Source organism: Vicugna pacos, chromosome 30 (assembly GCF_048564905.1).
Source record: "Vicugna pacos chromosome 30, VicPac4, whole genome shotgun sequence".
Classification (NCBI taxonomy): Eukaryota; Metazoa; Chordata; class Mammalia; order Artiodactyla; family Camelidae; genus Vicugna; species Vicugna pacos.
The window spans coordinates 34,449,152-34,521,240 of NC_133016.1; the positions used below are offsets into that span (position 1 = coordinate 34,449,152).

A 72,089-nucleotide genomic window follows, 5' to 3' on the forward strand; every position below is an offset into this window, starting at 1 on the left:
GAGAATATTCCCCTGAATAGAAAAGCAGCAAGATGAAATGGAAAAGAAGCAAACCATTATTGGAAATGCAAGAAGAGCTTGAGTGGCAAAGAAGAAACAATAAGGCAAGGAGGACATCAAAACCCTAGTGATGGGAAAGGGAAGCAGGAAATCCTAGGTGATTGGAAGCACTTTCTTAAGTGAATCAGCTTATATGACTCTCTCTGTGAAGCGAACGGAGAGATGAATGGCATGACATTTTGCTAAACAAACGAGAAGCAGGCCAACAAAGAATCAAACAGACAAACAAGTAACAAAAGGGTACGGTTGGCTGACAGATACCAAGGGAACCATGATTATTCAAAAGAAAATACTCAAGGTGATGTCAAGGATCATTCAGCCCGCATCGACCCAGTATCGCGGCTTGAATGTACTCAGCACACTTGTATTCGGAAATCAGACGCATGCATTCATATTCGTAAATATTGATTCATAAGAGCATATCGTGACCTACCCAAATGCCGATTTGGAGTCAAATGGATTCCTAGTCCGTGATATAGACTTGCAAGTCTTCCAACAGGACGAATGAACGCCATATTCTACCCTACGTCGAGAAGAAATGGCATAAGCCTATCACAAAGACAAGTAGCTCTGCAAAAGTGTACTAAGTGCAAAAGAGACAGACAGTAAAGTGCACATTGGGGTTGGTTTCATTTCAAGGAAATTCAGCCCCCATGAAACCAATGGATCCATGTCCTGAGAATGCGGGGGTTTCAGCAGAAATCAACCGACGGATATGTATTCCGGGTGTCCGGATATTACAGAAAAAATAGTTTCCTGTAGTGGGTCTCTGTGTACTGTGAACTGTTAGACAGTTTAAAGACGTGTGAAAACATCAACTGAAAATGGACACACTTCCCTCCGTTGGTACTGTGCATAGAGATATGAACAAAAGAGAAGAGGGAAGAACAAAGGCCCATGGGACGCTAGTGGGTAGAATCACATTTACCTTAGGAACCTCTCGTCGGGTGCAGCCCCTCCCCCAACACTGACAAGATGCAGCAGCCATTGGGGATGGCAGTTAGCGGTTGGATTCCAGGTGGAATATTGGTGTGTACCGCGAGGCTTGTTGTGGCTGTTGGATCCTAGGTAACCGGGCAGAGTTCTGTGGGTGGATCAGTGTGATGGAGGGGCTGCCGCCCTCTGTGGAGCTTGGCTTAGGTGTTTGGTCCGGGAAGCTGTGTCAGTTCAAGATATTGCTGCTGCCCAAAGACCTGAGTTCACGGGTTAGTTTCCAGAACCTGAAAGAGCAGACAGTGGAAGATCTGCCTGTCATCAGCTTACTGGTGAGGCTCCGAGGTACTGTCAGAATTGCTCAGTCCTGTGGAAGTCGACTTTAGGGGAGACACAAAGAGAAGCTGGCCGAAAAGCTGGCTGAACGGATTGAGGAGAGATGCGAACACATTGATGAGAGATGTTGTGCTACAGTGGAGAATACTGGCCTGGAGAGAGCTGTAGAGGATACCAGGCTCGAAAGATATTCATGAGACATATTGAACCTTGCTGATCCTGGCAGAAACCTACGGAGTGCCAACGTGGATTTGAGGAAGTTCCTCGATTCTCTGCTCCAAGAACGGGTCCAAGATCCCTGACGTCTGCAAAAGAAGAGATGGCAGAGATGATCAAAACGCTCATGTTCTTGGAAGAGGTCGTGAGAATCCACACGTCCCAAGGGTCATTTCCAAGCCCTAGAGACCAAAATGCACCAAGCCCAGGTATGTCTTTTCCCAGGTTGGGGCCTAGCTCTCAAGCACTTGCCCTTCCCTCCCCTCTACTCAGGCATCCATTTGAAGGAACAGAACCTGAGCTGTAATGAAGCCAGTACGAGAATGGCAAGCCCCTCCTAGAACCAGAGTTCCTCCAGCTTCACACTCTGTGAACAACAGTGATCTCCTTAAAGGTCAAATAGTCTCGACTGAAATATATAGTGATTGAATACTTACCTCCCACAAAGAAACGATGGCCTTCCACTAGATTCCGCAATTGCTGGGTTTATGTCTTCTCTGGGGTGAAGGGAGTGTGGTAAGTGAGGGGAATCTTTGACTGAACTTGAATATGTATTAGGCCTCAGTTTTTCAAGACAGTCTAGGTAAATATTAGAATCAGATAGTGAACTGAACTGTAAAAGTCGCCAATGACATTAAAGACACAGCTATGTGGACATTCTTTCACTTGAGTCAAGCCCCCGGGGGCACTATATCATGTGGTGCAGACTTGGTTGCGTTCAATTGCTTTACCCAACATGATCGGATGATTAAAGTATCTCATCACTGATAGGAGAACACTTGGTTCTCAATAGCCTAGCATAGCTGCAGCAGGGTTCCCTGAACTACAATGCCTCTAGGTGCTTTTGGATTCAAACCTAAATGTATTTATTTGGTTTGTTTTCCCTTGTATTTTCCTAGAGAGGGATGTTCCCCCAGAAATGCCAACATTGGCCTGTAGGTGTCATTGGGAGTAAAGTGCACAACATGCACAAGTGTATCCAAGGATGGGGTTATTTCATATTTCCAATAGTTATTTCATGGTTCCTGTTGGGTTCAGAGGCTTCAACCGTAAAGAGCTGACATGACCCCTTTAATAGTTTGGACTGCTAGTTTGCATTCTATCTGTCTAGGTTTTCCGTAGAGCTGACAAAATGTTAGAAAATTGACAAGTCTGGCTTCTAGGTCGATTGAGTGTGTTTCAAAAATAATTCATTTTCGTATAACTCCTAAAACATGTAAATGAATTCTGCTAAACTTCTTAAAGACTGCAAATGAGATATGAACACAATGTTAAAACAGGTGTCTTCGGACAATCCCTCCCACCACGGCTGTATAGAAACAAAGAGCTAAGCAAATATCACATTTCTGTGAAATGTATCTGGATAGTGTAGATTCATCGATGCCCAGGTGGCAGAGAAGAAGTGCAACCTGCACTCACTCGCTCCCATGTACAGAGGAATGGAAGCACCAACTCACCCAGCATTTGGCACAGGATACTGGCCGAAGAGAGGTCTGTTATTTCCAAAGACAGGATGAGGCCTCAGGACACCTGGAAGCCGGAGAAGGCAAAGCAGGGAATGGAAAACAGTGCAGGGTCTGACCCCTGGTGATGGAGCAGCAAGGGTGAACTGTGTTTAATTTGGACGCACACTCTCAAGCGGACAGGGGACATGGGATTGAAGGTGATGTGCTGAGATTTACAAGAGTGCACAGTAGATGCTTGGCTGAGAGAACTCAAAGAAACCAGCGCAAAATATCCCCACAGTTGATTCTGAGACCAAGATCCCAGCTGCCAAATTTGAGGTAGCAGAGGAAACGGTCAGTGAGGGATAGGGCTACGGATGATGGCACACGCTGAGTCTCAGGGATCTGGAGTGCATTGTGGGATGTGGTGGGTCGAATCAAGAGAGCAAACCGAACTGTGTACCAATGATAAAGCAACCACACTGGTCGCGTGGTTGAGATTACCGATATGTCCCATGGCCACACCAGTGCATCTGCAGGACCAGGGACCAATTGGGCATTTTGCCAATAGAGCACGTGTGGGGCTGAATCAGTGCTATCGTGCATCTGGTCTGAGGGGTCCAGGGGGCCATGGGTTTGAAATCAGAATGAAAAGCCTTAGGATCTGCTTCATTCATAACCTGGGCTGGGATTATGGTTTGGTTTGAGGCACAGGATGCGCAACAGCTCTGTGATTGCCTTCGTGCACCCGTGCCACAATGATGAGAGGACAAGGAAGAGTGGTCCAAGACCACAGCATGAGAAGAGGAAGCATTTCCTTCAGCACTATCTCCCAAAATCGGATGCTACATTTTGAATGGCAGCGGCACGGTACGGCACCGAGGACACCAAGGTAGGTCTGCGGGATCATTCCAGCAGGCCCTGATGTGTGACAACCATAGATATGCTTCCACTGTTGTTTCTGTAGACATAGAAGCTCTGAGAAAAACTGCTTCCATTGGGACATTCCAGTGGCACTACAAAGCACAAGCGCACTCTCAGTTTGCTGTTTTGGAAACACTCCAAAATGACATAGAGCAGAATGCAGAGCTCAGAACTTTTAGAAGCTTCATTTCCACAAGAGGAAGTGTCCTGCACACTTTCAGAATTGTGAGATAAGCGTAATCAAAATGAAGTTATGCTAATCGAAATAGTATGGGTTGTTCATCAAAACTAATGCAACACCAGCAATTGGAGATATACCAGACAACACACACAGGAACAAAATATGGCATCAATGTCTAGGAGAAATTGTCCTCACAGAAATTCCATGGAATTCCGTAGAGCCAAGAGCCTAAAATATTCACTTAACAAAGCCCTACAAATCTACATTAGATTCCTGATATTACCTGACGAGTAGAGATGAAGAAGTACAGCAAAAGAAACAGGAAGTACCATTTTCAGTTCCAAAGATATTGAAGGACCAAAAGATAAGCTTTCAAACAACTAGACTGCAAAACGCTATCCAGACCAATTGTTGAAAATGTAGGTCAGGAAAGCACTAAAAACAACAGTGTCTCAGAATCACAAAGGGCAGAATACCAGAAAAGGGGAAGACAAAGTCTAAAGACGAGCCAAAAAGTATCAGGAATCTCAATGGATGTGATAAAATCAGGGCTAAAATTCAGTCGTAAGCAGACTAGATAATGCAGAGGGACGCGTGAATGACTGTGAAGACAGGGGAACAGAAACCCCTTGGTCAGAAGCGGACAAAGGAAATCAAGTGCAAACCAATGAAAACATTGCTGTTGAATCCTGGGTTAAGACAGGGCATGAAAAACAAGAATTCATAAGAGTCCCAGATGGAAAAGAAAGAGATAAAGAAACAAAAATGTCTGAAGATATATCTGTAGAAAAATCAGACTGAAACTTGCTGAAAGCCAAGAAAGAATCATCTAAGCGAGTTCAGGAATTACACAGCATCCAAAAGAGCTGGAATCACAATAGACCTACCAGCAGCTGTATGATTCAAATCAACAAAGTTCACGAATATCCCAGAGATATAAAATGCACCTGGAGGAAACAACATAGTCACAAGGTATCCTCCAGAGGGGTTTCAGATGATATCTCTGCAGCAATATTGCAGGAGAGGGAGGAGTGCCAGGACACAGACCATATCCTGAATGGCCAAATGCTGCCACCTAGGGGAGCCTATGCCACATGACCGCCAGTCCTAATAACGGCAGAGCTAGAAAATTCCACAAACCGGCAAATCTTAAAAGAATTCAGCAGTTCAAAACGTATCCTACAAGAATGGTTGAGAAATCTACCCTGAATAGAAAAGCAGCAAGATGAAATGGAAAGAAGAAACCATTATTGGAAATGCAAGAAGAGCAGGAGTGGCAAAGAAGAAACAAGAAGAAGGCAAGGAGGACATCAAAACCCTAAAGATGGGAGAGGGAAGCAGGAAATCATAGGTGATTGGAAGCACTCTCTTAAGTGAATCAGCTTATTTGACTCTCTGTTTCAAGCTTAAGGAGAGATGCATGGCCTGTCGTGTTTGCAATACAAGCGAGAAGCAGACCAACAAAGAATCAAACCAACAAACAAACACCAAAATGGTACGGTTGGCTGATATTTACCAAGGGAACCATGATTATTCAAAAGAAAATACTTAAGGTGATGTCAAGGATCATTCAGCATGCATCGACCCATTATCGCGGCTTGCATGTACTCAGCACACTTGTATTCGGAGGCGTGCATTCATATTCGTAAATTTTGATTCATAAGAACATATCGTGACCTAACCCTAATGCCGATTTGGAATCAAATGGATTCCTAGTCCGTGATGTAGACTTGTATGTCTTCCAACAGGATGAAGGAATGCCATATTCTAGGCTACGTAGAGAAGAATTGTAAGAAGCCTATAACAAAGGCAAGTAGCTCTGCCAAAGTGTACTAAGAGCAAAAGAGACTGACAGCAAAGTGCACATTGGGGTTGGTTTCATTTCTTGGAATTTCAGCCCCCATGAAACCAATGGATCCATGTCCTGAGAGTGCGGGTGTTTCAGCAGAAATCAGGCGACGCATATGTATTCCGGGTGTACGGATATTATAGGAACATAAGTCTCCTTTAGTGGGTCTCTGTGTACTGTGAACTGTTAGAAAGTTTAAAGACGTGTGAAACCATCAACTGAAAAGGGACACACTTCCCTCCATTGGTACTGTGCATAGAGATCTGAACAAAAGGAAAGAGGGAAGAAGAAAGGCCCATGGGACGCTAGTGGGTAGAATCACATTTACCTTAGGAACCTCTCGTCGGATGCAGCCCCTCCCCCAACACTGACAAGATGCAGCAGCCATTGGGGATGGCAGTTAGCGGTTGGATTCCAGGTGGAATGTTGGTGTGTACCGCGAGGCTTGTTGTGGCTGTTGGATCCTAGGTAACCGGGCAGAGTTCTGTGGGTGGATCAGTGTGATGGAGGGGCTGCCGCCCTCTGTGGAGCTTGGCTTAGGTGTTTGGTCCGGGAAGCTGTGTAAGTTCGAGATACTGCTGCTGCCCAAAGACCTGAGGTCACAGGTCAGTTTCCAGAACCTGAAAGGGCAGACAGTGGAAGATCTGCCTGTCATCAGCTTACTGGTGAGGCTCCGAGGTACTTTCAGACTTGCCCAGTCCTGGTGAAGTCAACTTTAGGGGAGACACGAAGAGAAGCTGGCCGAAAAGCTGGCTGAACGGATTGAGGAGAGATGCGAACACATGGATGAGAGATGTTCTGCTACAATGGAGAATACTGGCGTGGAGACAGCTGTAGAGGATACCAGGCTCAAAAGACATTCATGAGACATATTGAACCTCGCTGATACTGGCAGAAACATACGGAGTGCCAACGTGGACTTGAGGAAGTTCCTCAATTCTCTTCTCCAAGAACGGGTCCAAGGTCCCTGACGTCTGCAAGAGAAGAGATGGCAGAGATGATCAAAACGCTCCTGTTCTTGGAAGAGGTCATGGGAATCCACACTTCCCAAGGGGCCTTCCCAAGCCATTCAGACCAGAATTCACCAAGCCCAGGTAAGCCTTTTCCCAGGTTTGGGCCTAGCTAGCAAGCACTTGCCTTCCCTCCCCTCCACACAGGCATCCATTTTGAAGGATCAGTAGCTGAGCTGCAATGAAGCCATTACGAGTAAAACAAGCCCCTCCTAGAATCAGAGTTCCTCCAGCTTCACACTCTGTGAACAACAGTGAACTCCTTAAAGGTCCAATAAACTTGGCTGAAATAGATAGGAATTGAATACTTAGCTCACACCTAGAAACGATGGCCTTCCGCTAGATTCAGCAAATGTTGTGTTTATGTCTTCCCTGGGGTGAAGGGAGTGTGGTAAGAGAGGGGAATCTGACTGAACTTGAATCTGTATTAGGCCTCAATTTTTCAAGACAGTATAGGTAAATAGTACAAGTCAGAAAGAGAACTGTACTGTAAAAGTCGCCAATGATATAAAAGACACAGCTTATGTGGATCGTCTTTCACTTGAGTCAAGCCCCCGTGGGCACTATATCATGCGGGTGCAGACTTGGTTGCGTTAAATGGCTTTACCCAACATGATCGGATGATTAAGCGTTCTCATCACTGATAGAAGAACACCTGGTTCTCCATAGACTAGCATAATTGCAGCAGGGTTCTCCTAGCTAGAATGCCTCTAGGTGCTTTTGGATTCAAACCTAAATGTATACATTTGGTTTCTTTCCTCTTGTATTTTCCTAGAGAGGGATGTTACCCCTTGAAATGCCAATATTGGCCAGTAGGTGTCATTGGGAGTAAAGGGCACCAATGCACAAGTGTATCCAAGTTTGGGGGTTATTTCAAGTTTCCAATAGTTATTTCATGGTTCCTGTTGGTTTCGGAGGCTTCAACCGTAAAGAGCCGACATGAACCCTTTAACAGTTTGGACTGCCAATTTGCATTCTATCTGTCTAGGTTTTCCGTCGAGCTGACAAAATGTTACCAAAATTGACAAGTCTGGCTTCTAGGTCGATTGAGTGTGTTTCAAAAAATAACTTCATTTTCGTATAACTCCCAAAACATGTAAATGAATTCTTTTAAACTTCTTAAAGACTGCAAATGAGATATCAACACAATGTCAAAACAGGTGTATTCGGACCATCCCTCCCACCACGGCTGTATAGAAACAAAGAGCTAAGCAAATATCACATTTCTGTGAAATGTATCTGGATAGTGTTGATTCATCGATGCCCAGTTGGCAGAGAAGAAGTGCAACCTGCACTCACTCGCTCCCATGAACAGAGCAATGGAAACATCCACTCACCCAGCCCTTGGCACAGGACACTTGCCGAAGAGAGGTCTGTTACTTCCAAAGACAGGATGAGGCCTCAGGACACCTGGAAGCAGGAGAAGGCAAAGCAGGAAATGGAATCCAGTGAGGGTCTGACCCCTGGTGATGGAGCAACAAGGGTGAAACTCTGTTTAACTTGGACGCACACTCTCAAGCGGACAGGAGACATGGGATAGAAGGTGATGTGCTGAGATTTACAAGAGTGCACAGCAGATGCTTGGCTGACAGAACTCAAAGAAACCAGCGCAAAATATCCCCACAGTTGATTCGGAGTCCAAGATCCCAGCTGCCACATTTGAGGTAGCAGAGGCAACGTTCTGTGAGGGATAGGGCTACGAATGATGGCACACGCTGAGTCTCAGGGATCTGGAGTGCATTGTGGGATGTGGTGGGTCGAATCAAGAGAGCAAACCAAAATGTGTACCAATGATAAAGCATCAAAACTGGTCACGTGGTTGAGATTACCAATATGTCCCATGGCCACACCCAGTGCATCTGCAGGACCAGGGACCAATTGGGCATTTTGCCAATAGAGCACGTGTGGGGCTGAATCAGAGATATCGTTCATCTGGTCTGAGGGATCCAGGGGGCCTTGGTTTTGAAATCAGAATGAAAAGACTTAGGATCTGCTACATTCATAACCTGGGCTGGGATTATGGTTTGGTTTGAGGCACAGGATGCGCAACAGCTGTGTGGTTGCCTTCGTGCACCCGTGCCACAAGGATGAGAGGACAAGGAAGAGTGGTCCAAGTCCACAGCGTTAGAAGAGGAAGCATTACCTACAGCATTATCTCCCTAAAGCGGATGCTACATTTTGGATGGCACCAGCACGGTACGGCACCGAGGACACCAAGGTAGGTCTGCGGGATCATTCCAGCAGGCCCTGATATGTGACATCCATAGATATGCTTCCACTGGTGTTTCTGTAGACAGAGAAGCTCTGAGAAGAACTGCTTTCATTGGCACATTCCCGTGGAACTACAAAGCACAAGCGCACTCTCAGTTTGCTCTTTTGGAAACACTCCAAAATGACATAGAGCAGAATGCAGAGCTGAGAACCTTTAAAAGCTTCATTTCCACAAGAGGAAGTGTCCTGCGCACTTTCAGAATTGTGAGATAAGCATTACCAAAATGAAGTTATGCAAATCGAAATAGTATTGGTTTTTCATCAAAACTAATGCAACAACAGCAATTGGAGATATACCAGACAACACACACAGGAACACGATATGGCATCAATGTCTAGGAGAAATTGTCCGCACAGAAATCCCATGGAATTGCGTAGAGCCAAAAGTCTAAAATTTTCACTTAACAAAGCCCTAGAAGTCCACATTACATACCTGATATTACCTGAGCAGTAGAGGTGAAGAAGTACAGTAAAAGAAACAGGAAGTACCATTTTCAGTTCCAAAGATATTGAAGGCCCAAAAGATAAGCTTTCAAACAACTAGACTGCAAAACGCTATCCAGACCATGTGTTGAAAATGGAGGTCAGGAAATCACTGAAAAACAACAGTGTGTCAGAATCACATAAGGCAGAATACCGGAAAAGGGGAAGAGAAAGTCTAAAGACGAGCCAAAAAATATCAGGAAACTCAATGGATGTGATAATATCAGGGCTAAAATTTAGTCGTAGGCAGACTAGATAATGCAGAGGGACGCGTGAATGACTGTGAAGACAGGGGAACAGAAACCCCTTGGTCAGAAGCGGACAAAGGAAATCAAGTGCAAACCAATGAAAACATTGCTGTTGAATCCTGGGTTAAGACAGGGCATGAAAAACAAGAATTCATAAGAGTCCCAGATGGAAAAGAAAGAGATAAAGAAACAAAAATGTCTGAAGATATATCTGTAGAAAAATCAGACTGAAACTTGCTGAAAGCCAAGAAAGAATCATCTAAGCGAGTTCAGGAATTACACAGCATCCAAAAGAGCTGGAATCACAATAGACCTACCAGCAGCTGTATGATTCAAATCAACAAAGTTCACGAATATCCCAGAGATATAAAATGCACCTGGAGGAAACAACATAGTCACAAGGTATCCTCCAGAGGGGTTTCAGATGATATCTCTGCAGCAATATTGCAGGAGAGGGAGGAGTGCCAGGACACAGACCATATCCTGAATGGCCAAATGCTGCCACCTAGGGGAGCCTATGCCACATGACCGCCAGTCCTAATAACGGCAGAGCTAGAAAATTCCACAAACCGGCAAATCTTAAAAGAATTCAGCAGTTCAAAACGTATCCTACAAGAATGGTTGAGAAATCTACCCTGAATAGAAAAGCAGCAAGATGAAATGGAAAGAAGAAACCATTATTGGAAATGCAAGAAGAGCAGGAGTGGCAAAGAAGAAACAAGAAGAAGGCAAGGAGGACATCAAAACCCTAAAGATGGGAGAGGGAAGCAGGAAATCATAGGTGATTGGAAGCACTCTCTTAAGTGAATCAGCTTATTTGACTCTCTGTTTCAAGCTTAAGGAGAGATGCATGGCCTGTCGTGTTTGCAATACAAGCGAGAAGCAGACCAACAAAGAATCAAACCAACAAACAAACACCAAAATGGTACGGTTGGCTGATATTTACCAAGGGAACCATGATTATTCAAAAGAAAATACTTAAGGTGATGTCAAGGATCATTCAGCATGCATCGACCCATTATCGCGGCTTGCATGTACTCAGCACACTTGTATTCGGAGGCGTGCATTCATATTCGTAAATTTTGATTCATAAGAACATATCGTGACCTAACCCTAATGCCGATTTGGAATCAAATGGATTCCTAGTCCGTGATGTAGACTTGTATGTCTTCCAACAGGATGAAGGAATGCCATATTCTAGGCTACGTAGAGAAGAATTGTAAGAAGCCTATAACAAAGGCAAGTAGCTCTGCCAAAGTGTACTAAGAGCAAAAGAGACTGACAGCAAAGTGCACATTGGGGTTGGTTTCATTTCTTGGAATTTCAGCCCCCATGAAACCAATGGATCCATGTCCTGAGAGTGCGGGTGTTTCAGCAGAAATCAGGCGACGCATATGTATTCCGGGTGTACGGATATTATAGGAACATAAGTCTCCTTTAGTGGGTCTCTGTGTACTGTGAACTGTTAGAAAGTTTAAAGACGTGTGAAACCATCAACTGAAAAGGGACACACTTCCCTCCATTGGTACTGTGCATAGAGATCTGAACAAAAGGAAAGAGGGAAGAAGAAAGGCCCATGGGACGCTAGTGGGTAGAATCACATTTACCTTAGGAACCTCTCGTCGGATGCAGCCCCTCCCCCAACACTGACAAGATGCAGCAGCCATTGGGGATGGCAGTTAGCGGTTGGATTCCAGGTGGAATGTTGGTGTGTACCGCGAGGCTTGTTGTGGCTGTTGGATCCTAGGTAACCGGGCAGAGTTCTGTGGGTGGATCAGTGTGATGGAGGGGCTGCCGCCCTCTGTGGAGCTTGGCTTAGGTGTTTGGTCCGGGAAGCTGTGTAAGTTCGAGATACTGCTGCTGCCCAAAGACCTGAGGTCACAGGTCAGTTTCCAGAACCTGAAAGGGCAGACAGTGGAAGATCTGCCTGTCATCAGCTTACTGGTGAGGCTCCGAGGTACTTTCAGACTTGCCCAGTCCTGGTGAAGTCAACTTTAGGGGAGACACGAAGAGAAGCTGGCCGAAAAGCTGGCTGAACGGATTGAGGAGAGATGCGAACACATGGATGAGAGATGTTCTGCTACAATGGAGAATACTGGCGTGGAGACAGCTGTAGAGGATACCAGGCTCAAAAGACATTCATGAGACATATTGAACCTCGCTGATACTGGCAGAAACATACGGAGTGCCAACGTGGACTTGAGGAAGTTCCTCAATTCTCTTCTCCAAGAACGGGTCCAAGGTCCCTGACGTCTGCAAGAGAAGAGATGGCAGAGATGATCAAAACGCTCCTGTTCTTGGAAGAGGTCATGGGAATCCACACTTCCCAAGGGGCCTTCCCAAGCCATTCAGACCAGAATTCACCAAGCCCAGGTAAGCCTTTTCCCAGGTTTGGGCCTAGCTAGCAAGCACTTGCCTTCCCTCCCCTCCACACAGGCATCCATTTTGAAGGATCAGTAGCTGAGCTGCAATGAAGCCATTACGAGTAAAACAAGCCCCTCCTAGAATCAGAGTTCCTCCAGCTTCACACTCTGTGAACAACAGTGAACTCCTTAAAGGTCCAATAAACTTGGCTGAAATAGATAGGAATTGAATACTTAGCTCACACCTAGAAACGATGGCCTTCCGCTAGATTCAGCAAATGTTGTGTTTATGTCTTCCCTGGGGTGAAGGGAGTGTGGTAAGAGAGGGGAATCTGACTGAACTTGAATCTGTATTAGGCCTCAATTTTTCAAGACAGTATAGGTAAATAGTACAAGTCAGAAAGAGAACTGTACTGTAAAAGTCGCCAATGATATAAAAGACACAGCTTATGTGGATCGTCTTTCACTTGAGTCAAGCCCCCGTGGGCACTATATCATGCGGGTGCAGACTTGGTTGCGTTAAATGGCTTTACCCAACATGATCGGATGATTAAGCGTTCTCATCACTGATAGAAGAACACCTGGTTCTCCATAGACTAGCATAATTGCAGCAGGGTTCTCCTAGCTAGAATGCCTCTAGGTGCTTTTGGATTCAAACCTAAATGTATACATTTGGTTTCTTTCCTCTTGTATTTTCCTAGAGAGGGATGTTACCCCTTGAAATGCCAATATTGGCCAGTAGGTGTCATTGGGAGTAAAGGGCACCAATGCACAAGTGTATCCAAGTTTGGGGGTTATTTCAAGTTTCCAATAGTTATTTCATGGTTCCTGTTGGTTTCGGAGGCTTCAACCGTAAAGAGCCGACATGAACCCTTTAACAGTTTGGACTGCCAATTTGCATTCTATCTGTCTAGGTTTTCCGTCGAGCTGACAAAATGTTACCAAAATTGACAAGTCTGGCTTCTAGGTCGATTGAGTGTGTTTCAAAAAATAACTTCATTTTCGTATAACTCCCAAAACATGTAAATGAATTCTTTTAAACTTCTTAAAGACTGCAAATGAGATATCAACACAATGTCAAAACAGGTGTATTCGGACCATCCCTCCCACCACGGCTGTATAGAAACAAAGAGCTAAGCAAATATCACATTTCTGTGAAATGTATCTGGATAGTGTTGATTCATCGATGCCCAGTTGGCAGAGAAGAAGTGCAACCTGCACTCACTCGCTCCCATGAACAGAGCAATGGAAACATCCACTCACCCAGCCCTTGGCACAGGACACTTGCCGAAGAGAGGTCTGTTACTTCCAAAGACAGGATGAGGCCTCAGGACACCTGGAAGCAGGAGAAGGCAAAGCAGGAAATGGAATCCAGTGAGGGTCTGACCCCTGGTGATGGAGCAACAAGGGTGAAACTCTGTTTAACTTGGACGCACACTCTCAAGCGGACAGGAGACATGGGATAGAAGGTGATGTGCTGAGATTTACAAGAGTGCACAGCAGATGCTTGGCTGACAGAACTCAAAGAAACCAGCGCAAAATATCCCCACAGTTGATTCGGAGTCCAAGATCCCAGCTGCCACATTTGAGGTAGCAGAGGCAACGTTCTGTGAGGGATAGGGCTACGAATGATGGCACACGCTGAGTCTCAGGGATCTGGAGTGCATTGTGGGATGTGGTGGGTCGAATCAAGAGAGCAAACCAAAATGTGTACCAATGATAAAGCATCAAAACTGGTCACGTGGTTGAGATTACCAATATGTCCCATGGCCACACCCAGTGCATCTGCAGGACCAGGGACCAATTGGGCATTTTGCCAATAGAGCACGTGTGGGGCTGAATCAGAGATATCGTTCATCTGGTCTGAGGGATCCAGGGGGCCTTGGTTTTGAAATCAGAATGAAAAGACTTAGGATCTGCTACATTCATAACCTGGGCTGGGATTATGGTTTGGTTTGAGGCACAGGATGCGCAACAGCTGTGTGGTTGCCTTCGTGCACCCGTGCCACAAGGATGAGAGGACAAGGAAGAGTGGTCCAAGTCCACAGCGTTAGAAGAGGAAGCATTACCTACAGCATTATCTCCCTAAAGCGGATGCTACATTTTGGATGGCACCAGCACGGTACGGCACCGAGGACACCAAGGTAGGTCTGCGGGATCATTCCAGCAGGCCCTGATATGTGACATCCATAGATATGCTTCCACTGGTGTTTCTGTAGACAGAGAAGCTCTGAGAAGAACTGCTTTCATTGGCACATTCCCGTGGAACTACAAAGCACAAGCGCACTCTCAGTTTGCTCTTTTGGAAACACTCCAAAATGACATAGAGCAGAATGCAGAGCTGAGAACCTTTAAAAGCTTCATTTCCACAAGAGGAAGTGTCCTGCGCACTTTCAGAATTGTGAGATAAGCATTACCAAAATGAAGTTATGCAAATCGAAATAGTATTGGTTTTTCATCAAAACTAATGCAACAACAGCAATTGGAGATATACCAGACAACACACACAGGAACACGATATGGCATCAATGTCTAGGAGAAATTGTCCGCACAGAAATCCCATGGAATTGCGTAGAGCCAAAAGTCTAAAATTTTCACTTAACAAAGCCCTAGAAGTCCACATTACATACCTGATATTACCTGAGCAGTAGAGGTGAAGAAGTACAGTAAAAGAAACAGGAAGTACCATTTTCAGTTCCAAAGATATTGAAGGCCCAAAAGATAAGCTTTCAAACAACTAGACTGCAAAACGCTATCCAGACCATGTGTTGAAAATGGAGGTCAGGAAATCACTGAAAAACAACAGTGTGTCAGAATCACATAAGGCAGAATACCGGAAAAGGGGAAGAGAAAGTCTAAAGACGAGCCAAAAAATATCAGGAAACTCAATGGATGTGATAATATCAGGGCTAAAATTTAGTCGTAGGCAGACTAGATAATGCAGAGGGACGCGTGAATGACTGTGAAGACATGGGATCAGAAAAACCTCGGTCAGAAGCAGACATAGGAAAGCAAGTGCAAAGCAATGTAAACATTGCTGTTGAACCCTGGGTTAAGACAGGGCATGAAAGACTAGAATTCATAAGGGTCCCAGATGGAAAAGCAAGAGATAAGGAAACAAAAAATGTCTGAAAATTTATCTGTAGAAAAATCAGACTGAAACTTCCTGAAAGCCAAGAAAGAATCATGTATGCGAATTCAGGAATTACACAGCATCCAAAGGAGGTGGAATCCCAATAGACCTACCAGCAGCTGTATGATCCAAATCAACAAAGCTCACGAATATCACAGTGATTTAAAATGCACCTGGAGGAAACAACATAGTCACAAGGGAACCTCAAGAGGGGATTCAGCTGATATCTCGGCAGCAATATTGCAGGAGAGGGAGGAGTGCCAGGACACAGACCATATCCTGAATGGCCAAATGCTGCCACCTAGGGGAGCCTATGCCACATGACCGCCAGTCCTAATAACGGCAGAGCTAGAAAATTCCACAAACCGGCAAATCTTAAAAGAATTCAGCAGTTCAAAACTTATCCTACAAGAATGGTTGAGAAATCTACCCTGAATAGAAAAGCAGCAAGATGAAATGGAAAGAAGAAACCATTATTGGAAATGCAAGAAGAGCAGGAGTGGCAAAGAAGAAACAAGAAGAAGGCAAGGAGGACATCAAAACCCTAAAGATGGGAGAGGGAAGCAGGAAATCATAGGTGATTGGAAGCACTCTCTTAAGTGAATCAGCTTATTTGACTCTCTGTTTCAAGCTTAAGGAGAGATGCATGGCCTGTCGTGTTTGCAATACAAGCGAGAAGCAGACCAACAAAGAATCAAACCAACAAACAAACACCAAAATGGTACGGTTGGCTGATATTTACCAAGGGAACCATGATTATTCAAAAGAAAATACTTAAGGTGATGTCAAGGATCATTCAGCATGCATCGACCCATTATCGCGGCTTGCATGTACTCAGCACACTTGTATTCGGAGGCGTGCATTCATATTCGTAAATTTTGATTCATAAGAACATATCGTGACCTAACCCTAATGCCGATTTGGAATCAAATGGATTCCTAGTCCGTGATGTAGACTTGTATGTCTTCCAACAGGATGAAGGAATGCCATATTCTAGGCTACGTAGAGAAGAATTGTAAGAAGCCTATAACAAAGGCAAGTAGCTCTGCCAAAGTGTACTAAGAGCAAAAGAGACTGACAGCAAAGTGCACATTGGGGTTGGTTTCATTTCTTGGAATTTCAGCCCCCATGAAACCAATGGATCCATGTCCTGAGAGTGCGGGTGTTTCAGCAGAAATCAGGCGACGCATATGTATTCCGGGTGTACGGATATTATAGGAACATAAGTCTCCTTTAGTGGGTCTCTGTGTACTGTGAACTGTTAGAAAGTTTAAAGACGTGTGAAACCATCAACTGAAAAGGGACACACTTCCCTCCATTGGTACTGTGCATAGAGATCTGAACAAAAGGAAAGAGGGAAGAAGAAAGGCCCATGGGACGCTAGTGGGTAGAATCACATTTACCTTAGGAACCTCTCGTTGGATGCAGCCCCTCCCCCAACACTGACAAGATGCAGCAGCCATTGGGGATGGCAGTTAGCGGTTGGATTCCAGGTGGAATGTTGGTGTGTACCGCGAGGCTTGTTGTGGCTGGTGGATCCTAGGTAACCGGGCAGAGTTCTGTGGGTGGATCAGTGTGATGGAGGGGCTGCCGCCCTCTGTGGAGCTTGGCTTAGGTGTTTGGTCCGGGAAGCTGTGTAAGTTCGAGATACTGCTGCTGCCCAAAGACCTGAGGTCACAGGTCAGTTTCCAGAACCTGAAAGGGCAGACAGTGGAAGATCTGCCTGTCATCAGCTTACTGGTGAGGCTCCGAGGTACTTTCAGACTTGCCCAGTCCTGGTGAAGTCAACTTTAGGGGAGACACGAAGAGAAGCTGGCCAAAAAGCTGGCTGAACGGATTGAGGAGAGATGCGAACACATGGATGAGAGATGTTCTGCTACAATGGAGAATACTGGCGTGGAGACAGCTGTAGAGGATACCAGGCTCAAAAGACATTCATGAGACATATTGAACCTCGCTGATACTGGCAGAAACATACGGAGTGCCAACGTGGACTTGAGGAAGTTCCTCAATTCTCTTCTCCAAGAACGGGTCCAAGGTCCCTGACGTCTGCAAGAGAAGAGATGGCAGAGATGATCAAAACGCTCCTGTTCTTGGAAGAGGTCATGGGAATCCACACTTCCCAAGGGGCCTTCCCAAGCCATTCAGACCAGAATTCACCAAGCCCAGGTAAGCCTTTTCCCAGGTTTGGGCCTAGCTAGCAAGCACTTGCCTTCCCTCCCCTCCACACAGGCATCCATTTTGAAGGATCAGTAGCTGAGCTGCAATGAAGCCATTACGAGTAAAACAAGCCCCTCCTAGAATCAGAGTTCCTCCAGCTTCACACTCTGTGAACAACAGTGAACTCCTTAAAGGTCCAATAAACTTGGCTGAAATAGATAGGAATTGAATACTTAGCTCACACCTAGAAACGATGGCCTTCCGCTAGATTCAGCAAATGTTGTGTTTATGTCTTCCCTGGGGTGAAGGGAGTGTGGTAAGAGAGGGGAATCTGACTGAACTTGAATCTGTATTAGGCCTCAATTTTTCAAGACAGTATAGGTAAATAGTACAAGTCAGAAAGAGAACTGTACTGTAAAAGTCGCCAATGATATAAAAGACACAGCTTATGTGGATCGTCTTTCACTTGAGTCAAGCCCCCGTGGGCACTATATCATGCGGGTGCAGACTTGGTTGCGTTAAATGGCTTTACCCAACATGATCGGATGATTAAGCGTTCTCATCACTGATAGAAGAACACCTGGTTCTCCATAGACTAGCATAATTGCAGCAGGGTTCTCCTAGCTAGAATGCCTCTAGGTGCTTTTGGATTCAAACCTAAATGTATACATTTGGTTTCTTTCCTCTTGTATTTTCCTAGAGAGGGATGTTACCCCTTGAAATGCCAATATTGGCCAGTAGGTGTCATTGGGAGTAAAGGGCACCAATGCACAAGTGTATCCAAGTTTGGGGGTTATTTCAAGTTTCCAATAGTTATTTCATGGTTCCTGTTGGTTTCGGAGGCTTCAACCGTAAAGAGCCGACATGAACCCTTTAACAGTTTGGACTGCCAATTTGCATTCTATCTGTCTAGGTTTTCCGTCGAGCTGACAAAATGTTACCAAAATTGACAAGTCTGGCTTCTAGGTCGATTGAGTGTGTTTCAAAAAATAACTTCATTTTCGTATAACTCCCAAAACATGTAAATGAATTCTTTTAAACTTCTTAAAGACTGCAAATGAGATATCAACACAATGTCAAAACAGGTGTATTCGGACCATCCCTCCCACCACGGCTGTATAGAAACAAAGAGCTAAGCAAATATCACATTTCTGTGAAGTGTATCTGGGTAGTGTTGATTCATCGATGCCCAGTTGGCAGAGAAGAAGTGCAACCTGCACTCACTCGCTCCCATGAACAGAGCAATGGAAACATCCACTCACCCAGCCCTTGGCACAGGACACTTGCCGAAGAGAGGTCTGTTACTTCCAAAGACAGGATGAGGCCTCAGGACACCTGGAAGCAGGAGAAGGCAAAGCAGGAAATGGAATCCAGTGAGGGTCTGACCCCTGGTGATGGAGCAACAAGGGTGAAACTCTGTTTAACTTGGACGCACACTCTCAAGCGGACAGGAGACATGGGATAGAAGGTGATGTGCTGAGATTTACAAGAGTGCACAGCAGATGCTTGGCTGACAGAACTCAAAGAAACCAGCGCAAAATATCCCCACAGTTGATTCGGAGTCCAAGATCCCAGCTGCCACATTTGAGGTAGCAGAGGCAACGTTCTGTGAGGGATAGGGCTACGAATGATGGCACACGCTGAGTCTCAGGGATCTGGAGTGCATTGTGGGATGTGGTGGGTCGAATCAAGAGAGCAAACCAAAATGTGTACCAATGATAAAGCATCAAAACTGGTCACGTGGTTGAGATTACCAATATGTCCCATGGCCACACCCAGTGCATCTGCAGGACCAGGGACCAATTGGGCATTTTGCCAATAGAGCACGTGTGGGGCTGAATCAGAGATATCGTTCATCTGGTCTGAGGGATCCAGGGGGCCTTGGTTTTGAAATCAGAATGAAAAGACTTAGGATCTGCTACATTCATAACCTGGGCTGGGATTATGGTTTGGTTTGAGGCACAGGATGCGCAACAGCTGTGTGGTTGCCTTCGTGCACCCGTGCCACAAGGATGAGAGGACAAGGAAGAGTGGTCCAAGTCCACAGCGTTAGAAGAGGAAGCATTACCTACAGCATTATCTCCCTAAAGCGGATGCTACATTTTGGATGGCACCAGCACGGTACGGCACCGAGGACACCAAGGTAGGTCTGCGGGATCATTCCAGCAGGCCCTGATATGTGACATCCATAGATATGCTTCCACTGGTGTTTCTGTAGACAGAGAAGCTCTGAGAAGAACTGCTTTCATTGGCACATTCCCGTGGAACTACAAAGCACAAGCGCACTCTCAGTTTGCTCTTTTGGAAACACTCCAAAATGACATAGAGCAGAATGCAGAGCTGAGAACCTTTAAAAGCTTCATTTCCACAAGAGGAAGTGTCCTGCGCACTTTCAGAATTGTGAGATAAGCATTACCAAAATGAAGTTATGCAAATCGAAATAGTATTGGTTTTTCATCAAAACTAATGCAACAACAGCAATTGGAGATATACCAGACAACACACACAGGAACACGATATGGCATCAATGTCTAGGAGAAATTGTCCGCACAGAAATCCCATGGAATTGCGTAGAGCCAAAAGTCTAAAATTTTCACTTAACAAAGCCCTAGAAGTCCACATTACATACCTGATATTACCTGAGCAGTAGAGGTGAAGAAGTACAGTAAAAGAAACAGGAAGTACCATTTTCAGTTCCAAAGATATTGAAGGCCCAAAAGATAAGCTTTCAAACAACTAGACTGCAAAACGCTATCCAGACCATGTGTTGAAAATGGAGGTCAGGAAATCACTGAAAAACAACAGTGTCTCAGAATCACATAAGGCAGAATACCGGAAAAGGGGAAGAGAAAGTCTAAAGACGAGCCAAAAAATATCAGGAAACTCAATGGATGTGATAATATCAGGGCTAAAATTTAGTCGTAAGCAGACTAGATAATGCAGAGGGACGCGTGAATGACTGTGAAGACATGGGATCAGAAAAACCTCGGTCAGAAGCAGACATAGGAAAGCAAGTGCAAAGCAATGTAAACATTGCTGTTGAACCCTGGGTTAAGACAGGGCATGAAAGACTAGAATTCATAAGGGTCCCAGATGGAAAAGCAAGAGATAAGGAAACAAAAAATGTCTGAAAATTTATCTGTAGAAAAATCAGACTGAAACTTCCTGAAAGCCAAGAAAGAATCATGTATGCGAATTCAGGAATTACACAGCATCCAAAGGAGGTGGAATCCCAATAGACCTACCAGCAGCTGTCTGATTCAAATCAACAAAGCTCACGAATATCACAGTGATTTAAAATGCACCTGGAGGAAACAACATAGTCACAAGGGAACCTCAAGAGGGGATTCAGCTGATATCTCGGCAGCAATATTGCAGGAGAGGGAGGAGTGCCAGGACACAGACCATATCCTGAATGGCCAAATGCTGCCACCTAGGGGAGCCTATGCCACATGACCGCCAGTCCTAATAACGGCAGAGCTAGAAAATTCCACAAACCGGCAAATCTTAAAAGAATTCAGCAGTTCAAAACTTATCCTACAAGAATGGTTGAGAAATCTACCCTGAATAGAAAAGCAGCAAGATGAAATGGAAAGAAGAAACCATTATTGGAAATGCAAGAAGAGCAGGAGTGGCAAAGAAGAAACAAGAAGAAGGCAAGGAGGACATCAAAACCCTAAAGATGGGAGAGGGAAGCAGGAAATCATAGGTGATTGGAAGCACTCTCTTAAGTGAATCAGCTTATTTGACTCTCTGTTTCAAGCTTAAGGAGAGATGCATGGCCTGTCGTGTTTGCAATACAAGCGAGAAGCAGACCAACAAAGAATCAAACCAACAAACAAACACCAAAATGGTACGGTTGGCTGATATTTACCAAGGGAACCATGATTATTCAAAAGAAAATACTTAAGGTGATGTCAAGGATCATTCAGCATGCATCGACCCATTATCGCGGCTTGCATGTACTCAGCACACTGCTATTCGAAGGCGTGCATTCATATTCGTAAATTTTGATTCATAAGAACATATCGTGACCTAACCCTAATGCCGATTTGGAATCAAATGGATTCCTAGTCCGTGATGTAGACTTGTATGTCTTCCAACAGGATGAAGGAATGCCATATTCTAGGCTACGTAGAGAAGAATTGTAAGAAGCCTATAACAAAGGCAAGTAGCTCTGCCAAAGTGTACTAAGAGCAAAAGAGACTGACAGCAAAGTGCACATTGGGGTTGGTTTCATTTCTTGGAATTTCAGCCCCCATGAAACCAATGGATCCATGTCCTGAGAGTGCGGGTGTTTCAGCAGAAATCAGGCGACGCATATGTATTCCGGGTGTACGGATATTATAGGAACATAAGTCTCCTTTAGTGGGTCTCTGTGTACTGTGAACTGTTAGAAAGTTTAAAGACGTGTGAAACCATCAACTGAAAAGGGACACACTTCCCTCCATTGGTACTGTGCATAGAGATCTGAACAAAAGGAAAGAGGGAAGAAGAAAGGCCCATGGGACGCTAGTGGGTAGAATCACATTTACCTTAGGAACCTCTCGTCGGATGCAGCCCCTCCCCCAACACTGACAAGATGCAGCAGCCATTGGGGATGGCAGTTAGCGGTTGGATTCCAGGTGGAATGTTGGTGTGTACCGCGAGGCTTGTTGTGGCTGTTGGATCCTAGGTAACCGGGCAGAGTTCTGTGGGTGGATCAGTGTGATGGAGGGGCTGCCGCCCTCTGTGGAGCTTGGCTTAGGTGTTTGGTCCGGGAAGCTGTGTAAGTTCGAGATACTGCTGCTGCCCAAAGACCTGAGGTCACAGGTCAGTTTCCAGAACCTGAAAGGGCAGACAGTGGAAGATCTGCCTGTCATCAGCTTACTGGTGAGGCTCCGAGGTACTTTCAGACTTGCCCAGTCCTGGTGAAGTCAACTTTAGGGGAGACACGAAGAGAAGCTGGCCGAAAAGCTGGCTGAACGGATTGAGGAGAGATGCGAACACATGGATGAGAGATGTTCTGCTACAATGGAGAATACTGGCGTGGAGACAGCTGTAGAGGATACCAGGCTCAAAAGACATTCATGAGACATATTGAACCTCGCTGATACTGGCAGAAACATACGGAGTGCCAACGTGGACTTGAGGAAGTTCCTCAATTCTCTTCTCCAAGAACGGGTCCAAGGTCCCTGACGTCTGCAAGAGAAGAGATGGCAGAGATGATCAAAACGCTCCTGTTCTTGGAAGAGGTCATGGGAATCCACACTTCCCAAGGGGCCTTCCCAAGCCATTCAGACCAGAATTCACCAAGCCCAGGTAAGCCTTTTCCCAGGTTTGGGCCTAGCTAGCAAGCACTTGCCTTCCCTCCCCTCCACACAGGCATCCATTTTGAAGGATCAGTAGCTGAGCTGCAATGAAGCCATTACGAGTAAAACAAGCCCCTCCTAGAATCAGAGTTCCTCCAGCTTCACACTCTGTGAACAACAGTGAACTCCTTAAAGGTCCAATAAACTTGGCTGAAATAGATAGGAATTGAATACTTAGCTCACACCTAGAAACGATGGCCTTCCGCTAGATTCAGCAAATGTTGTGTTTATGTCTTCCCTGGGGTGAAGGGAGTGTGGTAAGAGAGGGGAATCTGACTGAACTTGAATCTGTATTAGGCCTCAATTTTTCAAGTCAGTATAGGTAAATAGTACAAGTCAGAAAGAGAACTGTACTGTAAAAGTCGCCAATGATATAAAAGACACAGCTTATGTGGATCGTCTTTCACTTGAGTCAAGCCCCCGTGGGCACTATATCATGCGGGTGCAGACTTGGTTGCGTTAAATGGCTTTACCCAACATGATCGGATGATTAAGCGTTCTCATCACTGATAGAAGAACACCTGGTTCTCCATAGACTAGCATAATTGCAGCAGGGTTCTCCTAGCTAGAATGCCTCTAGGTGCTTTTGGATTCAAACCTAAATGTATACATTTGGTTTCTTTCCTCTTGTATATTCCTAGAGAGGGATGTTACCCCTTGAAATGCCAATATTGGCCAGTAGGTGTCATTGGGAGTAAAGGGCACCAATGCACAAGTGTATCCAAGTTTGGGGGTTATTTCAAGTTTCCAATAGTTATTTCATGGTTCCTGTTGGTTTCGGAGGCTTCAACCGTAAAGAGCCGACATGAACCCTTTAACAGTTTGGACTGCCAATTTGCATTCTATCTGTCTAGGTTTTCCGTCGAGCTGACAAAATGTTACCAAAATTGACAAGTCTGGCTTCTAGGTCGATTGAGTGTGTTTCAAAAAATAACTTCATTTTCGTATAACTCCCAAAACATGTAAATGAATTCTTTTAAACTTCTTAAAGACTGCAAATGAGATATCAACACAATGTCAAAACAGGTGTATTCGGACCATCCCTCCCACCACGGCTGTATAGAAACAAAGAGCTAAGCAAATATCACATTTCTGTGAAATGTATCTGGATAGTGTTGATTCATCGATGCCCAGTTGGCAGAGAAGAAGTGCAACCTGCACTCACTCGCTCCCATGAACAGAGCAATGGAAACATCCACTCACCCAGCCCTTGGCACAGGACACTTGCCGAAGAGAGGTCTGTTACTTCCAAAGACAGGATGAGGCCTCAGGACACCTGGAAGCAGGAGAAGGCAAAGCAGGAAATGGAATCCAGTGAGGGTCTGACCCCTGGTGATGGAGCAACAAGGGTGAAACTCTGTTTAACTTGGACGCACACTCTCAAGCGGACAGGAGACATGGGATAGAAGGTGATGTGCTGAGATTTACAAGAGTGCACAGCAGATGCTTGGCTGACAGAACTCAAAGAAACCAGCGCAAAATATCCCCACAGTTGATTCGGAGTCCAAGATCCCAGCTGCCACATTTGAGGTAGCAGAGGCAACGTTCTGTGAGGGATAGGGCTACGAATGATGGCACACGCTGAGTCTCAGGGATCTGGAGTGCATTGTGGGATGTGGTGGGTCGAATCAAGAGAGCAAACCAAAATGTGTACCAATGATAAAGCATCAAAACTGGTCACGTGGTTGAGATTACCAATATGTCCCATGGCCACACCCAGTGCATCTGCAGGACCAGGGACCAATTGGGCATTTTGCCAATAGAGCACGTGTGGGGCTGAATCAGAGATATCGTTCATCTGGTCTGAGGGATCCAGGGGGCCTTGGTTTTGAAATCAGAATGAAAAGACTTAGGATCTGCTACATTCATAACCTGGGCTGGGATTATGGTTTGGTTTGAGGCACAGGATGCGCAACAGCTGTGTGGTTGCCTTCGTGCACCCGTGCCACAAGGATGAGAGGACAAGGAAGAGTGGTCCAAGTCCACAGCGTTAGAAGAGGAAGCATTACCTACAGCATTATCTCCCTAAAGCGGATGCTACATTTTGGATGGCACCAGCACGGTACGGCACCGAGGACACCAAGGTAGGTCTGCGGGATCATTCCAGCAGGCCCTGATATGTGACATCCATAGATATGCTTCCACTGGTGTTTCTGTAGACAGAGAAGCTCTGAGAAGAACTGCTTTCATTGGCACATTCCCGTGGAACTACAAAGCACAAGCGCACTCTCAGTTTGCTCTTTTGGAAACACTCCAAAATGACATAGAGCAGAATGCAGAGCTGAGAACCTTTAAAAGCTTCATTTCCACAAGAGGAAGTGTCCTGCGCACTTTCAGAATTGTGAGATAAGCATTACCAAAATGAAGTTATGCAAATCGAAATAGTATTGGTTTTTCATCAAAACTAATGCAACAACAGCAATTGGAGATATACCAGACAACACACACAGGAACACGATATGGCATCAATGTCTAGGAGAAATTGTCCGCACAGAAATCCCATGGAATTGCGTAGAGCCAAAAGTCTAAAATTTTCACTTAACAAAGCCCTAGAAGTCCACATTACATACCTGATATTACCTGAGCAGTAGAGGTGAAGAAGTACAGTAAAAGAAACAGGAAGTACCATTTTCAGTTCCAAAGATATTGAAGGCCCAAAAGATAAGCTTTCAAACAACTAGACTGCAAAACGCTATCCAGACCATGTGTTGAAAATGGAGGTCAGGAAATCACTGAAAAACAACAGTGTCTCAGAATCACATAAGGCAGAATACCGGAAAAGGGGAAGAGAAAGTCTAAAGACGAGCCAAAAAATATCAGGAAACTCAATGGATGTGATAATATCAGGGCTAAAATTTAGTCGTAAGCAGACTAGATAATGCAGAGGGACGCGTGAATGACTGTGAAGACATGGGATCAGAAAAACCTCGGTCAGAAGCAGACATAGGAAAGCAAGTGCAAAGCAATGTAAACATTGCTGTTGAACCCTGGGTTAAGACAGGGCATGAAAGACTAGAATTCATAAGGGTCCCAGATGGAAAAGCAAGAGATAAGGAAACAAAAAATGTCTGAAAATTTATCTGTAGAAAAATCAGACTGAAACTTCCTGAAAGCCAAGAAAGAATCATGTATGCGAATTCAGGAATTACACAGCATCCAAAGGAGGTGGAATCCCAATAGACCTACCAGCAGCTGTCTGATTCAAATCAACAAAGCTCACGAATATCACAGTGATTTAAAATGCACCTGGAGGAAACAACATAGTCACAAGGGAACCTCAAGAGGGGATTCAGCTGATATCTCGGCAGCAATATTGCAGGAGAGGGAGGAGTGCCAGGACACAGACCATATCCTGAATGGCCAAATGCTGCCACCTAGGGGAGCCTATGCCACATGACCGCCAGTCCTAATAACGGCAGAGCTAGAAAATTCCACAAACCGGCAAATCTTAAAAGAATTCAGCAGTTCAAAACTTATCCTACAAGAATGGTTGAGAAATCTACCCTGAATAGAAAAGCAGCAAGATGAAATGGAAAGAAGAAACCATTATTGGAAATGCAAGAAGAGCAGGAGTGGCAAAGAAGAAACAAGAAGAAGGCAAGGAGGACATCAAAACCCTAAAGATGGGAGAGGGAAGCAGGAAATCATAGGTGATTGGAAGCACTCTCTTAAGTGAATCAGCTTATTTGACTCTCTGTTTCAAGCTTAAGGAGAGATGCATGGCCTGTCGTGTTTGCAATACAAGCGAGAAGCAGACCAACAAAGAATCAAACCAACAAACAAACACCAAAATGGTACGGTTGGCTGATATTTACCAAGGGAACCATGATTATTCAAAAGAAAATACTTAAGGTGATGTCAAGGATCATTCAGCATGCATCGACCCATTATCGCGGCTTGCATGTACTCAGCACACTGCTATTCGAAGGCGTGCATTCATATTCGTAAATTTTGATTCATAAGAACATATCGTGACCTAACCCTAATGCCGATTTGGAATCAAATGGATTCCTAGTCCGTGATGTAGACTTGTATGTCTTCCAACAGGATGAAGGAATGCCATATTCTAGGCTACGTAGAGAAGAATTGTAAGAAGCCTATAACAAAGGCAAGTAGCTCTGCCAAAGTGTACTAAGAGCAAAAGAGACTGACAGCAAAGTGCACATTGGGGTTGGTTTCATTTCTTGGAATTTCAGCCCCCATGAAACCAATGGATCCATGTCCTGAGAGTGCGGGTGTTTCAGCAGAAATCAGGCGACGCATATGTATTCCGGGTGTACGGATATTATAGGAACATAAGTCTCCTTTAGTGGGTCTCTGTGTACTGTGAACTGTTAGAAAGTTTAAAGACGTGTGAAACCATCAACTGAAAAGGGACACACTTCCCTCCATTGGTACTGTGCATAGAGATCTGAACAAAAGGAAAGAGGGAAGAAGAAAGGCCCATGGGACGCTAGTGGGTAGAATCACATTTACCTTAGGAACCTCTCGTCGGATGCAGCCCCTCCCCCAACACTGACAAGATGCAGCAGCCATTGGGGATGGCAGTTAGCGGTTGGATTCCAGGTGGAATGTTGGTGTGTACCGCGAGGCTTGTTGTGGCTGTTGGATCCTAGGTAACCGGGCAGAGTTCTGTGGGTGGATCAGTGTGATGGAGGGGCTGCCGCCCTCTGTGGAGCTTGGCTTAGGTGTTTGGTCCGGGAAGCTGTGTAAGTTCGAGATACTGCTGCTGCCCAAAGACCTGAGGTCACAGGTCAGTTTCCAGAACCTGAAAGGGCAGACAGTGGAAGATCTGCCTGTCATCAGCTTACTGGTGAGGCTCCGAGGTACTTTCAGACTTGCCCAGTCCTGGTGAAGTCAACTTTAGGGGAGACACGAAGAGAAGCTGGCCGAAAAGCTGGCTGAACGGATTGAGGAGAGATGCGAACACATGGATGAGAGATGTTCTGCTACAATGGAGAATACTGGCGTGGAGACAGCTGTAGAGGATACCAGGCTCAAAAGACATTCATGAGACATATTGAACCTCGCTGATACTGGCAGAAACATACGGAGTGCCAACGTGGACTTGAGGAAGTTCCTCAATTCTCTTCTCCAAGAACGGGTCCAAGGTCCCTGACGTCTGCAAGAGAAGAGATGGCAGAGATGATCAAAACGCTCCTGTTCTTGGAAGAGGTCATGGGAATCCACACTTCCCAAGGGGCCTTCCCAAGCCATTCAGACCAGAATTCACCAAGCCCAGGTAAGCCTTTTCCCAGGTTTGGGCCTAGCTAGCAAGCACTTGCCTTCCCTCCCCTCCACACAGGCATCCATTTTGAAGGATCAGTAGCTGAGCTGCAATGAAGCCATTACGAGTAAAACAAGCCCCTCCTAGAATCAGAGTTCCTCCAGCTTCACACTCTGTGAACAACAGTGAACTCCTTAAAGGTCCAATAAACTTGGCTGAAATAGATAGGAATTGAATACTTAGCTCACACCTAGAAACGATGGCCTTCCGCTAGATTCAGCAAATGTTGTGTTTATGTCTTCCCTGGGGTGAAGGGAGTGTGGTAAGAGAGGGGAATCTGACTGAACTTGAATCTGTATTAGGCCTCAATTTTTCAAGTCAGTATAGGTAAATAGTACAAGTCAGAAAGAGAACTGTACTGTAAAAGTCGCCAATGATATAAAAGACACAGCTTATGTGGATCGTCTTTCACTTGAGTCAAGCCCCCGTGGGCACTATATCATGCGGGTGCAGACTTGGTTGCGTTAAATGGCTTTACCCAACATGATCGGATGATTAAGCGTTCTCATCACTGATAGAAGAACACCTGGTTCTCCATAGACTAGCATAATTGCAGCAGGGTTCTCCTAGCTAGAATGCCTCTAGGTGCTTTTGGATTCAAACCTAAATGTATACATTTGGTTTCTTTCCTCTTGTATATTCCTAGAGAGGGATGTTACCCCTTGAAATGCCAATATTGGCCAGTAGGTGTCATTGGGAGTAAAGGGCACCAATGCACAAGTGTATCCAAGTTTGGGGGTTATTTCAAGTTTCCAATAGTTATTTCATGGTTCCTGTTGGTTTCGGAGGCTTCAACCGTAAAGAGCCGACATGAACCCTTTAACAGTTTGGACTGCCAATTTGCATTCTATCTGTCTAGGTTTTCCGTCGAGCTGACAAAATGTTACCAAAATTGACAAGTCTGGCTTCTAGGTCGATTGAGTGTGTTTCAAAAAATAACTTCATTTTCGTATAACTCCCAAAACATGTAAATGAATTCTTTTAAACTTCTTAAAGACTGCAAATGAGATATCAACACAATGTCAAAACAGGTGTATTCGGACCATCCCTCCCACCACGGCTGTATAGAAACAAAGAGCTAAGCAAATATCACATTTCTGTGAAATGTATCTGGATAGTGTTGATTCATCGATGCCCAGTTGGCAGAGAAGAAGTGCAACCTGCACTCACTCGCTCCCATGAACAGAGCAATGGAAACATCCACTCACCCAGCCCTTGGCACAGGACACTTGCCGAAGAGAGGTCTGTTACTTCCAAAGACAGGATGAGGCCTCAGGACACCTGGAAGCAGGAGAAGGCAAAGCAGGAAATGGAATCCAGTGAGGGTCTGACCCCTGGTGATGGAGCAACAAGGGTGAAACTCTGTTTAACTTGGACGCACACTCTCAAGCGGACAGGAGACATGGGATAGAAGGTGATGTGCTGAGATTTACAAGAGTGCACAGCAGATGCTTGGCTGACAGAACTCAAAGAAACCAGCGCAAAATATCCCCACAGTTGATTCGGAGTCCAAGATCCCAGCTGCCACATTTGAGGTAGCAGAGGCAACGTTCTGTGAGGGATAGGGCTACGAATGATGGCACACGCTGAGTCTCAGGGATCTGGAGTGCATTGTGGGATGTGGTGGGTCGAATCAAGAGAGCAAACCAAAATGTGTACCAATGATAAAGCATCAAAACTGGTCACGTGGTTGAGATTACCAATATGTCCCATGGCCACACCCAGTGCATCTGCAGGACCAGGGACCAATTGGGCATTTTGCCAATAGAGCACGTGTGGGGCTGAATCAGAGATATCGTTCATCTGGTCTGAGGGATCCAGGGGGCCTTGGTTTTGAAATCAGAATGAAAAGACTTAGGATCTGCTACATTCATAACCTGGGCTGGGATTATGGTTTGGTTTGAGGCACAGGATGCGCAACAGCTGTGTGGTTGCCTTCGTGCACCCGTGCCACAAGGATGAGAGGACAAGGAAGAGTGGTCCAAGTCCACAGCGTTAGAAGAGGAAGCATTACCTACAGCATTATCTCCCTAAAGCGGATGCTACATTTTGGATGGCACCAGCACGGTACGGCACCGAGGACACCAAGGTAGGTCTGCGGGATCATTCCAGCAGGCCCTGATATGTGACATCCATAGATATGCTTCCACTGGTGTTTCTGTAGACAGAGAAGCTCTGAGAAGAACTGCTTTCATTGGCACATTCCCGTGGAACTACAAAGCACAAGCGCACTCTCAGTTTGCTCTTTTGGAAACACTCCAAAATGACATAGAGCAGAATGCAGAGCTGAGAACCTTTAAAAGCTTCATTTCCACAAGAGGAAGTGTCCTGCGCACTTTCAGAATTGTGAGATAAGCATTACCAAAATGAAGTTATGCAAATCGAAATAGTATTGGTTTTTCATCAAAACTAATGCAACAACAGCAATTGGAGATATACCAGACAACACACACAGGAACACGATATGGCATCAATGTCTAGGAGAAATTGTCCGCACAGAAATCCCATGGAATTGCGTAGAGCCAAAAGTCTAAAATTTTCACTTAACAAAGCCCTAGAAGTCCACATTACATACCTGATATTACCTGAGCAGTAGAGGTGAAGAAGTACAGTAAAAGAAACAGGAAGTACCATTTTCAGTTCCAAAGATATTGAAGGCCCAAAAGATAAGCTTTCAAACAACTAGACTGCAAAACGCTATCCAGACCATGTGTTGAAAATGGAGGTCAGGAAATCACTGAAAAACAACAGTGTGTCAGAATCACATAAGGCAGAATACCGGAAAAGGGGAAGAGAAAGTCTAAAGACGAGCCAAAAAATATCAGGAAACTCAATGGATGTGATAATATCAGGGCTAAAATTTAGTCGTAGGCAGACTAGATAATGCAGAGGGACGCGTGAATGACTGTGAAGACAGGGGAACAGAAACCCCTTGGTCAGAAGCGGACAAAGGAAATCAAGTGCAAACCAATGAAAACATTGCTGTTGAATCCTGGGTTAAGACAGGGCATGAAAAACAAGAATTCATAAGAGTCCCAGATGGAAAAGAAAGAGATAAAGAAACAAAAATGTCTGAAGATATATCTGTAGAAAAATCAGACTGAAACTTGCTGAAAGCCAAGAAAGAATCATCTAAGCGAGTTCAGGAATTACACAGCATCCAAAAGAGCTGGAATCACAATAGACCTACCAGCAGCTGTATGATTCAAATCAACAAAGTTCACGAATATCCCAGAGATATAAAATGCACCTGGAGGAAACAACATAGTCACAAGGTATCCTCCAGAGGGGTTTCAGATGATATCTCTGCAGCAATATTGCAGGAGAGGGAGGAGTGCCAGGACACAGACCATATCCTGAATGGCCAAATGCTGCCACCTAGGGGAGCCTATGCCACATGACCGCCAGTCCTAATAACGGCAGAGCTAGAAAATTCCACAAACCGGCAAATCTTAAAAGAATTCAGCAGTTCAAAACGTATCCTACAAGAATGGTTGAGAAATCTACCCTGAATAGAAAAGCAGCAAGATGAAATGGAAAGAAGAAACCATTATTGGAAATGCAAGAAGAGCAGGAGTGGCAAAGAAGAAACAAGAAGAAGGCAAGGAGGACATCAAAACCCTAAAGATGGGAGAGGGAAGCAGGAAATCATAGGTGATTGGAAGCACTCTCTTAAGTGAATCAGCTTATTTGACTCTCTGTTTCAAGCTTAAGGAGAGATGCATGGCCTGTCGTGTTTGCAATACAAGCGAGAAGCAGACCAACAAAGAATCAAACCAACAAACAAACACCAAAATGGTACGGTTGGCTGATATTTACCAAGGGAACCATGATTATTCAAAAGAAAATACTTAAGGTGATGTCAAGGATCATTCAGCATGCATCGACCCATTATCGCGGCTTGCATGTACTCAGCACACTTGTATTCGGAGGCGTGCATTCATATTCGTAAATTTTGATTCATAAGAACATATCGTGACCTAACCCTAATGCCGATTTGGAATCAAATGGATTCCTAGTCCGTGATGTAGACTTGTATGTCTTCCAACAGGATGAAGGAATGCCATATTCTAGGCTACGTAGAGAAGAATTGTAAGAAGCCTATAACAAAGGCAAGTAGCTCTGCCAAAGTGTACTAAGAGCAAAAGAGACTGACAGCAAAGTGCACATTGGGGTTGGTTTCATTTCTTGGAATTTCAGCCCCCATGAAACCAATGGATCCATGTCCTGAGAGTGCGGGTGTTTCAGCAGAAATCAGGCGACGCATATGTATTCCGGGTGTACGGATATTATAGGAACATAAGTCTCCTTTAGTGGGTCTCTGTGTACTGTGAACTGTTAGAAAGTTTAAAGACGTGTGAAACCATCAACTGAAAAGGGACACACTTCCCTCCATTGGTACTGTGCATAGAGATCTGAACAAAAGGAAAGAGGGAAGAAGAAAGGCCCATGGGACGCTAGTGGGTAGAATCACATTTACCTTAGGAACCTCTCGTCGGATGCAGCCCCTCCCCCAACACTGACAAGATGCAGCAGCCATTGGGGATGGCAGTTAGCGGTTGGATTCCAGGTGGAATGTTGGTGTGTACCGCGAGGCTTGTTGTGGCTGTTGGATCCTAGGTAACCGGGCAGAGTTCTGTGGGTGGATCAGTGTGATGGAGGGGCTGCCGCCCTCTGTGGAGCTTGGCTTAGGTGTTTGGTCCGGGAAGCTGTGTAAGTTCGAGATACTGCTGCTGCCCAAAGACCTGAGGTCACAGGTCAGTTTCCAGAACCTGAAAGGGCAGACAGTGGAAGATCTGCCTGTCATCAGCTTACTGGTGAGGCTCCGAGGTACTTTCAGACTTGCCCAGTCCTGGTGAAGTCAACTTTAGGGGAGACACGAAGAGAAGCTGGCCGAAAAGCTGGCTGAACGGATTGAGGAGAGATGCGAACACATGGATGAGAGATGTTCTGCTACAATGGAGAATACTGGCGTGGAGACAGCTGTAGAGGATACCAGGCTCAAAAGACATTCATGAGACATATTGAACCTCGCTGATACTGGCAGAAACATACGGAGTGCCAACGTGGACTTGAGGAAGTTCCTCAATTCTCTTCTCCAAGAACGGGTCCAAGGTCCCTGACGTCTGCAAGAGAAGAGATGGCAGAGATGATCAAAACGCTCCTGTTCTTGGAAGAGGTCATGGGAATCCACACTTCCCAAGGGGCCTTCCCAAGCCATTCAGACCAGAATTCACCAAGCCCAGGTAAGCCTTTTCCCAGGTTTGGGCCTAGCTAGCAAGCACTTGCCTTCCCTCCCCTCCACACAGGCATCCATTTTGAAGGATCAGTAGCTGAGCTGCAATGAAGCCATTACGAGTAAAACAAGCCCCTCCTAGAATCAGAGTTCCTCCAGCTTCACACTCTGTGAACAACAGTGAACTCCTTAAAGGTCCAATAAACTTGGCTGAAATAGATAGGAATTGAATACTTAGCTCACACCTAGAAACGATGGCCTTCCGCTAGATTCAGCAAATGTTGTGTTTATGTCTTCCCTGGGGTGAAGGGAGTGTGGTAAGAGAGGGGAATCTGACTGAACTTGAATCTGTATTAGGCCTCAATTTTTCAAGACAGTATAGGTAAATAGTACAAGTCAGAAAGAGAACTGTACTGTAAAAGTCGCCAATGATATAAAAGACACAGCTTATGTGGATCGTCTTTCACTTGAGTCAAGCCCCCGTGGGCACTATATCATGCGGGTGCAGACTTGGTTGCGTTAAATGGCTTTACCCAACATGATCGGATGATTAAGCGTTCTCATCACTGATAGAAGAACACCTGGTTCTCCATAGACTAGCATAATTGCAGCAGGGTTCTCCTAGCTAGAATGCCTCTAGGTGCTTTTGGATTCAAACCTAAATGTATACATTTGGTTTCTTTCCTCTTGTATTTTCCTAGAGAGGGATGTTACCCCTTGAAATGCCAATATTGGCCAGTAGGTGTCATTGGGAGTAAAGGGCACCAATGCACAAGTGTATCCAAGTTTGGGGGTTATTTCAAGTTTCCAATAGTTATTTCATGGTTCCTGTTGGTTTCGGAGGCTTCAACCGTAAAGAGCCGACATGAACCCTTTAACAGTTTGGACTGCCAATTTGCATTCTATCTGTCTAGGTTTTCCGTCGAGCTGACAAAATGTTACCAAAATTGACAAGTCTGGCTTCTAGGTCGATTGAGTGTGTTTCAAAAAATAACTTCATTTTCGTATAACTCCCAAAACATGTAAATGAATTCTTTTAAACTTCTTAAAGACTGCAAATGAGATATCAACACAATGTCAAAACAGGTGTATTCGGACCATCCCTCCCACCACGGCTGTATAGAAACAAAGAGCTAAGCAAATATCACATTTCTGTGAAATGTATCTGGATAGTGTTGATTCATCGATGCCCAGTTGGCAGAGAAGAAGTGCAACCTGCACTCACTCGCTCCCATGAACAGAGCAATGGAAACATCCACTCACCCAGCCCTTGGCACAGGACACTTGCCGAAGAGAGGTCTGTTACTTCCAAAGACAGGATGAGGCCTCAGGACACCTGGAAGCAGGAGAAGGCAAAGCAGGAAATGGAATCCAGTGAGGGTCTGACCCCTGGTGATGGAGCAACAAGGGTGAAACTCTGTTTAACTTGGACGCACACTCTCAAGCGGACAGGAGACATGGGATAGAAGGTGATGTGCTGAGATTTACAAGAGTGCACAGCAGATGCTTGGCTGACAGAACTCAAAGAAACCAGCGCAAAATATCCCCACAGTTGATTCGGAGTCCAAGATCCCAGCTGCCACATTTGAGGTAGCAGAGGCAACGTTCTGTGAGGGATAGGGCTACGAATGATGGCACACGCTGAGTCTCAGGGATCTGGAGTGCATTGTGGGATGTGGTGGGTCGAATCAAGAGAGCAAACCAAAATGTGTACCAATGATAAAGCATCAAAACTGGTCACGTGGTTGAGATTACCAATATGTCCCATGGCCACACCCAGTGCATCTGCAGGACCAGGGACCAATTGGGCATTTTGCCAATAGAGCACGTGTGGGGCTGAATCAGAGATATCGTTCATCTGGTCTGAGGGATCCAGGGGGCCTTGGTTTTGAAATCAGAATGAAAAGACTTAGGATCTGCTACATTCATAACCTGGGCTGGGATTATGGTTTGGTTTGAGGCACAGGATGCGCAACAGCTGTGTGGTTGCCTTCGTGCACCCGTGCCACAAGGATGAGAGGACAAGGAAGAGTGGTCCAAGTCCACAGCGTTAGAAGAGGAAGCATTACCTACAGCATTATCTCCCTAAAGCGGATGCTACATTTTGGATGGCACCAGCACGGTACGGCACCGAGGACACCAAGGTAGGTCTGCGGGATCATTCCAGCAGGCCCTGATATGTGACATCCATAGATATGCTTCCACTGGTGTTTCTGTAGACAGAGAAGCTCTGAGAAGAACTGCTTTCATTGGCACATTCCCGTGGAACTACAAAGCACAAGCGCACTCTCAGTTTGCTCTTTTGGAAACACTCCAAAATGACATAGAGCAGAATGCAGAGCTGAGAACCTTTAAAAGCTTCATTTCCACAAGAGGAAGTGTCCTGCGCACTTTCAGAATTGTGAGATAAGCATTACCAAAATGAAGTTATGCAAATCGAAATAGTATTGGTTTTTCATCAAAACTAATGCAACAACAGCAATTGGAGATATACCAGACAACACACACAGGAACACGATATGGCATCAATGTCTAGGAGAAATTGTCCGCACAGAAATCCCATGGAATTGCGTAGAGCCAAAAGTCTAAAATTTTCACTTAACAAAGCCCTAGAAGTCCACATTACATACCTGATATTACCTGAGCAGTAGAGGTGAAGAAGTACAGTAAAAGAAACAGGAAGTACCATTTTCAGTTCCAAAGATATTGAAGGCCCAAAAGATAAGCTTTCAAACAACTAGACTGCAAAACGCTATCCAGACCATGTGTTGAAAATGGAGGTCAGGAAATCACTGAAAAACAACAGTGTGTCAGAATCACATAAGGCAGAATACCGGAAAAGGGGAAGAGAAAGTCTAAAGACGAGCCAAAAAATATCAGGAAACTCAATGGATGTGATAATATCAGGGCTAAAATTTAGTCGTAGGCAGACTAGATAATGCAGAGGGACGCGTGAATGACTGTGAAGACATGGGATCAGAAAAACCTCGGTCAGAAGCAGACATAGGAAAGCAAGTGCAAAGCAATGTAAACATTGCTGTTGAACCCTGGGTTAAGACAGGGCATGAAAGACTAGAATTCATAAGGGTCCCAGATGGAAAAGCAAGAGATAAGGAAACAAAAAATGTCTGAAAATTTATCTGTAGAAAAATCAGACTGAAACTTCCTGAAAGCCAAGAAAGAATCATGTATGCGAATTCAGGAATTACACAGCATCCAAAGGAGGTGGAATCCCAATAGACCTACCAGCAGCTGTATGATCCAAATCAACAAAGCTCACGAATATCACAGTGATTTAAAATGCACCTGGAGGAAACAACATAGTCACAAGGGAACCTCAAGAGGGGATTCAGCTGATATCTCGGCAGCAATATTGCAGGAGAGGGAGGAGTGCCAGGACACAGACCATATCCTGAATGGCCAAATGCTGCCACCTAGGGGAGCCTATGCCACATGACCGCCAGTCCTAATAACGGCAGAGCTAGAAAATTCCACAAACCGGCAAATCTTAAAAGAATTCAGCAGTTCAAAACTTATCCTACAAGAATGGTTGAGAAATCTACCCTGAATAGAAAAGCAGCAAGATGAAATGGAAAGAAGAAACCATTATTGGAAATGCAAGAAGAGCAGGAGTGGCAAAGAAGAAACAAGAAGAAGGCAAGGAGGACATCAAAACCCTAAAGATGGGAGAGGGAAGCAGGAAATCATAGGTGATTGGAAGCACTCTCTTAAGTGAATCAGCTTATTTGACTCTCTGTTTCAAGCTTAAGGAGAGATGCATGGCCTGTCGTGTTTGCAATACAAGCGAGAAGCAGACCAACAAAGAATCAAACCAACAAACAAACACCAAAATGGTACGGTTGGCTGATATTTACCAAGGGAACCATGATTATTCAAAAGAAAATACTTAAGGTGATGTCAAGGATCATTCAGCATGCATCGACCCATTATCGCGGCTTGCATGTACTCAGCACACTTGTATTCGGAGGCGTGCATTCATATTCGTAAATTTTGATTCATAAGAACATATCGTGACCTAACCCTAATGCCGATTTGGAATCAAATGGATTCCTAGTCCGTGATGTAGACTTGTATGTCTTCCAACAGGATGAAGGAATGCCATATTCTAGGCTACGTAGAGAAGAATTGTAAGAAGCCTATAACAAAGGCAAGTAGCTCTGCCAAAGTGTACTAAGAGCAAAAGAGACTGACAGCAAAGTGCACATTGGGGTTGGTTTCATTTCTTGGAATTTCAGCCCCCATGAAACCAATGGATCCATGTCCTGAGAGTGCGGGTGTTTCAGCAGAAATCAGGCGACGCATATGTATTCCGGGTGTACGGATATTATAGGAACATAAGTCTCCTTTAGTGGGTCTCTGTGTACTGTGAACTGTTAGAAAGTTTAAAGACGTGTGAAACCATCAACTGAAAAGGGACACACTTCCCTCCATTGGTACTGTGCATAGAGATCTGAACAAAAGGAAAGAGGGAAGAAGAAAGGCCCATGGGACGCTAGTGGGTAGAATCACATTTACCTTAGGAACCTCTCGTTGGATGCAGCCCCTCCCCCAACACTGACAAGATGCAGCAGCCATTGGGGATGGCAGTTAGCGGTTGGATTCCAGGTGGAATGTTGGTGTGTACCGCGAGGCTTGTTGTGGCTGGTGGATCCTAGGTAACCGGGCAGAGTTCTGTGGGTGGATCAGTGTGATGGAGGGGCTGCCGCCCTCTGTGGAGCTTGGCTTAGGTGTTTGGTCCGGGAAGCTGTGTAAGTTCGAGATACTGCTGCTGCCCAAAGACCTGAGGTCACAGGTCAGTTTCCAGAACCTGAAAGGGCAGACAGTGGAAGATCTGCCTGTCATCAGCTTACTGGTGAGGCTCCGAGGTACTTTCAGACTTGCCCAGTCCTGGTGAAGTCAACTTTAGGGGAGACACGAAGAGAAGCTGGCCAAAAAGCTGGCTGAACGGATTGAGGAGAGATGCGAACACATGGATGAGAGATGTTCTGCTACAATGGAGAATACTGGCGTGGAGACAGCTGTAGAGGATACCAGGCTCAAAAGACATTCATGAGACATATTGAACCTCGCTGATACTGGCAGAAACATACGGAGTGCCAACGTGGACTTGAGGAAGTTCCTCAATTCTCTTCTCCAAGAACGGGTCCAAGGTCCCTGACGTCTGCAAGAGAAGAGATGGCAGAGATGATCAAAACGCTCCTGTTCTTGGAAGAGGTCATGGGAATCCACACTTCCCAAGGGGCCTTCCCAAGCCATTCAGACCAGAATTCACCAAGCCCAGGTAAGCCTTTTCCCAGGTTTGGGCCTAGCTAGCAAGCACTTGCCTTCCCTCCCCTCCACACAGGCATCCATTTTGAAGGATCAGTAGCTGAGCTGCAATGAAGCCATTACGAGTAAAACAAGCCCCTCCTAGAATCAGAGTTCCTCCAGCTTCACACTCTGTGAACAACAGTGAACTCCTTAAAGGTCCAATAAACTTGGCTGAAATAGATAGGAATTGAATACTTAGCTCACACCTAGAAACGATGGCCTTCCGCTAGATTCAGCAAATGTTGTGTTTATGTCTTCCCTGGGGTGAAGGGAGTGTGGTAAGAGAGGGGAATCTGACTGAACTTGAATCTGTATTAGGCCTCAATTTTTCAAGACAGTATAGGTAAATAGTACAAGTCAGAAAGAGAACTGTACTGTAAAAGTCGCCAATGATATAAAAGACACAGCTTATGTGGATCGTCTTTCACTTGAGTCAAGCCCCCGTGGGCACTATATCATGCGGGTGCAGACTTGGTTGCGTTAAATGGCTTTACCCAACATGATCGGATGATTAAGCGTTCTCATCACTGATAGAAGAACACCTGGTTCTCCATAGACTAGCATAATTGCAGCAGGGTTCTCCTAGCTAGAATGCCTCTAGGTGCTTTTGGATTCAAACCTAAATGTATACATTTGGTTTCTTTCCTCTTGTATTTTCCTAGAGAGGGATGTTACCCCTTGAAATGCCAATATTGGCCAGTAGGTGTCATTGGGAGTAAAGGGCACCAATGCACAAGTGTATCCAAGTTTGGGGGTTATTTCAAGTTTCCAATAGTTATTTCATGGTTCCTGTTGGTTTCGGAGGCTTCAACCGTAAAGAGCCGACATGAACCCTTTAACAGTTTGGACTGCCAATTTGCATTCTATCTGTCTAGGTTTTCCGTCGAGCTGACAAAATGTTACCAAAATTGACAAGTCTGGCTTCTAGGTCGATTGAGTGTGTTTCAAAAAATAACTTCATTTTCGTATAACTCCCAAAACATGTAAATGAATTCTTTTAAACTTCTTAAAGACTGCAAATGAGATATCAACACAATGTCAAAACAGGTGTATTCGGACCATCCCTCCCACCACGGCTGTATAGAAACAAAGAGCTAAGCAAATATCACATTTCTGTGAAGTGTATCTGGGTAGTGTTGATTCATCGATGCCCAGTTGGCAGAGAAGAAGTGCAACCTGCACTCACTCGCTCCCATGAACAGAGCAATGGAAACATCCACTCACCCAGCCCTTGGCACAGGACACTTGCCGAAGAGAGGTCTGTTACTTCCAAAGACAGGATGAGGCCTCAGGACACCTGGAAGCAGGAGAAGGCAAAGCAGGAAATGGAATCCAGTGAGGGTCTGACCCCTGGTGATGGAGCAACAAGGGTGAAACTCTGTTTAACTTGGACGCACACTCTCAAGCGGACAGGAGACATGGGATAGAAGGTGATGTGCTGAGATTTACAAGAGTGCACAGCAGATGCTTGGCTGACAGAACTCAAAGAAACCAGCGCAAAATATCCCCACAGTTGATTCGGAGTCCAAGATCCCAGCTGCCACATTTGAGGTAGCAGAGGCAACGTTCTGTGAGGGATAGGGCTACGAATGATGGCACACGCTGAGTCTCAGGGATCTGGAGTGCATTGTGGGATGTGGTGGGTCGAATCAAGAGAGCAAACCAAAATGTGTACCAATGATAAAGCATCAAAACTGGTCACGTGGTTGAGATTACCAATATGTCCCATGGCCACACCCAGTGCATCTGCAGGACCAGGGACCAATTGGGCATTTTGCCAATAGAGCACGTGTGGGGCTGAATCAGAGATATCGTTCATCTGGTCTGAGGGATCCAGGGGGCCTTGGTTTTGAAATCAGAATGAAAAGACTTAGGATCTGCTACATTCATAACCTGGGCTGGGATTATGGTTTGGTTTGAGGCACAGGATGCGCAACAGCTGTGTGGTTGCCTTCGTGCACCCGTGCCACAAGGATGAGAGGACAAGGAAGAGTGGTCCAAGTCCACAGCGTTAGAAGAGGAAGCATTACCTACAGCATTATCTCCCTAAAGCGGATGCTACATTTTGGATGGCACCAGCACGGTACGGCACCGAGGACACCAAGGTAGGTCTGCGGGATCATTCCAGCAGGCCCTGATATGTGACATCCATAGATATGCTTCCACTGGTGTTTCTGTAGACAGAGAAGCTCTGAGAAGAACTGCTTTCATTGGCACATTCCCGTGGAACTACAAAGCACAAGCGCACTCTCAGTTTGCTCTTTTGGAAACACTCCAAAATGACATAGAGCAGAATGCAGAGCTGAGAACCTTTAAAAGCTTCATTTCCACAAGAGGAAGTGTCCTGCGCACTTTCAGAATTGTGAGATAAGCATTACCAAAATGAAGTTATGCAAATCGAAATAGTATTGGTTTTTCATCAAAACTAATGCAACAACAGCAATTGGAGATATACCAGACAACACACACAGGAACACGATATGGCATCAATGTCTAGGAGAAATTGTCCGCACAGAAATCCCATGGAATTGCGTAGAGCCAAAAGTCTAAAATTTTCACTTAACAAAGCCCTAGAAGTCCACATTACATACCTGATATTACCTGAGCAGTAGAGGTGAAGAAGTACAGTAAAAGAAACAGGAAGTACCATTTTCAGTTCCAAAGATATTGAAGGCCCAAAAGATAAGCTTTCAAACAACTAGACTGCAAAACGCTATCCAGACCATGTGTTGAAAATGGAGGTCAGGAAATCACTGAAAAACAACAGTGTCTCAGAATCACATAAGGCAGAATACCGGAAAAGGGGAAGAGAAAGTCTAAAGACGAGCCAAAAAATATCAGGAAACTCAATGGATGTGATAATATCAGGGCTAAAATTTAGTCGTAAGCAGACTAGATAATGCAGAGGGACGCGTGAATGACTGTGAAGACATGGGATCAGAAAAACCTCGGTCAGAAGCAGACATAGGAAAGCAAGTGCAAAGCAATGTAAACATTGCTGTTGAACCCTGGGTTAAGACAGGGCATGAAAGACTAGAATTCATAAGGGTCCCAGATGGAAAAGCAAGAGATAAGGAAACAAAAAATGTCTGAAAATTTATCTGTAGAAAAATCAGACTGAAACTTCCTGAAAGCCAAGAAAGAATCATGTATGCGAATTCAGGAATTACACAGCATCCAAAGGAGGTGGAATCCCAATAGACCTACCAGCAGCTGTCTGATTCAAATCAACAAAGCTCACGAATATCACAGTGATTTAAAATGCACCTGGAGGAAACAACATAGTCACAAGGGAACCTCAAGAGGGGATTCAGCTGATATCTCGGCAGCAATATTGCAGGAGAGGGAGGAGTGCCAGGACACAGACCATATCCTGAATGGCCAAATGCTGCCACCTAGGGGAGCCTATGCCACATGACCGCCAGTCCTAATAACGGCAGAGCTAGAAAATTCCACAAACCGGCAAATCTTAAAAGAATTCAGCAGTTCAAAACTTATCCTACAAGAATGGTTGAGAAATCTACCCTGAATAGAAAAGCAGCAAGATGAAATGGAAAGAAGAAACCATTATTGGAAATGCAAGAAGAGCAGGAGTGGCAAAGAAGAAACAAGAAGAAGGCAAGGAGGACATCAAAACCCTAAAGATGGGAGAGGGAAGCAGGAAATCATAGGTGATTGGAAGCACTCTCTTAAGTGAATCAGCTTATTTGACTCTCTGTTTCAAGCTTAAGGAGAGATGCATGGCCTGTCGTGTTTGCAATACAAGCGAGAAGCAGACCAACAAAGAATCAAACCAACAAACAAACACCAAAATGGTACGGTTGGCTGATATTTACCAAGGGAACCATGATTATTCAAAAGAAAATACTTAAGGTGATGTCAAGGATCATTCAGCATGCATCGACCCATTATCGCGGCTTGCATGTACTCAGCACACTGCTATTCGAAGGCGTGCATTCATATTCGTAAATTTTGATTCATAAGAACATATCGTGACCTAACCCTAATGCCGATTTGGAATCAAATGGATTCCTAGTCCGTGATGTAGACTTGTATGTCTTCCAACAGGATGAAGGAATGCCATATTCTAGGCTACGTAGAGAAGAATTGTAAGAAGCCTATAACAAAGGCAAGTAGCTCTGCCAAAGTGTACTAAGAGCAAAAGAGACTGACAGCAAAGTGCACATTGGGGTTGGTTTCATTTCTTGGAATTTCAGCCCCCATGAAACCAATGGATCCATGTCCTGAGAGTGCGGGTGTTTCAGCAGAAATCAGGCGACGCATATGTATTCCGGGTGTACGGATATTATAGGAACATAAGTCTCCTTTAGTGGGTCTCTGTGTACTGTGAACTGTTAGAAAGTTTAAAGACGTGTGAAACCATCAACTGAAAAGGGACACACTTCCCTCCATTGGTACTGTGCATAGAGATCTGAACAAAAGGAAAGAGGGAAGAAGAAAGGCCCATGGGACGCTAGTGGGTAGAATCACATTTACCTTAGGAACCTCTCGTCGGATGCAGCCCCTCCCCCAACACTGACAAGATGCAGCAGCCATTGGGGATGGCAGTTAGCGGTTGGATTCCAGGTGGAATGTTGGTGTGTACCGCGAGGCTTGTTGTGGCTGTTGGATCCTAGGTAACCGGGCAGAGTTCTGTGGGTGGATCAGTGTGATGGAGGGGCTGCCGCCCTCTGTGGAGCTTGGCTTAGGTGTTTGGTCCGGGAAGCTGTGTAAGTTCGAGATACTGCTGCTGCCCAAAGACCTGAGGTCACAGGTCAGTTTCCAGAACCTGAAAGGGCAGACAGTGGAAGATCTGCCTGTCATCAGCTTACTGGTGAGGCTCCGAGGTACTTTCAGACTTGCCCAGTCCTGGTGAAGTCAACTTTAGGGGAGACACGAAGAGAAGCTGGCCGAAAAGCTGGCTGAACGGATTGAGGAGAGATGCGAACACATGGATGAGAGATGTTCTGCTACAATGGAGAATACTGGCGTGGAGACAGCTGTAGAGGATACCAGGCTCAAAAGACATTCATGAGACATATTGAACCTCGCTGATACTGGCAGAAACATACGGAGTGCCAACGTGGACTTGAGGAAGTTCCTCAATTCTCTTCTCCAAGAACGGGTCCAAGGTCCCTGACGTCTGCAAGAGAAGAGATGGCAGAGATGATCAAAACGCTCCTGTTCTTGGAAGAGGTCATGGGAATCCACACTTCCCAAGGGGCCTTCCCAAGCCATTCAGACCAGAATTCACCAAGCCCAGGTAAGCCTTTTCCCAGGTTTGGGCCTAGCTAGCAAGCACTTGCCTTCCCTCCCCTCCACACAGGCATCCATTTTGAAGGATCAGTAGCTGAGCTGCAATGAAGCCATTACGAGTAAAACAAGCCCCTCCTAGAATCAGAGTTCCTCCAGCTTCACACTCTGTGAACAACAGTGAACTCCTTAAAGGTCCAATAAACTTGGCTGAAATAGATAGGAATTGAATACTTAGCTCACACCTAGAAACGATGGCCTTCCGCTAGATTCAGCAAATGTTGTGTTTATGTCTTCCCTGGGGTGAAGGGAGTGTGGTAAGAGAGGGGAATCTGACTGAACTTGAATCTGTATTAGGCCTCAATTTTTCAAGTCAGTATAGGTAAATAGTACAAGTCAGAAAGAGAACTGTACTGTAAAAGTCGCCAATGATATAAAAGACACAGCTTATGTGGATCGTCTTTCACTTGAGTCAAGCCCCCGTGGGCACTATATCATGCGGGTGCAGACTTGGTTGCGTTAAATGGCTTTACCCAACATGATCGGATGATTAAGCGTTCTCATCACTGATAGAAGAACACCTGGTTCTCCATAGACTAGCATAATTGCAGCAGGGTTCTCCTAGCTAGAATGCCTCTAGGTGCTTTTGGATTCAAACCTAAATGTATACATTTGGTTTCTTTCCTCTTGTATATTCCTAGAGAGGGATGTTACCCCTTGAAATGCCAATATTGGCCAGTAGGTGTCATTGGGAGTAAAGGGCACCAATGCACAAGTGTATCCAAGTTTGGGGGTTATTTCAAGTTTCCAATAGTTATTTCATGGTTCCTGTTGGTTTCGGAGGCTTCAACCGTAAAGAGCCGACATGAACCCTTTAACAGTTTGGACTGCCAATTTGCATTCTATCTGTCTAGGTTTTCCGTCGAGCTGACAAAATGTTACCAAAATTGACAAGTCTGGCTTCTAGGTCGATTGAGTGTGTTTCAAAAAATAACTTCATTTTCGTATAACTCCCAAAACATGTAAATGAATTCTTTTAAACTTCTTAAAGACTGCAAATGAGATATCAACACAATGTCAAAACAGGTGTATTCGGACCATCCCTCCCACCACGGCTGTATAGAAACAAAGAGCTAAGCAAATATCACATTTCTGTGAAATGTATCTGGATAGTGTTGATTCATCGATGCCCAGTTGGCAGAGAAGAAGTGCAACCTGCACTCACTCGCTCCCATGAACAGAGCAATGGAAACATCCACTCACCCAGCCCTTGGCACAGGACACTTGCCGAAGAGAGGTCTGTTACTTCCAAAGACAGGATGAGGCCTCAGGACACCTGGAAGCAGGAGAAGGCAAAGCAGGAAATGGAATCCAGTGAGGGTCTGACCCCTGGTGATGGAGCAACAAGGGTGAAACTCTGTTTAACTTGGACGCACACTCTCAAGCGGACAGGAGACATGGGATAGAAGGTGATGTGCTGAGATTTACAAGAGTGCACAGCAGATGCTTGGCTGACAGAACTCAAAGAAACCAGCGCAAAATATCCCCACAGTTGATTCGGAGTCCAAGATCCCAGCTGCCACATTTGAGGTAGCAGAGGCAACGTTCTGTGAGGGATAGGGCTACGAATGATGGCACACGCTGAGTCTCAGGGATCTGGAGTGCATTGTGGGATGTGGTGGGTCGAATCAAGAGAGCAAACCAAAATGTGTACCAATGATAAAGCATCAAAACTGGTCACGTGGTTGAGATTACCAATATGTCCCATGGCCACACCCAGTGCATCTGCAGGACCAGGGACCAATTGGGCATTTTGCCAATAGAGCACGTGTGGGGCTGAATCAGAGATATCGTTCATCTGGTCTGAGGGATCCAGGGGGCCTTGGTTTTGAAATCAGAATGAAAAGACTTAGGATCTGCTACATTCATAACCTGGGCTGGGATTATGGTTTGGTTTGAGGCACAGGATGCGCAACAGCTGTGTGGTTGCCTTCGTGCACCCGTGCCACAAGGATGAGAGGACAAGGAAGAGTGGTCCAAGTCCACAGCGTTAGAAGAGGAAGCATTACCTACAGCATTATCTCCCTAAAGCGGATGCTACATTTTGGATGGCACCAGCACGGTACGGCACCGAGGACACCAAGGTAGGTCTGCGGGATCATTCCAGCAGGCCCTGATATGTGACATCCATAGATATGCTTCCACTGGTGTTTCTGTAGACAGAGAAGCTCTGAGAAGAACTGCTTTCATTGGCACATTCCCGTGGAACTACAAAGCACAAGCGCACTCTCAGTTTGCTCTTTTGGAAACACTCCAAAATGACATAGAGCAGAATGCAGAGCTGAGAACCTTTAAAAGCTTCATTTCCACAAGAGGAAGTGTCCTGCGCACTTTCAGAATTGTGAGATAAGCATTACCAAAATGAAGTTATGCAAATCGAAATAGTATTGGTTTTTCATCAAAACTAATGCAACAACAGCAATTGGAGATATACCAGACAACACACACAGGAACACGATATGGCATCAATGTCTAGGAGAAATTGTCCGCACAGAAATCCCATGGAATTGCGTAGAGCCAAAAGTCTAAAATTTTCACTTAACAAAGCCCTAGAAGTCCACATTACATACCTGATATTACCTGAGCAGTAGAGGTGAAGAAGTACAGTAAAAGAAACAGGAAGTACCATTTTCAGTTCCAAAGATATTGAAGGCCCAAAAGATAAGCTTTCAAACAACTAGACTGCAAAACGCTATCCAGACCATGTGTTGAAAATGGAGGTCAGGAAATCACTGAAAAACAACAGTGTCTCAGAATCACATAAGGCAGAATACCGGAAAAGGGGAAGAGAAAGTCTAAAGACGAGCCAAAAAATATCAGGAAACTCAATGGATGTGATAATATCAGGGCTAAAATTTAGTCGTAAGCAGACTAGATAATGCAGAGGGACGCGTGAATGACTGTGAAGACATGGGATCAGAAAAACCTCGGTCAGAAGCAGACATAGGAAAGCAAGTGCAAAGCAATGTAAACATTGCTGTTGAACCCTGGGTTAAGACAGGGCATGAAAGACTAGAATTCATAAGGGTCCCAGATGGAAAAGCAAGAGATAAGGAAACAAAAAATGTCTGAAAATTTATCTGTAGAAAAATCAGACTGAAACTTCCTGAAAGCCAAGAAAGAATCATGTATGCGAATTCAGGAATTACACAGCATCCAAAGGAGGTGGAATCCCAATAGACCTACCAGCAGCTGTATGATTCAAATCAACAAAGCTCACGAATATCACAGTGATTTAAAATGCACCTGGAGGAAACAACATAGTCACAAGGGAACCTCAAGAGGGGATTCAGCTGATATCTCGGCAGCAATATTGCAGGAGAGGGAGGAGTGCCAGGGCACAGACCATATCCTGAATGGCCAAATGCTGCCACCTAGGGGAGCCTATGCCACATGACCGCCAGTCCTAATAACGGCAGAGCTAGAAAATTCCACAAACCGGCAAATCTTAAAAGAATTCAGCAGTTCAAAACTTATCCTACAAGAATGGTTGAGAAATCTACCCTGAATAGAAAAGCAGCAAGATGAAATGGAAAGAAGAAACCATTATTGGAAATGCAAGAAGAGCAGGAGTGGCAAAGAAGAAACAAGAAGAAGGCAAGGAGGACATCAAAACCCTAAAGATGGGAGAGGGAAGCAGGAAATCATAGGTGATTGGAAGCACTCTCTTAAGTGAATCAGCTTATTTGACTCTCTGTTTCAAGCTTAAGGAGAGATGCATGGCCTGTCGTGTTTGCAATACAAGCGAGAAGCAGACCAACAAAGAATCAAACCAACAAACAAACACCAAAATGGTACGGTTGGCTGATATTTACCAAGGGAACCATGATTATTCAAAAGAAAATACTTAAGGTGATGTCAAGGATCATTCAGCATGCATCGACCCATTATCGCGGCTTGCATGTACTCAGCACACTGCTATTCGAAGGCGTGCATTCATATTCGTAAATTTTGATTCATAAGAACATATCGTGACCTAACCCTAATGCCGATTTGGAATCAAATGGATTCCTAGTCCGTGATGTAGACTTGTATGTCTTCCAACAGGATGAAGGAATGCCATATTCTAGGCTACGTAGAGAAGAATTGTAAGAAGCCTATAACAAAGGCAAGTAGCTCTGCCAAAGTGTACTAAGAGCAAAAGAGACTGACAGCAAAGTGCACATTGGGGTTGGTTTCATTTCTTGGAATTTCAGCCCCCATGAAACCAATGGATCCATGTCCTGAGAGTGCGGGTGTTTCAGCAGAAATCAGGCGACGCATATGTATTCCGGGTGTACGGATATTATAGGAACATAAGTCTCCTTTAGTGGGTCTCTGTGTACTGTGAACTGTTAGAAAGTTTAAAGACGTGTGAAACCATCAACTGAAAAGGGACACACTTCCCTCCATTGGTACTGTGCATAGAGATCTGAACAAAAGGAAAGAGGGAAGAAGAAAGGCCCATGGGACGCTAGTGGGTAGAATCACATTTACCTTAGGAACCTCTCGTCGGATGCAGCCCCTCCCCCAACACTGACAAGATGCAGCAGCCATTGGGGATGGCAGTTAGCGGTTGGATTCCAGGTGGAATGTTGGTGTGTACCGCGAGGCTTGTTGTGGCTGTTGGATCCTAGGTAACCGGGCAGAGTTCTGTGGGTGGATCAGTGTGATGGAGGGGCTGCCGCCCTCTGTGGAGCTTGGCTTAGGTGTTTGGTCCGGGAAGCTGTGTAAGTTCGAGATACTGCTGCTGCCCAAAGACCTGAGGTCACAGGTCCGTTTCCAGAACCTGAAAGGGCAGACAGTGGAAGATCTGCCTGTCATCAGCTTACTGGTGAGGCTCCGAGGTACTTTCAGACTTGCCCAGTCCTGGTGAAGTCAACTTTAGGGGAGACACGAAGAGAAGCTGGCCGAAAAGCTGGCTGAACGGATTGAGGAGAGATGCGAACACATGGATGAGAGATGTTCTGCTACAATGGAGAATACTGGCGTGGAGACAGCTGTAGAGGATACCAGGCTCAAAAGACATTCATGAGACATATTGAACCTCGCTGATACTGGCAGAAACATACGGAGTGCCAACGTGGACTTGAGGAAGTTCCTCAATTCTCTTCTCCAAGAACGGGTCCAAGGTCCCTGACGTCTGCAAGAGAAGAGATGGCAGAGATGATCAAAACGCTCCTGTTCTTGGAAGAGGTCATGGGAATCCACACTTCCCAAGGGGCCTTCCCAAGCCATTCAGACCAGAATTCACCAAGCCCAGGTAAGCCTTTTCCCAGGTTTGGGCCTAGCTAGCAAGCACTTGCCTTCCCTCCCCTCCACACAGGCATCCATTTTGAAGGATCAGTAGCTGAGCTGCAATGAAGCCATTACGAGTAAAACAAGCCCCTCCTAGAATCAGAGTTCCTCCAGCTTCACACTCTGTGAACAACAGTGAACTCCTTAAAGGTCCAATAAACTTGGCTGAAATAGATAGGAATTGAATACTTAGCTCACACCTAGAAACGATGGCCTTCCGCTAGATTCAGCAAATGTTGTGTTTATGTCTTCCCTGGGGTGAAGGGAGTGTGGTAAGAGAGGGGAATCTGACTGAACTTGAATCTGTATTAGGCCTCAATTTTTCAAGTCAGTATAGGTAAATAGTACAAGTCAGAAAGAGAACTGTACTGTAAAAGTCGCCAATGATATAAAAGACACAGCTTATGTGGATCGTCTTTCACTTGAGTCAAGCCCCCGTGGGCACTATATCATGCGGGTGCAGACTTGGTTGCGTTAAATGGCTTTACCCAACATGATCGGATGATTAAGCGTTCTCATCACTGATAGAAGAACACCTGGTTCTCCATAGACTAGCATAATTGCAGCAGGGTTCTCCTAGCTAGAATGCCTCTAGGTGCTTTTGGATTCAAACCTAAATGTATATATTTGGTTTCTTTCCTCTTGTATTTTCCTAGAGAGGGATGTTACCCCTTGAAATGCCAATATTGGCCAGTAGGTGTCATTGGGAGTAAAGGGCACCAATGCACAAGTGTATCCAAGTTTGGGGGTTATTTCAAGTTTCCAATAGTTATTTCATGGTTCCTGTTGGTTTCGGAGGCTTCAACCGTAAAGAGCCGACATGAACCCTTTAACAGTTTGGACTGCCAATTTGCATTCTATCTGTCTAGGTTTTCCGTCGAGCTGACAAAATGTTACCAAAATTGACAAGTCTGGCTTCTAGGTCGATTGAGTGTGTTTCAAAAAATAACTTCATTTTCGTATAACTCCCAAAACATGTAAATGAATTCTTTTAAACTTCTTAAAGACTGCAAATGAGATATCAACACAATGTCAAAACAGGTGTATTCGGACCATCCCTCCCACCACGGCTGTATAGAAACAAAGAGCTAAGCAAATATCACATTTCTGTGAAATGTATCTGGATAGTGTTGATTCATCGATGCCCAGTTGGCAGAGAAGAAGTGCAACCTGCACTCACTCGCTCCCATGAACAGAGCAATGGAAACATCCACTCACCCAGCCCTTGGCACAGGACACTTGCCGAAGAGAGGTCTGTTACTTCCAAAGACAGGATGAGGCCTCAGGACACCTGGAAGCAGGAGAAGGCAAAGCAGGAAATGGAATCCAGTGAGGGTCTGACCCCTGGTGATGGAGCAACAAGGGTGAAACTCTGTTTAACTTGGACGCACACTCTCAAGCGGACAGGAGACATGGGATAGAAGGTGATGTGCTGAGATTTACAAGAGTGCACAGCAGATGCTTGGCTGACAGAACTCAAAGAAACCAGCGCAAAATATCCCCACAGTTGATTCGGAGTCCAAGATCCCAGCTGCCACATTTGAGGTAGCAGAGGCAACATTCTGTGAGGGATAGGGCTACGAATGATGGCACACGCTGAGTCTCAGGGATCTGGAGTGCATTGTGGGATGTGGTGGGTCGAATCAAGAGAGCAAACCAAAATGTGTACCAATGATAAAGCATCAAAACTGGTCACGTGGTTGAGATTACCAATATGTCCCATGGCCACACCCAGTGCATCTGCAGGACCAGGGACCAATTGGGCATTTTGCCAATAGAGCACGTGTGGGGCTGAATCAGAGATATCGTTCATCTGGTCTGAGGGATCCAGGGGGCCTTGGTTTTGAAATCAGAATCAAAAGACTTAGGATCTGCTACATTCATAACCTGGGCTGGGATTATGGTTTGGTTTGAGGCACAGGATGCGCAACAGCTGTGTGGTTGCCTTCGTGCACCCGTGCCACAAGGATGAGAGGACAAGGAAGAGTGGTCCAAGTCCACAGCGTTAGAAGAGGAAGCATTACCTACAGCATTATCTCCCTAAAGCGGATGCTACATTTTGGATGGCACCAGCACGGTACGGCACCGAGGACACCAAGGTAGGTCTGCGGGATCATTCCAGCAGGCCCTGATATGTGACATCCATAGATATGCTTCCACTGGTGTTTCTGTAGACAGAGAAGCTCTGAGAAGAACTGCTTTCATTGGCACATTCCCGTGGAACTACAAAGCACAAGCGCACTCTCAGTTTGCTCTTTTGGAAACACTCCAAAATGACATAGAGCAGAATGCAGAGCTGAGAACCTTTAAAAGCTTCATTTCCACAAGAGGAAGTGTCCTGCGCACTTTCAGAATTGTGAGATAAGCATTACCAAAATGAAGTTATGCAAATCGAAATAGTATTGGTTTTTCATCAAAACTAATGCAACAACAGCAATTGGAGATATACCAGACAACACACACAGGAACACGATATGGCATCAATGTCTAGGAGAAATTGTCCGCACAGAAATCCCATGGAATTGCGTAGAGCCAAAAGTCTAAAATTTTCACTTAACAAAGCCCTAGAAGTCCACATTACATACCTGATATTACCTGAGCAGTAGAGGTGAAGAAGTACAGTAAAAGAAACAGGAAGTACCATTTTCAGTTCCAAAGATATTGAAGGCCCAAAAGATAAGCTTTCAAACAACTAGACTGCAAAACGCTATCCAGACCATGTGTTGAAAATGGAGGTCAGGAAATCACTGAAAAACAACAGTGTCTCAGAATCACATAAGGCAGAATACCGGAAAAGGGGAAGAGAAAGTCTAAAGACGAGCCAAAAAATATCAGGAAACTCAATGGATGTGATAATATCAGGGCTAAAATTTAGTCGTAAGCAGACTAGATAATGCAGAGGGACGCGTGAATGACTGTGAAGACATGGGATCAGAAAAACCTCGGTCAGAAGCAGACATAGGAAAGCAAGTGCAAAGCAATGTAAACATTGCTGTTGAACCCTGGGTTAAGACAGGGCATGAAAGACTAGAATTCATAAGGGTCCCAGATGGAAAAGCAAGAGATAAGGAAACAAAAAATGTCTGAAAATTTATCTGTAGAAAAATCAGACTGAAACTTCCTGAAAGCCAAGAAAGAATCATGTATGCGAATTCAGGAATTACACAGCATCCAAAGGAGGTGGAATCCCAATAGACCTACCAGCAGCTGTATGATTCAAATCAACAAAGCTCACGAATATCACAGTGATTTAAAATGCACCTGGAGGAAACAACATAGTCACAAGGGAACCTCAAGAGGGGATTCAGCTGATATCTCGGCAGCAATATTGCAGGAGAGGGAGGAGTGCCAGGGCACAGACCATATCCTGAATGGCCAAATGCTGCCACCTAGGGGAGCCTATGCCACATGACCGCCAGTCCTAATAACGGCAGAGCTAGAAAATTCCACAAACCGGCAAATCTTAAAAGAATTCAGCAGTTCAAAACTTATCCTACAAGAATGGTTGAGAAATCTACCCTGAATAGAAAAGCAGCAAGATGAAATGGAAAGAAGAAACCATTATTGGAAATGCAAGAAGAGCATGAGTGGCAAAGAAGAAACAAGAAGAAGGCAAGGAGGACATCAAAACCCTAAAGATGGGAGAGGGAAGCAGGAAATCATAGGTGATTGGAAGCACTCTCTTAAGTGAATCAGCTTATTTGACTCTCTGTTTCAAGCTTAAGGAGAGATGCATGGCCTGTCGTGTTTGCAATACAAGCGAGAAGCAGACCAACAAAGAATCAAACCAACAAACAAACACCAAAATGGTACGGTTGGCTGATATTTACCAAGGGAACCATGATTATTCAAAAGAAAATACTTAAGGTGATGTCAAGGATCATTCAGCATGCATCGACCCATTATCGCGGCTTGCATGTACTCAGCACACTTGTATTCGGAGGCGTGCATTCATATTCGTAAATTTTGATTCATAAGAACATATCGTGACCTAACCCTAATGCCGATTTGGAATCAAATGGATTCCTAGTCCGTGATGTAGACTTGTATGTCTTCCAACAGGATGAAGGAATGCCATATTCTAGGCTACGTAGAGAAGAATTGTAAGAAGCCTATAACAAAGGCAAGTAGCTCTGCCAAAGTGTACTAAGAGCAAAAGAGACTGACAGCAAAGTGCACATTGGGGTTGGTTTCATTTCTTGGAATTTCAGCCCCCATGAAACCAATGGATCCATGTCCTGAGAGTGCGGGTGTTTCAGCAGAAATCAGGCGACGCATATGTATTCCGGGTGTACGGATATTATAGGAACATAAGTCTCCTTTAGTGGGTCTCTGTGTACTGTGAACTGTTAGAAAGTTTAAAGACGTGTGAAACCATCAACTGAAAAGGGACACACTTCCCTCCATTGGTACTGTGCATAGAGATCTGAACAAAAGGAAAGAGGGAAGAAGAAAGGCCCATGGGACGCTAGTGGGTAGAATCACATTTACCTTAGGAACTTCTCGTCGGATGCAGCCCCTCCCCCAACACTGACAAGATGCAGCAGCCATTGGGGATGGCAGTTAGCGGTTGGATTCCAGGTGGAATGTTGGTGTGTACCGCGAGGCTTGTTGTGGCTGTTGGATCCTAGGTAACCGGGCAGAGTTCTGTGGGTGGATCAGTGTGATGGAGGGGCTGCCGCCCTCTGTGGAGCTTGGCTTAGGTGTTTGGTCCGGGAAGCTGTGTAAGTTCGAGATACTGCTGCTGCCCAAAGACCTGAGGTCACAGGTCAGTTTCCAGAACCTGAAAGGGCAGACAGTGGAAGATCTGCCTGTCATCAGCTTACTGGTGAGGCTCCGAGGTACTTTCAGACTTGCCCAGTCCTGGTGAAGTCAACTTTAGGGGAGACACGAAGAGAAGCTGGCCGAAAAGCTGGCTGAACGGATTGAGGAGAGATGCGAACACATGGATGAGAGATGTTCTGCTACAATGGAGAATACTGGCGTGGAGACAGCTGTAGAGGATACCAGGCTCAAAAGACATTCATGAGACATATTGAACCTCGCTGATACTGGCAGAAACATACGGAGTGCCAACGTGGACTTGAGGAAGTTCCTCAATTCTCTTCTCCAAGAACGGGTCCAAGGTCCCTGACGTCTGCAAGAGAAGAGATGGCAGAGATGATCAAAACGCTCCTGTTCTTGGAAGAGGTCATGGGAATCCACACTTCCCAAGGGGCCTTCCCAAGCCATTCAGACCAGAATTCACCAAGCCCAGGTAAGTCTTTTCCCAGGTTTGGGCCTAGCTAGCAAGCACTTGCCTTCCCTCCCCTCCACACAGGCATCCATTTTGAAGGATCAGTAGCTGAGCTGCAATGAAGCCATTACGAGTAAAACAAGCCCCTCCTAGAATCAGAGTTCCTCCAGCTTCACACTCTGTGAACAACAGTGAACTCCTTAAAGGTCCAATAAACTTGGCTGAAATAGATAGGAATTGAATACTTAGCTCACACCTAGAAACGATGGCCTTCCGCTAGATTCAGCAAATTTTGTGTTTATGTCTTCCCTGGGGTGAAGGGAGTGTGGTAAGAGAGGGGAATCTGACTGAACTTGAATCTGTATTAGGCCTCAATTTTTCAAGTCAGTATAGGTAAATAGTACAAGTCAGAAAGAGAACTGTACTGTAAAAGTCGCCAATGATATAAAAGACACAGCTTATGTGGATCGTCTTTCACTTGAGTCAAGCCCCCGTGGGCACTATATCATGCGGGTGCAGACTTGGTTGCGTTAAATGGCTTTACCCAACATGATCGGATGATTAAGCGTTCTCATCACTGATAGAAGAACACCTGGTTCTCCATAGACTAGCATAATTGCAGCAGGGTTCTCCTAGCTAGAATGCCTCTAGGTGCTTTTGGATTCAAACCTAAATGTATATATTTGGTTTGTTTCCTCTTGTATTTTCCTAGAGAGGGATGTTACCCCTTGAAATGCCAATATTGGCCAGTAGGTGTCATTGGGAGTAAAGGGCACCAATGCACAAGTGTATCCAAGTTTGGGGGTTATTTCAAGTTTCCAATAGTTATTTCATGGTTCCTGTTGGTTTCGGAGGCTTCAACCGTAAAGAGCCGACATGAACCCTTTAACAGTTTGGACTGCCAATTTGCATTCTATCTGTCTAGGTTTTCCGTCGAGCTGACAAAATGTTACCAAAATTGACAAGTCTGGCTTCTAGGTCGATTGAGTGTGTTTCAAAAAATAACTTCATTTTCGTATAACTCCCAAAACATGTAAATGAATTCTTTTAAACTTCTTAAAGACTGCAAATGAGATATCAACACAATGTCAAAACAGGTGTATTCGGACCATCCCTCCCACCACGGCTGTATAGAAACAAAGAGCTAAGCAAATATCACATTTCTGTGAAATGTATCTGGATAGTGTTGATTCATCGATGCCCAGTTGGCAGAGAAGAAGTGCAACCTGCACTCACTCGCTCCCATGAACAGAGCAATGGAAACATCCACTCACCCAGCCCTTGGCACAGGACACTTGCCGAAGAGAGGTCTGTTACTTCCAAAGGCAGGATGAGGACTCAGGACACCTGGAAGCAGGAGAAGGCAAAGCAGGAAATGGAATCCAGTGAGGGTCTGACCCCTGGTGATGGAGCAACAAGGGTGAAACTCTGTTTAACTTGGACGCACACTCTCAAGCGGACAGGAGACATGGGATAGAAGGTGATGTGCTGAGATTTACAAGAGTGCACAGCAGATGCTTGGCTGACAGAACTCAAAGAAACCAGCGCAAAATATCCCCACAGTTGATTCGGAGTCCAAGATCCCAGCTGCCACATTTGAGGTAGCAGAGGCAACGTTCTGTGAGGGATAGGGCTACGAATGATGGCACACGCTGAGTCTCAGGGATCTGGAGTGCATTGTGGGATGTGGTGGGTCGAATCAAGAGAGCAAACCAAAATGTGTACCAATGATAAAGCATCAAAACTGGTCACGTGGTTGAGATTACCAATATGTCCCATGGCCACACCCAGTGCATCTGCAGGACCAGGGACCAATTGGGCATTTTGCCAATAGAGCACGTGTGGGGCTGAATCAGAGATATCGTTCATCTGGTCTGAGGGATCCAGGGGGCCTTGGTTTTGAAATCAGAATCAAAAGACTTAGGATCTGCTACATTCATAACCTGGGCTGGGATTATGGTTTGGTTTGAGGCACAGGATGCGCAACAGCTGTGTGGTTGCCTTCGTGCACCCGTGCCACAAGGATGAGAGGACAAGGAAGAGTGGTCCAAGTCCACAGCGTTAGAAGAGGAAGCATTACCTACAGCATTATCTCCCTAAAGCGGATGCTACATTTTGGATGGCACCAGCACGGTACGGCACCGAGGACACCAAGGTAGGTCTGCGGGATCATTCCAGCAGGCCCTGATATGTGACATCCATAGATATGCTTCCACTGGTGTTTCTGTAGACAGAGAAACTCTGAGAAGAACTGCTTTCATTGGCACATTCCCGTGGAACTACAAAGCACAAGCGCACTCTCAGTTTGCTCTTTTGGAAACACTCCAAAATGACATAGAGCAGAATGCAGAGCTGAGAACCTTTAAAAGCTTCATTTCCACAAGAGGAAGTGTCCTGCGCACTTTCAGAATTGTGAGATAAGCATTACCAAAATGAAGTTATGCAAATCGAAATAGTATTGGTTTTTCATCAAAACTAATGCAACAACAGCAATTGGAGATATACCAGACAACACACACAGGAACACGATATGGCATCAATGTCTAGGAGAAATTGTCCGCACAGAAATCCCATGGAATTGCGTAGAGCCAAAAGTCTAAAATTTTCACTTAACAAAGCCCTAGAAGTCCACATTACATACCTGATATTACCTGAGCAGTAGAGGTGAAGAAGTACAGTAAAAGAAACAGGAAGTACCATTTTCAGTTCCAAAGATATTGAAGGCCCAAAAGATAAGCTTTCAAACAACTAGACTGCAAAACGCTATCCAGACCATGTGTTGAAAATGGAGGTCAGGAAATCACTGAAAAACAACAGTGTCTCAGAATCACATAAGGCAGAATACCGGAAAAGGGGAAGAGAAAGTCTAAAGACGAGCCAAAAAATATCAGGAAACTCAATGGATGTGATAATATCAGGGCTAAAATTTAGTCGTAAGCAGACTAGATAATGCAGAGGGACGCGTGAATGACTGTGAAGACATGGGATCAGAAAAACCTCGGTCAGAAGCAGACATAGGAAAGCAAGTGCAAAGCAATGTAAACATTGCTGTTGAACCCTGGGTTAAGACAGGGCATGAAAGACTAGAATTCATAAGGGTCCCAGATGGAAAAGCAAGAGATAAGGAAACAAAAAATGTCTGAAAATTTATCTGTAGAAAAATCAGACTGAAACTTCCTGAAAGCCAAGAAAGAATCATGTATGCGAATTCAGGAATTACACAGCATCCAAAGGAGGTGGAATCCCAATAGACCTACCAGCAGCTGTATGATTCAAATCAACAAAGCTCACGAATATCACAGTGATTTAAAATGCACCTGGAGGAAACAACATAGTCACAAGGGAACCTCAAGAGGGGATTCAGCTGATATCTCGGCAGCAATATTGCAGGAGAGGGAGGAGTGCCAGGACACAGACCATATCCTGAATGGCCAAATGCTGCCACCTAGGGGAGCCTATGCCACATGACCGCCAGTCCTAATAACGGCAGAGCTAGAAAATTCCACAAACCGGCAAATCTTAAAAGAATTCAGCAGTTCAAAACTTATCCTACAAGAATGGTTGAGAAATCTACCCTGAATAGAAAAGCAGCAAGATGAAATGGAAAGAAGAAACCATTATTGGAAATGCAAGAAGAGCAGGAGTGGCAAAGAAGAAACAAGAAGAAGGCAAGGAGGACATCAAAACCCTAAAGATGGGAGAGGGAAGCAGGAAATCATAGGTGATTGGAAGCACTCTCTTAAGTGAATCAGCTTATTGGACTCTCTGTTTCAAGCTTAAGGAGAGATGCATGGCCTGTCGTGTTTGCAATACAAGCGAGAAGCAGACCAACAAAGAATCAAACCAACAAACAAACACCAAAATGGTACGGTTGGCTGATATTTACCAAGGGAACCATGATTATTCAAAAGAAAATACTTAAGGTGATGTCAAGGATCATTCAGCATGCATCGACCCATTATCGCGGCTTGCATGTACTCAGCACACTGCTATTCGGAGGCGTGCATTCATATTCGTAAATTTTGATTCATAAGAACATATCGTGACCTAACCCTAATGCCGATTTGGAATCAAATGGATTCCTAGTCCGTGATGTAGACTTGTATGTCTTCCAACAGGATGAAGGAATGCCATATTCTAGGCTACGTAGAGAAGAATTGTAAGAAGCCTATAACAAAGGCAAGTAGCTCTGCCAAAGTGTACTAAGAGCAAAAGAGACTGACAGCAAAGTGCACATTGGGGTTGGTTTCATTTCTTGGAATTTCAGCCCCCATGAAACCAATGGATCCATGTCCTGAGAGTGCGGGTGTTTCAGCAGAAATCAGGCGACGCATATGTATTCCGGGTGTACGGATATTATAGGAACATAAGTCTCCTTTAGTGGGTCTCTGTGTACTGTGAACTGTTAGAAAGTTTAAAGACGTGTGAAACCATCAACTGAAAAGGGACACATTTCCCTCCATTGGTACTGTGCATAGAGATCTGAACAAAAGGAAAGAGGGAAGAAGAAAGGCCCATGGGACGCTAGTGGGTAGAATCACATTTACCTTAGGAACTTCTCGTCGGATGCAGCCCCTCCCCCAACACTGACAAGATGCAGCAGCCATTGGGGATGGCAGTTAGCGGTTGGATTCCAGGTGGAATGTTGGTGTGTACCGCGAGGCTTGTTGTGGCTGTTGGATCCTAGGTAACCGGGCAGAGTTCTGTGGGTGGATCAGTGTGATGGAGGGGCTGCCGCCCTCTGTGGAGCTTGGCTTAGGTGTTTGGTCCGGGAAGCTGTGTAAGTTCGAGATACTGCTGCTGCCCAAAGACCTGAGGTCACAGGTCAGTTTCCAGAACCTGAAAGGGCAGACAGTGGAAGATCTGCCTGTCATCAGCTTACTGGTGAGGCTCCGAGGTACTTTCAGACTTGCCCAGTCCTGGTGAAGTCAACTTTAGGGGAGACACGAAGAGAAGCTGGCCGAAAAGCTGGCTGAACGGATTGAGGAGAGATGCGAACACATGGATGAGAGATGTTCTGCTACAATGGAGAATACTGGCGTGGAGACAGCTGTAGAGGATACCAGGCTCAAAAGACATTCATGAGACAATTTGAACCTCGCTGATACTGGCAGAAACATACGGAGTGCCAACGTGGACTTGAGGAAGTTCCTCAATTCTCTTCTCCAAGAACGGGTCCAAGGTCCCTGACGTCTGCAAGAGAAGAGATGGCAGAGATGATCAAAACGCTCCTGTTCTTGGAAGAGGTCATGGGAATCCACACTTCCCAAGGGGCCTTCCCAAGCCATTCAGACCAGAATTCACCAAGCCCAGGTAAGCCTTTTCCCAGGTTTGGGCCTAGCTAGCAAGCACTTGCCTTCCCTCCCCTCCACACAGGCATCCATTTTGAAGGATCAGTAGCTGAGCTGCAATGAAGCCATTACGAGTAAAACAAGCCCCTCCTAGAATCAGAGTTCCTCCAGCTTCACACTCTGTGAACAACAGTGAACTCCTTAAAGGTCCAATAAACTTGGCTGAAATAGATAGGAATTGAATACTTAGCTCACACCTAGAAACGATGGCCTTCCGCTAGATTCAGCAAATGTTGTGTTTATGTCTTCCCTGGGGTGAAGGGAGTGTGATAAGAGAGGGGAATCTGACTGAACTTGAATCTGTATTAGGCCTCAATTTTTCAAGACAGTATAGGTAAATAGTACAAGTCAGAAAGAGAACTGTGCTGTAAAAGTCGCCAATGATATAAAAGACACAGCTTATGTGGATCGTCTTTCACTTGAGTCAAGCCCCCGTGGGCACTATATCATGCGGGTGCAGACTTGGTTGCGTTAAATGGCTTTACCCAACATGATCGGATGATTAAGCGTTCTCATCACTGATAGAAGAACACCTGGTTCTCCATAGACTAGCATAATTGCAGCAGGGTTCTCCTAGCTAGAATGCCTCTAGGTGCTTTTGGATTCAAACCTAAATGTATATATTTGGTTTCTTTCCTCTTGTATTTTCCTAGAGAGGGATGTTACCCCTTGAAATGCCAATATTGGCCAGTAGGTGTCATTGGGAGTAAAGGGCACCAATGCACAAGTGTATCCAAGTTTGGGGGTTATTTCAAGTTTCCAATAGTTATTTCATGGTTCCTGTTGGTTTCGGAGGCTTCAACCGTAAAGAGCCGACATGAACCCTTTAACAGTTTGGACTGCCAATTTGCATTCTATCTGTCTAGGTTTTCCGTCGAGCTGACAAAATGTTACCAAAATTGACAAGTCTGGCTTCTAGGTCGATTGAGTGTGTTTCAAAAAATAACTTCATTTTTGTATAACTCCTAAAACATGTAAATGAATTCTTTTAAACTTCTTAAAGACTGCAAATGAGATATCAACACAATGTCAAAACAGGTGTATTCGGACCATCCCTCCCACCACGGCTGTATAGAAACAAAGAGCTAAGCAAATATCACATTTCTGTGAAATGTATCTGGATAGTGTTGATTCATCGATGCCCAGTTGGCAGAGAAGAAGTGCAACCTGCACTCACTCGCTCCCATGAACAGAGCAATGGAAACATCCACTCACCCAGCCCTTGGCACAGGACACTTGCCGAAGAGAGGTCTGTTACTTCCAAAGACAGGATGAGGCCTCAGGACACCTGGAAGCAGGAGAAGGCAAAGCAGGAAATGGAATCCAGTGAGGGTCTGACCCCTGGTGATGGAGCAACAAGGGTGAAACTCTGTTTAACTTGGACGCACACTCTCAAGCGGACAGGAGACATGGGATAGAAGGTGATGTGCTGAGATTTACAAGAGTGCACAGCAGATGCTTGGCTGACAGAACTCAAAGAAACCAGCGCAAAATATCCCCACAGTTGATTCGGAGTCCAAGATCCCAGCTGCCACATTTGAGGTAGCAGAGGCAACGTTCTGTGAGGGATAGGGCTACGAATGATGGCACACGCTGAGTCTCAGGGATCTGGAGTGCATTGTGGGATGTGGTGGGTCGAATCAAGAGAGCAAACCAAAATGTGTACCAATGATAAAGCATCAAAACTGGTCACGTGGTTGAGATTACCAATATGTCCCATGGCCACACCCAGTGCATCTGCAGGACCAGGGACCAATTGGGCATTTTGCCAATAGAGCACGTGTGGGGCTGAATCAGAGATATCGTTCATCTGGTCTGAGGGATCCAGGGGGCCTTGGTTTTGAAATCAGAATGAAAAGCCTTAGGATCTGCTACATTCATAACCTGGGCTGGGATTATGGTTTGGTTTGAGGCACAGGATGCGCAACAGCTGTGTGGTTGCCTTCGTGCACCCGTGCCACAAGGATGAGAGGACAAGGAAGAGTGGTCCAAGTCCACAGCGTTAGAAGAGGAAGCATTACCTACAGCATTATCTCCCTAAAGCGGATGCTACATTTTGGATGGCACCAGCACGGTACGGCACCGAGGACACCAAGGTAGGTCTGCGGGATCATTCCAGCAGGCCCTGATATGTGACATCCATAGATATGCTTCCACTGGTGTTTCTGTAGACAGAGAAGCTCTGAGAAGAACTGCTTTCATTGGCACATTCCCGTGGAACTACAAAGCACAAGCGCACTCTCAGTTTGCTCTTTTGGAAACACTCCAAAATGACATAGAGCAGAATGCAGAGCTGAGAACCTTTAAAAGCTTCATTTCCACAAGAGGAAGTGTCCTGCGCACTTTCAGAATTGTGAGATAAGCATTATCAAAATGAAGTTATGCAAATCGAAATAGTATTGGTTTTTCATCAAAACTAATGCAACAACAGCAATTGGAGATATACCAGACAACACACACAGGAACACGATATGGCATCAATGTCTAGGAGAAATTGTCCGCACAGAAATCCCATGGAATTGCGTAGAGCCAAAAGTCTAAAATTTTCACTTAACAAAGCCCTAGAAGTCCACATTACATACCTGATATTACCTGAGCAGTAGAGGTGAAGAAGTACAGTAAAAGAAACAGGAAGTACCATTTTCAGTTCCAAAGATATTGAAGGCCCAAAAGATAAGCTTTCAAACAACTAGACTGCAAAACGCTATCCAGACCATGTGTTGAAAATGGAGGTCAGGAAATCACTGAAAAACAACAGTGTCTCAGAATCACATAAGGCAGAATACCGGAAAAGGGGAAGAGAAAGTCTAAAGACGAGCCAAAAAATATCAGGAAACTCAATGGATGTGATAATATCAGGGCTAAAATTTAGTCGTAAGCAGACTAGATAATGCAGAGGGACGCGTGAATGACTGTGAAGACATGGGATCAGAAAAACCTCGGTCAGAAGCAGACATAGGAAAGCAAGTGCAAAGCAATGTAAACATTGCTGTTGAACCCTGGGTTAAGACAGGGCATGAAAGACTAGAATTCATAAGGGTCCCAGATGGAAAAGCAAGAGATAAGGAAACAAAAAATGTCTGAAAATTTATCTGTAGAAAAATCAGACTGAAACTTCCTGAAAGCCAAGAAAGAATCATGTATGCGAATTCAGGAATTACACAGCATCCAAAGGAGGTGGAATCCCAATAGACCTACCAGCAGCTGTATGATCCAAATCAACAAAGCTCACGAATATCACAGTGATTTAAAATGCACCTGGAGGAAACAACATAGTCACAAGGGAACCTCAAGAGGGGATTCAGCTGATATCTCGGCAGCAATATTGCAGGAGAGGGAGGAGTGCCAGGACACAGACCATATCCTGAATGGCCAAATGCTGCCACCTAGGGGAGCCTATGCCACATGACCGCCAGTCCTAATAACGGCAGAGCTAGAAAATTCCACAAACCGGCAAATCTTAAAAGAATTCAGCAGTTCAAAACTTATCCTACAAGAATGGTTGAGAAATCTACCCTGAATAGAAAAGCAGCAAGATGAAATGGAAAGAAGAAACCATTATTGGAAATGCAAGAAGAGCAGGAGTGGCAAAGAAGAAACAAGAAGAAGGCAAGGAGGACATCAAAACCCTAAAGATGGGAGAGGGAAGCAGGAAATCATAGGTGATTGGAAGCACTCTCTTAAGTGAATCAGCTTATTGGACTCTCTGTTTCAAGCTTAAGGAGAGATGCATGGCCTGTCGTGTTTGCAATACAAGCGAGAAGCAGACCAACAAAGAATCAAACCAACAAACAAACACCAAAATGGTACGGTTGGCTGATATTTACCAAGGGAACCATGATTATTCAAAAGAAAATACTTAAGGTGATGTCAAGGATCATTCAGCATGCATCGACCCATTATCGCGGCTTGCATGTACTCAGCACACTTGTATTCGGAGGCGTGCATTCATATTCGTAAATTTTGATTCATAAGAACATATCGTGACCTAACCCTAATGCCGATTTGGAATCAAATGGATTCCTAGTCCGTGATGTAGACTTGTATGTCTTCCAACAGGATGAAGGAATGCCATATTCTAGGCTACGTAGAGAAGAATTGTAAGAAGCCTATAACAAAGGCAAGTAGCTCTGCCAAAGTGTACTAAGAGCAAAAGAGACTGACAGCAAAGTGCACATTGGGGTTGGTTTCATTTCTTGGAATTTCAGCCCCCATGAAACCAATGGATCCATGTCCTGAGAGTGCGGGTGTTTCAGCAGAAATCAGGCGACGCATATGTATTCCGGGTGTACGGATATTATAGGAACATAAGTCTCCTTTAGTGGGTCTCTGTGTACTGTGAACTGTTAGAAAGTTTAAAGACGTGTGAAACCATCAACTGAAAAGGGACACACTTCCCTCCATTGGTACTGTGCATAGAGATCTGAACAAAAGGAAAGAGGGAAGAAGAAAGGCCCATGGGACGCTAGTGGGTAGAATCACATTTACCTTAGGAACCTCTCGTCGGATGCAGCCCCTCCCCCAACACTGACAAGATGCAGCAGCCATTGGGGATGGCAGTTAGCGGTTGGATTCCAGGTGGAATGTTGGTGTGTACCGCGAGGCTTGTTGTGGCTGTTGGATCCTAGGTAACCGGGCAGAGTTCTGTGGGTGGATCAGTGTGATGGAGGGGCTGCCGCCCTCTGTGGAGCTTGGCTTAGGTGTTTGGTCCGGGAAGCTGTGTAAGTTCGAGATACTGCTGCTGCCCAAAGACCTGAGGTCACAGGTCAGTTTCCAGAACCTGAAAGGGCAGACAGTGGAAGATCTGCCTGTCATCAGCTTACTGGTGAGGCTCCGAGGTACTTTCAGACTTGCCCAGTCCTGGTGAAGTCAACTTTAGGGGAGACACGAAGAGAAGCTGGCCGAAAAGCTGGCTGAACGGATTGAGGAGAGATGCGAACACATGGATGAGAGATGTTCTGCTACAATGGAGAATACTGGCGTGGAGACAGCTGTAGAGGATACCAGGCTCAAAAGACATTCATGAGACATATTGAACCTCGCTGATACTGGCAGAAACATACGGAGTGCCAACGTGGACTTGAGGAAGTTCCTCAATTCTCTTCTCCAAGAACGGGTCCAAGGTCCCTGACGTCTGCAAGAGAAGAGATGGCAGAGATGATCAAAACGCTCCTGTTCTTGGAAGAGGTCATGGGAATCCACACTTCCCAAGGGGCCTTCCCAAGCCATTCAGACCAGAATTCACCAAGCCCAGGTAAGCCTTTTCCCAGGTTTGGGCCTAGCTAGCAAGCACTTGCCTTCCCTCCCCTCCACACAGGCATCCATTTTGAAGGATCAGTAGCTGAGCTGCAATGAAGCCATTACGAGTAAAACAAGCCCCTCCTAGAATCAGAGTTCCTCCAGCTTCACACTCTGTGAACAACAGTGAACTCCTTAAAGGTCCAATAAACTTGGCTGAAATAGATAGGAATTGAATACTTAGCTCACACCTAGAAACGATGGCCTTCCGCTAGATTCAGCAAATGTTGTGTTTATGTCTTCCCTGGGGTGAAGGGAGTGTGGTAAGAGAGGGGAATCTGACTGAACTTGAATCTGTATTAGGCCTCAATTTTTCAAGACAGTATAGGTAAATAGTACAAGTCAGAAAGAGAACTGTGCTGTAAAAGTCGCCAATGCTATAAAAGACACAGCTTATGTGGATCGTCTTTCACTTGAGTCAAGCCCCCGTGGGCACTATATCATGCGGGTGCAGACTTGGTTGCGTTAAATGGCTTTACCCAACATGATCGGATGATTAAGCGTTCTCATCACTGATAGAAGAACACCTGGTTCTCCATAGACTAGCATAATTGCAGCAGGGTTCTCCTAGCTAGAATGCCTCTAGGTGCTTTTGGATTCAAACCTAAATGTATACATTTGGTTTCTTTCCTCTTGTATTTTCCTAGAGAGGGATGTTACCCCTTGAAATGCCAATATTGGCCAGTAGGTGTCATTGGGAGTAAAGGGCACCAATGCACAAGTGTATCCAAGTTTGGGGGTTATTTCAAGTTTCCAATAGTTATTTCATGGTTCCTGTTGGTTTCGGAGGCTTCAACCGTAAAGAGCCGACATGAACCCTTTAACAGTTTGGACTGCCAATTTGCATTCTATCTGTCTAGGTTTTCCGTCGAGCTGACAAAATGTTACCAAAATTGACAAGTCTGGCTTCTAGGTCGATTGAGTGTGTTTCAAAAAATAACTTCATTTTCGTATAACTCCCAAAACATGTAAATGAATTCTTTTAAACTTCTTAAAGACTGCAAATGAGATATCAACACAATGTCAAAACAGGTGTATTCGGACCATCCCTCCCACCACGGCTGTATAGAAACAAAGAGCTAAGCAAATATCACATTTCTGTGAAATGTATCTGGATAGTGTTGATTCATCGATGCCCAGTTGGCAGAGAAGAAGTGCAACCTGCACTCACTCGCTCCCATGAACAGAGCAAAGGAAACATCCACTCACCCAGCCCTTGGCACAGGACACTTGCCGAAGAGAGGTCTGTTACTTCCAAAGACAGGATGAGGCCTCAGGACACCTGGAAGCAGGAGAAGGCAAAGCAGGAAATGGAATCCAGTGAGGGTCTGACCCCTGGTGATGGAGCAACAAGGGTGAAACTCTGTTTAACTTGGACGCACACTCTCAAGCGGACAGGAGACATGGGATAGAAGGTGATGTGCTGAGATTTACAAGAGTGCACAGCAGATGCTTGGCTGACAGAACTCAAAGAAACCAGCGCAAAATATCCCCACAGTTGATTCGGAGTCCAAGATCCCAGCTGCCACATTTGAGGTAGCAGAGGCAACGTTCTGTGAGGGATAGGGCTACGAATGATGGCACACGCTGAGTCTCAGGGATCTGGAGTGCATTGTGGGATGTGGTGGGTCGAATCAAGAGAGCAAACCAAAATGTGTACCAATGATAAAGCATCAAAACTGGTCACGTGGTTGAGATTACCAATATGTCCCATGGCCACACCCAGTGCATCTGCAGGACCAGGGACCAATTGGGCATTTTGCCAATAGAGCACGTGTGGGGCTGAATCAGAGATATCGTTCATCTGGTCTGAGGGATCCAGGGGGCCTTGGTTTTGAAATCAGAATGAAAAGCCTTAGGATCTGCTACATTCATAACCTGGGCTGGGATTATGGTTTGGTTTGAGGCACAGGATGCGCAACAGCTGTGTGGTTGCCTTCGTGCACCCGTGCCACAAGGATGAGAGGACAAGGAAGAGTGGTCCAAGTCCACAGCGTTAGAAGAGGAAGCATTACCTACAGCATTATCTCCCTAAAGCGGATGCTACATTTTGGATGGCACCAGCACGGTACGGCACCGAGGACACCAAGGTAGGTCTGCGGGATCATTCCAGCAGGCCCTGATATGTGACATCCATAGATATGCTTCCACTGGTGTTTCTGTAGACAGAGAAGCTCTGAGAAGAACTGCTTTCATTGGCACATTCCCGTGGAACTACAAAGCACAAGCGCACTCTCAGTTTGCTCTTTTGGAAACACTCCAAAATGACATAGAGCAGAATGCAGAGCTGAGAACCTTTAAAAGCTTCATTTCCACAAGAGGAAGTGTCCTGCGCACTTTCAGAATTGTGAGATAAGCATTATCAAAATGAAGTTATGCAAATCGAAATAGTATTGGTTTTTCATCAAAACTAATGCAACAACAGCAATTGGAGATATACCAGACAACACACACAGGAACACGATATGGCATCAATGTCTAGGAGAAATTGTCCGCACATAAATCCCATGGAATTGCGTAGAGCTAAAAGTCTAAAATTTTCACTTAACAAAGCCCTAGAAGTCCACATTACATACCTGATATTACCTGAGCAGTAGAGGTGAAGAAGTACAGTAAAAGAAACAGGAAGTACCATTTTCAGTTCCAAAGATATTGAAGGCCCAAAAGATAAGCTTTCAAACAACTAGACTGCAAAACGCTATCCAGACCATGTGTTGAAAATGGAGGTCAGGAAATCACTGAAAAACAACAGTGTCTCAGAATCACATAAGGCAGAATACCGGAAAAGGGAAAGAGAAAGTCTAAAGACGAGCTAAAAAATATCAGGAAACTCAATGGATGTGATAATATCAGGGCTAAAATTTAGTCGTAGGCAGACTAGATAATGCAGAGGGACGCGTGAATGACTGTGAAGACATGGGATCAGAAAAACCTCGGTCAGAAGCAGACATAGGAAAGCAAGTGCAAAGCAATGTAAACATTGCTGTTGAACCCTGGGTTAAGACAGGGCATGAAAGACTAGAATTCATAAGGGTCCCAGATGGAAAAGCAAGAGATAAGGAAACAAAAAATGTCTGAAAATTTATCTGTAGAAAAATCAGACTGAAACTTCCTGAAAGCCAAGAAAGAATCATGTATGCGAATTCAGGAATTACACAGCATCCAAAGGAGGTGGAATCCCAATAGACCTACCAGCAGCTGTATGATCCAAATCAACAAAGCTCACGAATATCACAGTGATTTAAAATGCACCTGGAGGAAACAACATAGTCACAAGGGAACCTCAAGAGGGGATTCAGCTGATATCTCGGCAGCAATATTGCAGGAGAGGGAGGAGTGCCAGGACACAGACCATATCCTGAATGGCCAAATGCTGCCACCTAGGGGAGCCTATGCCACATGACCGCCAGTCCTAATAACGGCAGAGCTAGAAAATTCCACAAACCGGCAAATCTTAAAAGAATTCAGCAGTTCAAAACTTATCCTACAAGAATGGTTGAGAAATCTACCCTGAATAGAAAAGCAGCAAGATGAAATGGAAAGAAGAAACCATTATTGGAAATGCAAGAAGAGCAGGAGTGGCAAAGAAGAAACAAGAAGAAGGCAAGGAGGACATCAAAACCCTAAAGATGGGAGAGGGAAGCAGGAAATCATAGGTGATTGGAAGCACTCTCTTAAGTGAATCAGCTTATTGGACTCTCTGTTTCAAGCTTAAGGAGAGATGCATGGCCTGTCGTGTTTGCAATACAAGCGAGAAGCAGACCAACAAAGAATCAAACCAACAAACAAACACCAAAATGGTACGGTTGGCTGATATTTACCAAGGGAACCATGATTATTCAAAAGAAAATACTTAAGGTGATGTCAAGGATCATTCAGCATGCATCGACCCATTATCGCGGCTTGCATGTACTCAGCACACTTGTATTCGGAGGCGTGCATTCATATTCGTAAATTTTGATTCATAAGAACATATCGTGACCTAACCCTAATGCCGATTTGGAATCAAATGGATTCCTAGTCCGTGATGTAGACTTGTATGTCTTCCAACAGGATGAAGGAATGCCATATTCTAGGCTACGTAGAGAAGAATTGTAAGAAGCCTATAACAAAGGCAAGTAGCTCTGCCAAAGTGTACTAAGAGCAAAAGAGACTGACAGCAAAGTGCACATTGGGGTTGGTTTCATTTCTTGGAATTTCAGCCCCCATGAAACCAATGGATCCATGTCCTGAGAGTGCGGGTGTTTCAGCAGAAATCAGGCGACGCATATGTATTCCGGGTGTACGGATATTATAGGAACATAAGTCTCCTTTAGTGGGTCTCTGTGTACTGTGAACTGTTAGAAAGTTTAAAGACGTGTGAAACCATCAACTGAAAAGGGACACACTTCCCTCCATTGGTACTGTGCATAGAGATCTGAACAAAAGGAAAGAGGGAAGAAGAAAGGCCCATGGGACGCTAGTGGGTAGAATCACATTTACCTTAGGAACTTCTCGTCGGATGCAGCCCCTCCCCCAACACTGACAAGATGCAGCAGCCATTGGGGATGGCAGTTAGCGGTTGGATTCCAGGTGGAATGTTGGTGTGTACCGCGAGGCTTGTTGTGGCTGTTGGATCCTAGGTAACCGGGCAGAGTTCTGTGGGTGGATCAGTGTGATGGAGGGGCTGCCGCCCTCTGTGGAGCTTGGCTTAGGTGTTTGGTCCGGGAAGCTGTGTAAGTTCGAGATACTGCTGCTGCCCAAAGACCTGAGGTCACAGGTCAGTTTCCAGAACCTGAAAGGGCAGACAGTGGAAGATCTGCCTGTCATCAGCTTACTGGTGAGGCTCCGAGGTACTTTCAGACTTGCCCAGTCCTGGTGAAGTCAACTTTAGGGGAGACACGAAGAGAAGCTGGCCGAAAAGCTGGCTGAACGGATTGAGGAGAGATGCGAACACATGGATGAGAGATGTTCTGCTACAATGGAGAATACTGGCGTGGAGACAGCTGTAGAGGATACCAGGCTCAAAAGACATTCATGAGACATATTGAACCTCGCTGATACTGGCAGAAACATACGGAGTGCCAACGTGGACTTGAGGAAGTTCCTCAATTCTCTTCTCCAAGAACGGGTCCAAGGTCCCTGACGTCTGCAAGAGAAGAGATGGCAGAGATGATCAAAACGCTCCTGTTCTTGGAAGAGGTCATGGGAATCCACACTTCCCAAGGGGCCTTCCCAAGCCATTCAGACCAGAATTCACCAAGCCCAGGTAAGCCTTTTCCCAGGTTTGGGCCTAGCTAGCAAGCACTTGCCTTCCCTCCCCTCCACACAGGCATCCATTTTGAAGGATCAGTAGCTGAGCTGCAATGAAGCCATTACGAGTAAAACAAGCCCCTCCTAGAATCAGAGTTCCTCCAGCTTCACACTCTGTGAACAACAGTGAACTCCTTAAAGGTCCAATAAACTTGGCTGAAATAGATAGGAATTGAATACTTAGCTCACACCTAGAAACGATGGCCTTCCGCTAGATTCAGCAAATGTTGTGTTTATGTCTTCCCTGGGGTGAAGGGAGTGTGGTAAGAGAGGGGAATCTGACTGAACTTGAATCTGTATTAGGCCTCAATTTTTCAAGACAGTATAGGTAAATAGTACAAGTCAGAAAGAGAACTGTGCTGTAAAAGTCGCCAATGCTATAAAAGACACAGCTTATGTGGATCGTCTTTCACTTGAGTCAAGCCCCCGTGGGCACTATATCATGCGGGTGCAGACTTGGTTGCGTTAAATGGCTTTACCCAACATGATCGGATGATTAAGCGTTCTCATCACTGATAGAAGAACACCTGGTTCTCCATAGACTAGCATAATTGCAGCAGGGTTCTCCTAGCTAGAATGCCTCTAGGTGCTTTTGGATTCAAACCTAAATGTATACATTTGGTTTCTTTCCTCTTGTATTTTCCTAGAGAGGGATGTTACCCCTTGAAATGCCAATATTGGCCAGTAGGTGTCATTGGGAGTAAAGGGCACCAATGCACAAGTGTATCCAAGTTTGGGGGTTATTTCAAGTTTCCAATAGTTATTTCATGGTTCCTGTTGGTTTCGGAGGCTTCAACCGTAAAGAGCCGACATGAACCCTTTAACAGTTTGGACTGCCAATTTGCATTCTATCTGTCTAGGTTTTCCGTCGAGCTGACAAAATGTTACCAAAATTGACAAGTCTGGCTTCTAGGTCGATTGAGTGTGTTTCAAAAAATAACTTCATTTTCGTATAACTCCCAAAACATGTAAATGAATTCTTTTAAACTTCTTAAAGACTGCAAATGAGATATCAACACAATGTCAAAACAGGTGTATTCGGACCATCCCTCCCACCACGGCTGTATAGAAACAAAGAGCTAAGCAAATATCACATTTCTGTGAAATGTATCTGGATAGTGTTGATTCATCGATGCCCAGTTGGCAGAGAAGAAGTGCAACCTGCACTCACTCGCTCCCATGAACAGAGCAATGGAAACATCCACTCACCCAGCCCTTGGCACAGGACACTTGCCGAAGAGAGGTCTGTTACTTCCAAAGACAGGATGAGGCCTCAGGACACCTGGAAGCAGGAGAAGGCAAAGCAGGAAATGGAATCCAGTGAGGGTCTGACCCCTGGTGATGGAGCAACAAGGGTGAAACTCTGTTTAACTTGGACGCACACTCTCAAGCGGACAGGAGACATGGGATAGAAGGTGATGTGCTGAGATTTACAAGAGTGCACAGCAGATGCTTGGCTGACAGAACTCAAAGAAACCAGCGCAAAATATCCCCACAGTTGATTC

At 45.1% G+C, this 72,089-nt stretch overlaps 1 long non-coding RNA gene across 1 annotated transcript; it reads right to left on the minus strand.

Moving 5' to 3' along the window:
• Nucleotides 1-1,497: 1,497 nt before the first annotated feature.
• LOC140690408 (uncharacterized) lies at nucleotides 1,498-17,036 on the minus strand. The gene is made up of 3 exons (XR_012065678.1): nucleotides 16,856-17,036; nucleotides 1,842-1,954; nucleotides 1,498-1,634 (listed from the first exon to the last, which is right to left on the minus strand). It is a non-coding gene; the product is annotated as an uncharacterized lncRNA (long non-coding RNA).
• Between the last annotated feature and the right edge of the window lie 55,053 nt (nucleotides 17,037-72,089).